Consider the following 71481-nt stretch of genomic DNA (forward strand, 5'->3'; position numbering starts at 1 on the left):
CAATCAAGTCTTCATTTCTAGATATGGAGCTAACAAAGGAGATTTGTGTTTAGCACCCAGAAGAGTTTGAGATAGAAGGTAATAAAGAAAAGATATATAAATTAAAGAAAGCCTTATACGAGTTAAAACGGACTCCAAGAGCTAGCATTATAAGATTGATGGATACTTAGATCATTCATCAATCATGGATACAATGTCAACTAAAGGGTTTAGGGATTATCGGGGACAACCTTGGAACACTATAAGTTAACTAAAGGGTTGCATCACAGCTTAACAAACTGATTGATATATTCTAAAGGGTGATACCTTTAACCACAAACGGTGGAGATGATAACACAGTGTTCAAAATGACAAAGATACCTTAAACTATCTCTATCGAGCATACAATAATGTTATTGTAGATTCATCAACTGATGGAAGAATTTCATATTCATGGCCGCTCTCTCCATTGAAAAAAGCTGGTTGCTTAGGTTCAGATAATGCTCCCTCACTAACCAGCATCAAAACCACCGACAACATAGTTGGTCTATCTTCTGCATTGTGTTGCACACATAACAATGCAACATGTATTGATCTTAGTACTTCATAGACCACACATGAGGCATGTAAAGATCCACTCAATAGTTCGATGGACCTTCCTTCTTTATAGAGTCTCCATGCCTACATCAAACCATAAAACATATTCAAAAAAATAAAAACCTAGTTTCTGGTCAAGATATTAGGATTGGTCTTACAACTTGGCTTACATGTCCAAGAAGATTGTCATTGTGGTCTTCATGAGAGAACTCTCTGTTTTTCTTCCCACAAATTATCTCCAACATGAGAACACCAAAACTAAATACATCTGACTTTATAGAAAAACGTCCGTGTACTGCATACTCCGGAGGAATGTAACCACTACATATATGGTAAAAAAAATTACAGATTAGTGTTGGTGTTTCTCTTTCAATATCATCTTACAGAGTATTAAGATTTAAAGTTAATGAGGATTCTTACTATGTTCCGACCACTTTCTTTGTCTTAGCAATCATATCATGTCCTAAGAACATTCTAGCAAGGCCGAAGTCGGATATTTTTGGGTTCATGTCACCGTCCAGCAAAATATTACTTGCCTTAAGATCTCTATGGATAATTTGAAGGCGGGAATCTTGATGTAGATAGAGAATACCTCTAGCTATCCCATGTATTATATTGAACCGTAGAGGCCAGTTAAGCTTCAAACTTCTTGTTTCATCTACCAAAAGGTGAATGTCATGTCATGTGTTATTATATAGTGTTTGAAAGTAAGATGCCAAGTGATATCATAGAGAGTGAGTCATACCAAAAAGAAACCAGTCCAAGCTTTTGTTAGTCATGTATTCATAAATCAAAATCAATTCATTTTGATGAACGCAGTATCCAAGAAGCTTCACAAGATTCCGATGCTGAAGTTTTGCAATACAAACGACCTCATTCTTGAACTCATCAAGACCTTGTTGGGATGTTTCGGACAGTCTCTTCACAGCTATTTCTCGTCCATCTTCCAACACGCCCTTAAAGATTATAGTTATAATCATTATTTAAGGATACATTCAAATTCTGTAGATTTTAAAGATATCAATTCATGATAGTGAAATTACCTTGTAAACGGGACCGAAGCCGCCTTCTCCAATCTTATTGGAGACACTGAAGTTGTTAGTGGCTCTGGCTACTTCATATAGGCTGAAAAATTGCAAGTCTTCAAAATGGTCCATCTGCAGACTTGTATTTTTTTCATCACGCATATGCCTCTGTCCTACAAACGATATGGTTGCATAACTTTTTTCAAATTCATCTCCGATAAACATGCAAAATTATCAACATTACTTTCTCCTCTATGTTACCTTGTCTTTTCATGTGGGTCGTTTTCTTTAGCTTTCTGCACGCACATGCCACTGCAAAGAGAAGTGGCACAGCTGATGAAGTTAAAAGCACTACTACAAGTATTGTTTTCCGATCATTCAGATCAGACTGGGAGTTCACAAGACCTTTCATTAAGGAATAAAAATAGTTAGATGTTTACCACTAATGCTAAAAACACAAAAATAGTTCAATTTTTAGAAGAAAATTGTGTACCTTCTAACTCGGAGGCTGCCATTCTTATGTAGATATCTTGATCTACATCATATTCCCTAGTATCCAAAAGCTCATCAAGCCATAGCAAACATCCACTTCCTCCATTTCTGATATCTAAACTTGCATAACCTGTACAAGAGCAGTTCTGTTTGCAGGTCATCTCACATTCTTGTAAGGTCATGCTTACGTTATACCATGACAGTCGTGTGTCTGGTACCTTGACTCGTGCAATTTTCCAAAAACCGTCCTCATCCCCATTCCTATTACCATTCCCATTTCCACAATTCAAAGGCTTTTTGCGTATACACCCCCTCGCCCAATCAGATGCCTGCCATTCTTCTGGATTTCTTGGTTCAAAACCCTGCATACAAGCACAAGGTGGATGCTTGTTAATGCTACAGATTCCATAAGGACCGCAGAGTGAAAACCGATCACAACTATCAACTATTGTATTTGCATACACAATCCAGTTTTTGGTTCGCTCAATCCATTGCAAAATCTGTGTCTTGCCATCCCATGCCAAAAACACCCGTGTAACAACTGAACCTTCAAGTGTATACGTGTGATAAATTTCCTTCTCATTCATGACAAATTTGCTGGAGTAAATCTGATTTTCTACTTCAATTGGAAAGCCACTAAAGCCGAGACCATTCCACGGTCCAAGTCTTGCTATTATATGATCACCCTGCCACTCAAAAGTTTGCGGATATCCATTTGTGTCGTGTGTATTCCTATACACGCCTATAGAAGGATCCTCAGGACTCTTCCAAGATATGAAGAACCTTTGTAACCCTGTTACTAAATCCTTCCCGAATTTCATTCCTGGTAGAAATGTGTCACCAGGATTGTCAAAACTTTGCCAAATCATATTATTATTATTATTATTCCACACAACAAGATTTCCTGTATCCAGAAGCTGCAGCCCTACCACCGGATTATTACTCCTCACTGAAACCGTTGAATTTGATGACCAAACCATGCGATTTCTGCCACTGCGAATCACGAGGTTTCCCTGTCGCGTAAGTTTGAGCATACTGGACTTATCTGTAATTGGCGTCTCCCTGTTAGCAACCCATACAACAGTACCGTATGATATCTTCTTGTACCATATCCCCAGGTATCGGTTCTTGGACTTCCCGGGACTAAAAAATCCCAACTCGAACATTTCTCCTTGAGAAACAAGAGTGTCTTTACCATCTTTGATTTCTTGATTTGCAGATATGGTATCTAGTGCAACACATTTTAATGACAGCAAGGTGAATGCAATAAAGAATAATAGTTTGGACCGGTCCTCCATTAATGATCCAGCCTAAAGGTAATGACAACTTTCTGTTCATCATAGATGCTTAAATCTACATCTAATGTCAAGTCAACAATGGCGGGCTTCGTATGTCACCATTTTTTTAATCTATCAAGAATCAACAGATAACAAACTTTACATTAATAAATCATATTAAAAAGGACTATTGGTTTTTGTTGGTCCCAAGTATTTCATTTTTGCCTGCGCTGGTCCCAACTATCACTTTAACTGTCAACGGTCCCAAATTTCACACATGTGTCTGCCACCAGTCCACGACTAACCGAGTACTAACTTCGTTATGTTTTAGCTGACGTGTCCATCCTACGTGTTAAAAAACGTTGACGTGGCTGCCTGCGTCATCTATAAATGCCAGCTCACCAACCGGCTCTCAGCTTTTAATTCCCGCAACCTTCCTTCACGGTTATTCCTCCACTCACAATTTTGTTACGTGATTCCATTCCCCTGTATCATATCTAATAATATCTATATACACCCACTCACTATTCATATTCATTTCATTCTATTCATCCACCACAATGTCTCCCGTCACATCTTCAGATCCAACCGCTACCTCACCGGCACGGGCACCACACCTCGCTACCTCCGCCGACTCCTCACCGCCACTTCCTCCGCCTTCACCTTCGCCGTCACATCCACCAGCATCATCAGATCTACCGCCTGCTCCTACTCCGTCGGATAATAAACCACAATCTCATACTCCGGCACCGGAGGCTGCGGACGCTGCTGACGTGTCAAATATGAAGAGTGAGGAACACGACGGTTCGAAGTCCGGTGGAATGAGCGGCGGGAAGAAGGCCGGAATTGCTTTCGGAGTGATTGCGGCGGCGTGTGTGGTTGGATTTGGCGGAGTGTTGTATAAGAAACGCCAGCAGAATATAAGAAGAGCCGAGTTTAGTTCGGCTGCACGCAGAGAGTTTCTCTAGAATATAAGAAGAGCCGAGCCGAGTTTATTTGGTGAGATATCGATTTAGGTTTAGGGTTTTTTGTTATTAATATACAGGAGGAGAAGGGTTTTTGTTATTAATATACACACAGGCAGCCACGTCAACGTTTTTTAACACGTAGGATGGACACGTCAGCTAAAACATAACGGAGTTAGTACTCGGTTAGTCGTGGACTGGTGGCAGACACATGTGTGAAAGTTGGGACCGTTGGCAGTTAAAGTGATAGTTGGGACCAGCGCCGGCAAAAAAGACATACTTGGGACCAATAAAAACCAATAGGCCTATTAAAAAACATGATTGAACTTTAACGCAAATAATAAATTATTACAAGATGTTAAGAACCTTTGTAACCCTGTTACTGAGTCCTTGTCACTGCGAATCACCAGTTTGAGCATGCCTGATGTATCTGTAGTTGAGGTCTCAGTGTTAGCAATCCAAACAATAGTACCATATCCGGTACCGTTTCTTGGACATCCTGGAATAAAAAAACCCAATTCAAACATTTCCCCTTGATTATTTGATTTGTTAATCAAGTAATAAAGAAGAGTATATTTGTGGACTGGTCCTCCATAGATGATCCAGAGGAATGATACTGATTTTCAAACTTTATATTCAAATGGTTGAAAAAATTTTCAACAGCAAACTTTATTTGAAATTCAACAGCAAACTTTTTTAAAGTAAATACATACTAGTTTATTTGAGTTCAATTATTTACTTTATAAAAGTGAATGGTAAAAGAAAGATTTTATTAATGGATATCAATCTAGTTTGTATATGCTATAAATATTAAATATTGAAATGTCCTTTTATATAAGAAAATTGTAACACGTTACATCATTTCAACATTGGAAATTCTGTTAACTTTTCACGAAATGAATATTTTATCCTTGCACCTAAAGGACAATTCCTCTCTAAAAAAATGTCTTATGCATGCATACACTAAATATAACAACAGAAATATATATAGCTTAAACAAAAACATATAACCTACATTTGTTCTAAGCATAAAATACACACAAAAACATATATACAACCTAGCTATACAGTATTTTAACATCAACAATTATTTACAAACTACACATAAATACATATATTCTACACATGTGTATATTAAATATCAATACATATATATACACACACACAAAAATATATGACTTACACATATGTTCTATATCAACAAGTAAATAAAAACTACACACGTGTATTTTAGTATCAACGGAAACATATAACCTACATATTTTATCTACATCTTACAAGACCTAACATCTTAATTTCTAGCGATTCTTGTTGAGACGTGGTTAAAATATAAAGAGATAACTGTAACATCCCAATTTTTCGTTCGGATAGTAATAATAATAATAATAAAATATGATAGGATAAGTAGGCTTTTAGATGGACTTAATTATGGACCAAAAGGGAAAGATGGGCCTTAGGTCCATGGGCTTAAGGGAGTATAAATACCCAACCCTAATCCTTTCCATTTTTATCCTAATCTACACACTAGCCTATACCTTAGAAAACACACACAACACCATCTTATAACCCGAACCAAGATCCGAAGGTGAAAACCCGAGCTTGTTGGTGCTGGAACGTCGTGACGGACCAAAACAACATCAAGGCTTAACCGTGTTCGTAGTTCGACTCGTTCAAGGTACGTTTATAGTTAGAAATCATTCGTATAGGTACGGTTTGATTTGGGAAATCATAGATCTGTGTTAGTTTGTTATAAACGAACCCAAAACAACAAATATTACTGGAATTGATTAGCATTTGATAGGTTAATTGTTAACCTAAAAGAACCCGTAACCTATATGCCTAATCGCACCCCTTAAACATCGATGTTAGGCCGATTTGATGGTTGGGGTTTGTAGGCGCTGGTCAGACGATTCCGTTGATACCAAAATCGTGATATTTGGTTAAGAAGCGAAGGTTTAATTGCAGATCTAAGATCTGTTGACTATTTGCTGTTCTTGACGATTTTGACTTTGACCCTTGAGTCAAAGTCTGGATAAGAACTATGGGTGATTCGTTATGGGTGATTCTTTAGCTAGTTCGTTATGAGAGCTTAGCGAATTAGAGGGTGATTCGTTAGCTAGTTCGTTATGGGAGCTTAGCGAATCAGAGGGTGATTCGTTAGCTAGTTCGTTATGGGAGCTTAGCGAATCAGAGGATGATTCTTTACCCAATTCGTTAAGGGCAAAGTAACGAACTAGGAGTTTAATATAAAGACAGAATGGTCCCTGGACTTAGAAAAGAATTATATAATTACATAACAGCCCTTGGAGTTTGGCAATTTATGAAAGATACCTTTAAAGGTTAATGAGTAACGATTAACTAACCATGTAATGATTTAATGAAGTAAAACAGCTTAGACGTGTAAGACTAATTAAGTAGCAATGAAATGACAAGAGCGGTACTTAATACTGTAATTATTAAACAGTTAGACGCGCACAGCCAAGAAGGAGTAACCGTTAGCAGAAGAAGTAACCGAGTTCAGGTGAGTTTCTAGCCCCATTCCTTGCTATGTTTTCGGGGCTGTGTGCATACTCGATGTGTTGTTAATACATTTATCCTAAGTGATAAGTGTATGCCATATGTGATATATGTGATAGGTATGAATGATTACTTGTCGGTACGCGAACGATCTTCGGATATTGCGCGTACTGTCAGGTTATAAATAAATGTACGAATATTATATACGGAAGATGTATGAACATTACAAATGAACACTTGTCGGGGCGTGAACGATCTTCGGATATTGCACGTGTCGACAAGGGGTATGGTTGCTAAATGAATGATGTAAAGAACGCCTAGAGTGTTCTTATGCTATAATGTAATTATTGTATATGTGAAGTATGTGTATACAGGTACACTACTGGTATGTGAGTCCTACGTTCGACATAGTAAGTTAGGATGGCAAATCCCTCTAACTTCTATTGGACCTAGACTCGGCTGGTGATGGCGTAGTTAAGGACTGCGGGCCTTATACGTGATGTAGATGATAGATGTAGACGTAGATAGGGACGGTGGGCCTTATATGTGTTATAGGAAATAGACGCCAACGTAGATAAGGACTGCGGACCTTATACGTAATGTAGATAGGCGTCAGCACAGGAAAGGACTGTGGACCTTATACGTGCTATATTTGTGTTGTGGTAGCATAGGGGAAGACTGCGGACTTCGTACGTGCTATGGTTTAGGTTGCAACATAGGGAATGACTGAGGACCTTGTACATGTTGTCAATATAGGATGGTATAGAGAAGGACTGCGGACCTTGCACGTACCATAATTTGTGGGCATAGGTATGGACTTCGGACCTTTTACGTGTTCACGATCTCGAGTACAGGTATAGACGGCGGACTATGAACGTACTCTCGGTAGACTGAGGTTAGTGATTGTAGCTATGTATGTATGTATGGTAGTAGGGTAACGGATTAAGTATGAATATGTATCTTCGAATATGTATGTATGTATATGTATTGTATGGCGTCTGATTAACTAGAACTCACTCAGCGTAGCTGACTTTTAGTATGCACGCAGGTGAATATGATTAAAGAGCTAGCATGAGGTTGGCACATGGCATGGATCGAACGGCTGGCATTTGAGGATGGAAGAAATGATGTTTTAATGTGATGATTTATGTTAGGGTTTTAAAGAAAAGATTAAATGTTTTGTAATAAATAGTTACATTTTTATATTCCGCGAAAGTTTTAATAAACTCTGATTTGTAGAACTGTGTTTATGAGTAAATCCGACGCTAAAGTAGGGCTACCGTTAACGGGGCCTTACAATAACTTGTAAATTTAATTTATGACCAAGCTTGCAGCTGAGCTGAGATTATCGTGTTCGATTGGGTGTCGGTCTTTGTTGGAAGTTCTCTTCGGTGCGGATGTCTTAGAGAGATAGGTGGTAATTAGGGGCATTAATTATTTGAATCGGACTTGAAAAACCCAAAATTCAAGTCAAATCAAATTCGAATTTGAATTCGAGTCATCCAAATTTAGCCCATATCCAAAGCTAATTTTGAATTCAGTTTTTGTATGATCAAATTCGAGTGTTGGAATCTCGTACTAACCCGAATAATCAGAATGCAAATAATATATGTGTTTTAAAATTTATAAATTTTTTAAATATTTGTTCGTTTTCTTTTGAGGTTATTTTTTCTATTCGGGTATATATATCCCAATAAACTTGAATTCCAACAAACTTATTCGAATTTAAATTTGACTAGAAATTTTAACTCACAACCCATTTCATAGACTAAACATGTTAAGTTTTGTGCAGACTGCAAACTAAATAATATAGTCTAGGGAAAAAGACCAAAATAACTATTTGGCTTCTAAAAGTTAACATTTATCCATTTGAAATGTATTTTCCCAAACTATCCACACCCAAAGTAGTAGATCGATCAGTTTGGATTATAATCATCACCCGACTGAATTTTATTCCAACCAAAAAATGCCATGTGTAATAATATTAAGTCGAACCGGCCGGACTTTTCAAAAATCCATTCAATAGACAATCCAGTCGAACCGTTTGGATTTTTTCAACCACATTTTCCTGACACTTGGCATTTTCCGGTAGGATTAAAATCCAGTCGGGTGATAATTATAATTCGGACTAACTGACTTATTTGGGTATGGATAGTTTTATAAATAGAAAAAAGGTTCACTTTTGAAAATGAAAAGTGAAATAGACCTTTTAGAAAGTTTTCCAATAATCTAGCACATAAAACATACACCATTTGTGTAATTAGCTCACCAAAAAAGAAAATGAAACTTAAGACCACAGCCCTGTCCCACCAAGGTTACTATCTGTAGAAAAACTTGTCACATACCTAACAAAGACCGCCATCCAGTTGACTCCAAGAATGTTTGAATTTTAAGAAACTATCATTGCTTCCACTCAAGCACTGGATCATCAATGAAGAACCACTCCATTAATATATTCTTCTTCATTGCTTTGATCTTCATTCCATTCACATATTATTCTTCTGCACTTGATACCATATATCCATATCAAGAACTCAAAGATGGCAATTCCCTTGTTTCCAAAGGCGAAATGTTCGAACTGGGATTTTTTATCCCCGGGAAATCCAAGAACCCGTACGTGGGAATATGGTACAACAAGATATCATACGGTACCGTTGTATGGGTTGCTAATAGAGAAACACCAATTACTTATAATTCAGGAATTCTCAAACTTACCATAAATGGAAACTTACTAATTCTCAGTAGCCGCAGCCCGATGGTTTGGTCATCAAGTTCGACGGTATATTCACAAAATAATAATAATAACAATAGTAGTAGTAATAATCCGGTGTGAAAAATGCATCTTCTAGATTCTTGGAAGGTAGATAGTTGTGAATGCAACCGGCCGGGAAGGTAGATAGTTGTGATTGGTATTCACTTTGTGGTGCTTATGGGATTTGTAGTATTAACAAGCATCCACCTTTGTACTTGTATGCACGGGTTCGAACCACAAAATCCTGAAGAATGGGCGGCATCTGATTTGGTGAGCGGGTGTAAACGCAAAAAGGCATTGAATTGTGGACATGGGAGTGAGAGTGATGATGTTTTTTGGAGAGTTGCGCGAGTGAAGGTGCCAGACACGCGACGGTCATGGTATAATGTGAGTATGACACTCGGAGAATGTGAGATCGTTTGCAAAAGGAACTGCTCTTGTACCGGTTATATGAATTTAGATATTAGAAATGGAGGAAGTGGATGTTTGCTATGGCTTGATGAGCTTTTGGACACTAGGGAGTATAATGTAAATCAAGATATTTATATAAGAATTGCAGCCTCTGAGTTAGAAGGTACACAAGCTATTTCTCACTTGTATATAGTAAGGGTTTCCTTCTAACTCAGAGGCTGCCATTCTTATGTAGATACTTGATTTACATCATATTCTCTAGTGTCCAAAAGCTCATCAAGCCATAGCAAAGATCCACCTCCTCCATTTCTAATATCTAAACTTGCATAACCTGTACAGGTGCAGTTCCTTTTGCTGGTTATCTCACATTCTCCGAGGGTCATGCTTACATTATACCATGACTGTCGTGTGTCTGGTACCTTCACTCCCGCAATTTTCAAAAAGACTTCCCCATTCCCAATGCAAAGGCTTTTTGCGTATACACCCGCTCACCCAATCAGATACCTCCCATTCTTCTAGATTTCTTGATTCAAAACCCTGCATACAACCACAAGGTGGATGCTGGTTAATGCTACAGATTCCATAAGGACCACAGAGTGAAACCCGATCACAGCTATCTACTGCAGCGTTTGCATACACAATGCACTCTTTGGTTCGCTGATACATCCATTGAAAAATCTGTGTCTTTCCATCCCATGTCAAAAATACCAGTGTAACAACTGAACCTTTAAGTGCATATGTGTGATAGACTTCCTTCTCATTCATGACAAATTTACTAGAGTAAATCTGATTTTCTACTTCAATAGGAAAGCCACTAAAGCCGAGACCATTCCACGGTCCAAGTCTTCCTACTAAAACATCACCCTGCCACTGTAAAGTTTGCGGATATCCATTTGTGCCGTGTATAATACGATATACTCCTATAGAAGGATCTTCAGGACTCTTCCAGGATATGAACAGCCTTTGTAACCCTGTTGCCAAATTCTTCCCGAATTTCATTTCTGGAAGATATGTGTCACCAGGATAGTCAAAACTTTGCCAAATTATATCATTTTCATTCTGCACAACAAGATTTCCATTATCTTGAAGCTGCGCAGCCACCACATGATTATTACTCCGCGCAGACACTGTTGTATTGGATGACCAAACCATGGTGTTGCCGCCACGTACTGAGAATCACCAGGTCTCCTTGTCGGCTAAGTTTGAGCATGCCTGATGCATCTGTAATTTGTGTCTCCCTGTTAGCAACCCATACAACAGTACCATTTGATATCTTGTTGTACCATATCCCCAAGTATCGGTTCTTGGACTTCCCGGGACTAAAAAATCCCAACTCGAACATTTCACCTTGAGAAACAAGAGTGTCTTTACCATCTTTGATTTCTTGATTTGCATATATGGTATCTAGTGCAGCACATTTTAACGATAGCAAGACGAAAGCAATAAATAATAATATATGGTTCTCCATATTGATCGATGATCTGATGTTAATGTTGGTTCAGGCCCCTTTGCAAACGCACACTACCAAAGTTGCTCGCGTAATATGAAAGAGTGGAGGTAAAACTTTCAGAAAGAAAGATGAAAGTTCAGGTATTATTCATTAAACAAAACATGCCTTTATATAGTAAATACTCCTAATAACATTGAAACAAATAAACATGCAAAAAGAAACTCCTTTTGCGAGTTTAGAACTAAATCTGACCCGTTCCATCACCCATCTGACTTGTGACACCCGTTAACCGGCTTCTGACCCGCTGATCATGAACCTACTTGACCAGTAAACTAACCCAATTAACCCAACATCTAATGGTTTAAAATTCTACCATCAAAAGTCAAGTCAACTGAATGAGTTTTTCTTTACGTATGTGACGATCTTAAATTCCTCCACAGCACCTTTTTTGAGGAAAAAAAAATCTCTATTTACTTAATTTGACAATCTAAAGTCAGGTAAACTGAGTGTGGTCTTCTTTACGTGTGTGACCATCTGAAGTTAGGTGAAGTATTGAACATGCATGGACTATTTTGGAATAAATTAAACTTTATTAAAAACATATTTATACACTATTGTATATAATAACTTTATACTAGTATTTATAAAATATATAACAAGTCTAACTAATTAGTTTTTTAAGTTATCGTATCTTTCAGACCTAAACTCTTTAGGGAAACCAACTAATCTGTAGCATTTATTGACTAAGCGATTAGTCTTGTTGCAATGAGAACAAACAAGATTCTTTTTGTTGTCATAATTCACATTTTGAGAGTTTGAATGCACATTCATGGAAGCAGAATCAGTATTGAAACAAGAAACGAAACAAAACAATTGAGAATTGAATACAAATTGACAGAAATTGAATCTGTAAAGATGAAATCAAGAACAGAAAATATGAAGTGAAGATCAAATTGACTAAACGAAATTGAAAACCAAAACGAAATCTAAGAATTGAAGCGGAAGAAATATGAAGGGAATTGAACAATGAACATAATAATCGAACGAACTGAATCAAAAATCAACTGATATCGAGAGATCGGAGCCTTCGCAGCTCTGATACCATGTAATCAGAGAAGAAGATGAAGATCAATTGAACAAAATTCATTAATTTATAACAGAATTAAAACCCTAGCTTAAATAGATGCAAACTATCTAACAACTTCTAACAGCTAACAAACTTTGACAAAATGTTGACTAACGAAACATTAACTTCCTGACAGCCTTCTTTGTAATAGATATATTTATGTCATTTGAGTGAGTTTTGAAATCTAAAAACTAACCAAATTCTGAATCAGAATACATTAATCAAAGTAAATTAAAACTTGTTATCTATCTCTATCATTTGTTCTTGCGTCTCTTGTCATACAAATTCCTTAACCAAAAACCGTAGAAAGGAGAAAACGACAAAGATATTACAGATATTTGGACATCTTCGATCATGGAACAAACATGTGTTTTCTATCGAGCATGCGGCAGCGTTATCGTGCGTTCATCAACTGATGGAAGAGAATCATGTTCATGGCAGCTCTCTCCACTGAAAAAAGCAGGTTGTTTTGGTTCAGGCAATGCTCCCTCACTAATCAACATCAAAACCACTGACAACATAGTTGGCCTATCTTCTGCATGATGTTGCACACATAATAGTGCAACTTGTATTGATCTTAGTACTTCAGAGACCACACATGAGACCTGTAAAGATTCACTCATTAACTCACTGGGCCGTCCTTCTTTATTGAGTCTCCATGCCTACATCAAACCGAAAAACATATTTAAGCATATCACTAGTTTCTAGTTTTTGGTCAAGATATTAGGATTTGGTCTTACAACTTGACTTACATGTCCAAGAAGATTGTCATTGTGGTCTTCATGAAAGAATTCTCTGTTTTTCTTCCCACAAATTATCTCCAACACAAGAACACCAAAACTAAATACGTCTGACTTTATAGAGAAATGCCCATGTACTGCGTACTCTGGAGAAATGTAACCACTACAGATTGGGTAATAACAAAAAATTCAATTTACATATTAGTGTTGGTGTTTCTCTCTCAGTATCATCTTCCTTATTTTATGGAGTATAGGGATTGAAGTTAAGGAGGATTCTTACTATGTTCCGACCACTTTCTTTGTCTTAGAAATCGTATCATGTTCTAAGAACATTCTAGCTAGGCCGAAGTCAGATATTTTTGGATTCATGTCACCGTCCAGCAAAATATTACTTGCCTTAAGATCTCTATGGATAATATGAAGGCGGGAATCTTGATGTAGATAGAGAATACCTCGAGCTATCCCATGTATTATATTGAATCGTTGAGGCCAATTAAGCATTAAACTTCTTGTTTCATCTGCCAAAAGGTGAAAACCATGTCATGTGTTATTATATAAAGTTTGAAAGTAAGACACCAAGTGATATCATAGGGAGTGAGTCATACCAAAAAGAAACCAGTCCAAGCTTTTGTTAGTCATGTATTCATAAATCAAAATCAATTCATTTTGATGAACGCAGTATCCAAGAAGCTTCACAAGGTTCCGATGCTGAAGTTTTGCAATACAAACGACCTCATTCTTGAACTCATCAAGACCTTGTTGGGATGTTTCGGACAGTCGCTTCACAGCAATTTCTTGTCCATCTTCCAACACGCCCTTAAAGATTATGATTATAATCAATATTTAAGGATAACTTCAAATTCTGTATATCGATTGATGATTCATGATGGTGAAGTTACCTTGTAAACGGGACCAAAGCCGCCTTCTCCAATCTTATTGGAGATACTGAAGTTGTTAGTGACCCTGGCTACTTCATATAGGCTGAAAATTTGTAAGTCTTCAAAATGGTCCGTCTGCAGACTTGTATTTTTTTCATCACGCACATGCCTCTGTCCTGCAAATGACATGGTTGCATAATCTTTTCAAATTTCATCTCCGATATATAAACATGCAAAATTATCAACATTACTTTCTCCTCTTTGTTACCTCGTCTTTTCATGAGGGCCGTTCTCTTTAGCTTTCTACCGACACATGCCACTGCAAAGAGAAGTGGCACAGCTGATGAAGTTAAAAGCGCTACTATAAGTATTGTTTTCCTTTCGTTCAGATCAGACTGGGAGTTCACTAGATCTTTCATTAAGGAGTAATAATAGTTAGATGTTTACCACGGATGCTAAAAACACAAAAATAGTTCAATTTTTAGAAGCAAATTGTGTACCTTCTAACTCAGAGGCTGCTATTCTTATGTAGATATCTTGATCTACATCATATTCCCTAGTATCCAAAAGCTCATCAAGCCATAGCAAACATCAACTTCCTCCATTTCTGATATCTAAACTTGCATAACCTGTACAATAGCAGTTCCGTTGGCAGGTCATCTCACATTCTTGTAAGGTCATGCTTACGTTATACCATGACCGCCGTGTGTCTGGTACCTTGACTTGTGCAATTTTCCAAAAACCATCCTCATCCCCATTCCCATTTCCATAATTCAAAGGCTTTTTGCGTATACACCCACTCGCCCAGTCAGATGCCTGCCATTCTTCTGGATTTCTTGGTTCAAAACCTGGCATACAAGCACAAGGTGGATGCTTGTTAATGCTACAGATCCCATAAGGACCGCATAGCGAAAACCGATCACAAGTATCTACCTCTGTATTTGCATACACAAACCAGTTTTTGGTTCTCTCAATCCATTGCAAAATCTGTGTCTTGCCATCCCATGTCAAAAGCACCCATGTACCAACTGAACCTTTAAGCACATACGTGTGATAGATTTCCTTCTCATTCATGACAAATATGCTGGTGTAAATCTGATTGTCTACTTCAATAGGAAAGCCACTAAAGCCAAGACCATTCCACGGTCCAAGTCTTGCTACTATATGATCACCCTGCCACTGTAAAGTTTGCGGATATCCATTCGTGCCGTGTATAATACGATGCGCGCCTGTAGAAGGATCCTCAGGACTCTTCCAAGATATGATGAACCTTTGTAACCCTGTTACTAAATCCTTCCCTAATTTCATTTCTGGAAGAAATGTGTCACCAGGATAGTCAAAACTTTGCCAAATTATATTATTTTCATTCCGCACAACAAGATTTCCATTATCTAGAAGCTGCGCAGCCACCACATGATTATTACTCGGCGCGGACACTGTTGTATTGGATGACCAAACCGTGGTGTTGCCGCCACTGAGAATCACCAGGTCTCCCTGTCGGCTAAGTTTGAGCATGCCTGATGTATCTGTAATTGGTGTCTCCCTGTTAGCAACCCATACAACAGTACCATATGATATCTTCTTGTACCATATCCCCAAGTATCTATTCTTGGACTTCCCGGGACTAAAAAATCCCAACTCGAACATTTCACCTTGAGAAACAAGAGTGTCTTTACCATCTTTGATTTCTTGATTTGCAGATATGGTTTCTAGTGCAACACATTTCAATGATAGCAAGGACAAGGCAATAAAGAATAATATATGGTTCTCCATTGTTCATCCAAACATAAAGGCAATACGGAATATTATATGGTCCTCAACTGGTTTAAAATTCAACTTTCTAAAGTCAAGTCAACCGATGAATTGGCGGTCTTCTATAACTATCTGACCGTTTCAACACATAGGCTTATTTTCACAACTTTACCTTAATTTGACTCCTTTTGAATAAAACCTATTAGAATCATGTGAGTGACTTTTCTGAAATCTAATAAACTAATCAACTTATGAACTAATTTTTTGAAATAATAATATTTAACTTAAACAATCATTTTAACACGTAATCCTGTAAATGTTCTTTTAAATTTAAGCTAATTTTCACAAACAAAACAATTATGTTGCAGATTGATTTTAAAATTTTATTTGCATGTATTGCAGCCCAAAATTGTAAAAATGCATGTGCAAGGTCATAGAACTCATCTGCTAGACATTACGAGTAGTCCAATGCTTCTACTTAAGTATAATCTTATAAAAATATTTTTCGAAGTTTATGAATATACACCCAAGTATAATTAATTCTTTGAATAGCTTAACGAAACATAAAAATACTTAAATATTATACTACTGAGTTGAACCGATTGATTTATATAATGTTCTTATTTATAAAACATACGCATATGTACGTATAAACTTTTTTCTTATAAAAACTCCTTAGTCACAATAAGACCTTGTGACTAAATCCAGACTTTTTAAAGTTGTTTAAAGACAGCTAATGTAAATTATGTTTTATTAAACAACTAGCTATAGAGAACGTGTAATACACGTGATGATCTATAATTAAATTACAAATAAAGCAATACATAACGTGTATAAAAAAATGTATTACAACTATGCTTGTATCATTATACATAAATTGATTTTATTTATATCCCAAAATGTTTTTTTCCAAAAAAAAAATGAACTTAAGAAAAATATATGTATAAAATATATTACAAGTCTAATTAATCAGTTTTCAAGTTGTCGTATCTTTCAGACCTAAACTCTTTAGGGAAACCAACTAATCTGTAGCATTTATTGACTAAGTGACCAGTCTTGTTGCCAGTGATGGATCTAGAACTAAATTTCAGGGGTAACCTAAATTTTTTTGTTTTCATCATACATTCATGTAAAAAAAAGACGATAACAAATAAAGTTAACACGCCTACCTAATAGATGATCTCTCATCTTCGGCATTTAATAGCTTGAAATCGGGCCATTACATCGTCTTCCGTTACTTTATTAAATGTTTCTCTTTCGACCACACAAATTAGAGCATTGTTCAAATAATCGTCACCCATTCGATTGCGTAAATCCGTCTTGATAAGCTTCAATTTAGAAAAACATCTTTCAACGGTTGCGGTTGCAACCGGTAAAACCAATGCTAGCTTCAATATCCGATATACCAAAGGAAAAGAAAGATGTTTTCCGGTTTCCACCATTAGACGAGCAAGATCACTTATTCCATCCAGTTTTGCAAATCTTTCATCTTCTTTTACAGCGTGATAGAAGACATTAAGCTCACCCAAAAGACACCCTCTTTCTTTTGTAGTAAAATATTTCTCATACATCTCAGAAAATGCAATTATCTTAGACGTGTCAAACTTAGAAAACCGGTCACGAGGATTTAAACCCGACATGTTTTCTAGCAAAGTAGTTGTTACCTCATTGAATCGATTTCCAAATTCTTGGATTTGCATATCCAAAACCGTATTAAAAATGTCAACTTCAAAATGATGTCGATTAGTTTGACATTCTTTTGGTTTCTAGCCTTGCCATACGTTTCCGTCATATCTAACATCTTGATGTTGTTTTTTACACAAAAAGATGTTACTTTTTCCAATATTGAAGCAAACCCGTTTTGCCTTAAATCATTCAATGCTCGTTTTGTTCCATTTATCAACTTAGCCGCTTCTAATAAATCTTGACTTTTTTTGAAGATGTTTTGAAAGTACATTTGTGTGGCCTAAAACATCTTCCATCAAGTGCGCATAAAAAACAAAGTCAAGTTTTTTGAAATATGATAAAATACCTTTTGCATGGGTTCGTTGGTCAGTAGCATCTCCTTCTTTTTGAATATAACGAAGCACGTCAACAACTTCCGGAAATAATCTAAGCAAACTTATGATTGTTCTATGATGAGAACCCCATCGTGTATCTCCAGCTCGTACAAGGGAAACCTCTTGGTTTAATCCTTTTCCGGTCTTAATTTCACCTTTTTGAATTTCTTTTTCTACTCTTTCTTTTTTTGCCTCGCGTATCATATCTTTTCGTTTGCAAGAAGCAGAAACCGTGTTAACAATCATCGCAAGGTATTCATAAAAAGTTTTAACAACGGTATGTTTTTTTGCAACAGCCACAATCACCAACTGAAGTTGATGAGCAAAGCAATGTATGTAATGTGCTGACGGGTTATCTTTCAAAATCAAAGCTTTTAGCCCATTAAACTCTCCACGCATATTGCTTGCACCATCATAACCTTGACCTCTAACCAGTTTTAACAAAAAGAAACTATAAGATAAATCAAATAATCTTTGTTAAAGTTTTTGTAATTAAAGTATGAAACTTATTACTTACTTGATCCATGCTCAATTGGTTACTTGCTAATAAAGAAACAATGGCTTGTTTAAGAGTTGAGGAACATGTGTCTTTCACATGAGCAACTCCAATAAAACTCTCTTTAACAACTCCAAGTTTATCAACATACCTCACGACTACAGCCATTTGTTCATTTAAAGATACGTCACTAGACTCATCTACTAACAACCCAAAAACATTGTCTTTAATTTCTTCACAAATTATCTTGGTTACTTCTTTTGCAAAGCATTCGATAATCTCTTTTTGTATCGATGGAGATGTCAACTTGTTATTCTTTTTTGCATTCCCTAATGTGTACTTACCAATATCCGGGTTATTTTCACTTATCAACTTTAAAACTTCAAGAAAAAGACCTTTAGAAAAAGAGTCCTCCGATTCATCATGACCACGGAATGATAAAGAATTTTCTAACAAGAATCTGGTACTACGAACCGAACCCATTAATCGAAACCGATTTCCAATCCTTTCTTCTTTACTTTGCTTGTTGAATTTCTCATTAATGGATTGTTTTTGGTTCAAGAGATTGTCAGATTTTTGCATCGCCTTATTATGATAGCTGTCAACCTTCCCAACATGTTCTTTTAAAGCACCTGGTTTACTCCAATTACAAAAACCTTCAGTTGAAAAAGTACCTCTTCCACCTTGATTACCAACAGTTTCTTTAAACAAGTAGCAACATAAGCAATATGCTTTGTCTACTTTTATGCTATACTCTAACCACGGATATTTATCAAACCATTATGCATTAAAACGTCTAGGCTTACCATTATAGGCTTTGAATGGAAAGTTATGATTTCGTGGTTGAAAAGCCTTTTTAACAAGATAATGTCGTCTTATGTCATCTCTTTGATTAGGGTGATAACTAGCAATAGGTGGCCTATCAAAGGGATCCGAATGAAGATCATTCAAATCAATTGTATGTGGAATTGAAGAACTTGAAGTCGAAGGAATGTTTAGACCAATATTATCAACGTCATCTTGTTCTTGCACATCATTACCAATATTTGGACTTCCATCAACGTCATCAAATTTTCTTTTAAAAAATTTGCCAATAAGAGCTTGCTTAGGATGTGGTTTCATCTTCAAAGTTCCAAATACCCTAATGGTCTAATTAAGTAATTATATAAGAAAGTAAGAGTTAAAATCTTAATTATAAACAAAGACAATAACTAAAACTAACAACCAAACCCTAATCTAAAGTCCAATTTCATCTCTTTAAATATAACTATATAAACCCTAAAATAAAATAGAAAACAAACAAGAACAATACCTTCGAAGAAGAGGTCGGCGAAGTGGCAAACAACTGTGGTGACTAGAGAAAGGGCCGGCGGACGGCAGTGGTGGCTGAAGAAGGGGCCGGCGGTGGTGGCTGGTAGTTGTTTGGTCTGGTCGTCGCTGGATATGGTGGGAGGCTGGGAACAGATCGCAGGCGATGGTGGCTGGTAATTGGTTTTATTTTATTTAAGTTGTGTGGGCTTTTATCTAATGTGTGGGCTTTTAATTAATGTGTGGGCTTATCAAAATCTTTGAGGGGTAACCCAGTTTTCGTTTAGGGGTAACCCGATATATAAAACGACGAAAATAAAAAAAAAATTACACTACGGAATGGAAGTTGAGGGGTAACCCGGGTTACCCCTGCCCAAGCCTTATGTCCGCCACTGCTTGTTGCAATGAAAACAAACAAGATTCTTTTTGTTGTCATAATTCACATTTTGAGAGTATAATGCACATTCATGGTAGCAGAATAAGTACTAAAATGAGTAGTTGAATGAATTTCCTTTTGTTTCTCATCATGTGTAAGAAGAGCATATGCATCATAAGAATGTTACTTTTTATGGATTCTATAGAGGTAGGATACCAAAAAGACCCAAATACCCTTAAGTATTACCCGCGGGTAGGAAGTGAATCCCTCATACGCCACCCGCGGAACATATAGATCATACACAAAACTTAATAGAGGAAGAACACTCTTACGTCACAAGCGGAAACATCCAGGCACCCTCAGACGTCATTAGGGCTGTTCAAAAAGCTCACGGCTCGAAGCTCGCTCGAAAAAAGCTCGGAGAAAGCTCGCTCGCAATCGCCTCGATTGTAAACGAGCCGAGCCAAGCTCGACTCGATATCTAAACGAGCCGAGCCTAAGCTAGCCCCGGCTCAACTCGAGCTCGCTCGATTGGCTCGAACTATTTTATTTTAATTTATTATATATATATATATACATGCATATAATTATCTAGTCCAAAATCCAAATATATAACATATGGGCTTCTTTCTCAATTAAAAATCCATCTAGCCCAATACAATTAAAATCCATCTAACATTCTAACCCTAATCTCACTCCAAAATAACCAGCCACTCACTCTCATCTGATCTCTTTCTTCCTTCTAAAATAACCAGCTGCTCAGAACTGTTTGTTGTTGCTGCAATATCTGGTGAGGTGCCGGAGGAGCCTATTGTCTCCAAGTCATCCGGACTGCTCGATTTAATTGTTATTATTATAGATAAATTCGAGATGTCAATTTCAGCCGCTCTAATTTATCAGCTGTATCACGTTCGTCGGAATCTGGCCGAAATATATCGCATGCAACCGTTTTTGGTTAGCGAACTACAGCGGTTAGTCTAAGTGAATAACTACAACATTGATGAGATTTATTATGATATCTAACAGACCTTCATTGTTGCATATAATTGTTATTATTACAGGTAAATTCGAGCCAAATCGAGCCGAGCTGAGCTGAGCTGGCTCGATTTAAAATCGAGCAGAGCTTGAGCTCATATTTTTAGCTAGATTAAGATTCGAGCTCGAGCCGAGCCGGCTCGAATAATTATCGAGCTCGAGCTGACCTTGGCTCGGGCTCGGCTCGGCTCGTGAACAGGCCTAGATGTCATCCGTGTGATAGCACATCTATCCGCCAAGTGACCGGAAGGCAATGCCAACAAGACAGCTGTAAATAACTAACTACCTTCTAGAAGAATAACCACAATCGTTACTTGGAGAATACGTGACCCGTCGACCAATGAATGAAGGACACCTGGCCAGTTTGTTATAAACGTGCACATGGCCAGGGATCAACTCATCCAATCATAGAATGACGTGTGTCCAGGTTGTTATACCCATGCACATGGGACGTATAACTCAACCTATCACGTAAGGACACGCGTCCATACGGTTACTGAAATCTTCTAGAAAGGGACAGCTGGCCAATCATAATTCCCACATCCTTCGGCTATAAATACTCTCTTCATCTGCATAAGGTACACATTCACTCTCAAATATTTACTCTCAATACTCTAGTACTCTCTTTACGTAAGAATAGTACTTATTCTCACGCCGGAGTGTGGTTACGGGAAGAACCCCCCCCCCCCCCTTGTCCTTCCCGTAACGAGCTCACAGTGTCTGTTTTGCAGGTTCTGATCACTGGACTTTGGGAAGTTGTGCTCATATCGTGTTGGTTGTTATTGTATCCTACCCGATTGACTCATTAGATCCAGGACCCGTTAAGGGAATTGGATCGGTGTTAATTAGAATTAAGTCTCATTAGAAACTGAATCAATATTTGACCATCATCTCTTTTAGCAATTAAAGTTGCAATTCCACATGTACAAGCATGAATGGTACTTATAGCATTTAATTCATCCCAAATAGATTTGATTCTAGCGAAATGTGTAGCAATATCATGGTTACCTTGATTATCTTCACATATTTATTGTATATTATGCATGAACTTCCTAACAAGCTTCTTTGTAATTGATATATTTATGCCATTTGAGTGAGTTTTGAAATATAAAAACTAACCAAATTTTAAATTAATTTTTTGAATCAGAATACATTAGTCAAAGTAAATTAGAACTTGTTATCTATCTCTATCATTTGTTCTTGCGCCTCTTGTTATACAAAACTGAAGGGTTGCATCTCAACTTGACTTACTAAGGAATGATTCCTTAACCACAAACCGTACACAGGAGAAAATAACAAAGATATTACAGGTATTTGGACATATTCGATCATGGAACAACTATGTGTGTTCTATCGAGCATGCGGCAGTGTTATCGTGTGTTCATCAACTGATGGAAAAGATTCATGTTCAGGGCAGCTCTCTCCACTGAAAAAAGCAGGTTGTTTTGGTTCAGGCAATACTCCCTCACTAATCAACATCAAAACCACTGACAACATAGTTGGCCTATCTTCTGCATGATGTTGCACACATAATAGTGCAACTTGTATTGATCTTAGTACTTCAGAGACCACACATGAGACCTGTAAAGATTCACTCATTAACTCACTGGGCCGTCCTTCTTTATTGAGTCTCCATGCCTACATCAAACCGAAAAACATATTTAAGCATATCACTAGTTTCTAGTTTTTGGTCAAGATATTAGGATTTGGTCTTACAACTTGACTTACATGTCCAAGAAGATTGTCATTGTGGTCTTCATGAAAGAATTCTCTGTTTTTCTTCCCACAAATTATCTCCAACACAAGAACACCAAAACTAAATACGTCTGACTTTATAGAGAAATGCCCATGTACTGCGTACTCTGGAGAAATGTAACCACTACAGATTGGGTAATAACAAAAAATTCAATTTACATATTAGTGTTGGTGTTTCTCTCTCAGTATCATCTTCCTTATTTTATGGAGTATAGGGATTGAAGTTAAGGAGGATTCTTACTATGTTCCGACCACTTTCTTTGTCTTAGAAATCGTATCATGTTCTAAGAACATTCTAGCTAGGCCGAAGTCAGATATTTTTGGATTCATGTCACCGTCCAGCAAAATATTACTTGCCTTAAGATCTCTATGGATAATATGAAGGCGGGAATCTTGATGTAGATAGAGAATACCTCGAGCTATCCCATGTATTATATTGAATCGTTGAGGCCAATTAAGCATTAAACTTCTTGTTTCATCTGCCAAAAGGTGGATACCATGTCATGTGTTATTATATGAAGGTTGAAAGTAAGACACCAAGTGATATCATAGGGAGTGAGTCATACCAAAAAGAAACCAGTCCAAGCTTTTGTTAGTCATGTATTCATAAATCAAAATCAATTCATTTTGATGAACACAATATCCAAGAAGTTTTACTAGATTCCGATGCTGAAGTTTTGCAATACAAATGACCTCATTCTTGAACTCATCAAGACCTTGTTGGATGTTTCGGACAGTCGCTTTACAGCTATTTCATGTCCATCTTCCAACACGCCCTTAAAGATTATGTGTATAATCATTATTTAAGAATAACTTCAAATTTTGTAGATTTTAAAGTTATCGATTCATGATTCATGATGGTGAAGTTACCTTGTAAACGGGACCAAAGCCGCCTTCTCCAATCTTATTGGAGACACTGAAGTTGTTAGTGACCCTGGCTACTTCATATAGGCTGAAAATTTGTAAGTCTTCTAAATGGTCCGTTTGCAGACTTGTATTTTTTCATCACGCACATGCCTCTGTCCTACAAACAATATGGTTGCATAATCTTTTCAAATTTCATCTCCGATATATAAACATGAAAAATTATCAACATTGCTTTCTCCTCTTTGTTACCTCGTCTTTTCATGAGGGCCGTTCTCTTTAGCTTTCTACCGACACATGCCACTGCAAAGAGAAGTGGCACAGCTGATGAAGTTAAAAGCGCTACTATAAGTATTGTTTTCCTTTCGTTCAGATCAGACTGGGAGTTCACTAGATCTTTCCTTAAGGAGTAATAATAGTTAGATGTTTACCACAGATGCTAAAAACGCAAAAATAGTTCAATTTTTAGAAGCAAATTGTGTACCTTCTAACTCGGAGGCTGCCATTCTTATGTAGATATCTTGATCAACATCATACTCTATAGTATCCAAAAGCTCATCAAGCCATAGCAAACATCCACTTCCTCCATTTCTGATATCTAAACTTGCATAACCTGTACAAGAGCAGTTCCGTTGGCAGGTCATCTCACATTCTTGTAAGGTCATGCTTACATTATACCATGACCGCCGTGTGTCTGGTACCTTGACTTGTGCAATTTTCCAAAAACCATCCTCATCCCCATTCCCATTTCCATAATTCAAAGGCTTTTTGCGTATACACCCACTCGCCCAATCAGATGCCTGCCATTCTTCTGGATTTCTTGGTTCAAAACCTGGCATACAAGCACAAGGTGGATGCTTGTTAATGCTACAGATTCCATAAGGACCGCATAGCGAAAACCGATCACAAGTATCTACCTCTGTATTTGCATACACAAACCAGTTTTTGGTTCTCTCAATCCATTGCAAAAACTGTGTCTTGCCATCCCATGTCTATACTATCCTTTGTACAACTGAACTTATAAGTGCATATCTATGATAGATTTCCTTCTCGTTCATGACAAACTCAGTGGAGTAAATCTGATTTTCTATTTCAATAGGAAAGCCACTAAAGCCGAGGCCATTCCATGGTCCAAGTCTTGCTACTATATCATCACCCTGCCACCTTAAAGTTTGTGGATATCCATTTGTGTCGTGTATAATATAATACTCACCTATAGATGGATCAACAGGACTCTTCCAAGATGTCAAGAACCTGTCTAACCCTGTTACCAAGTCCTTCCCGAGTTTCATTCCAGGTAGATGCGTATCACCAGGATAGTCAAAACTTTGCCAAATTATATTATTTTCATTCCGCACAACAAGATTTCCATTATCTAGAAGCTGCGCAGCCACCACATGATTATTACTCCGCGCGGACACTGTTGTATTGGATGACCAAACCGTGGTGTTGCCGCCACTGAGAATCACCAGGTCTCCCTGTCGGCTAAGTTTGAGCATGCCTGATGTATCTGTAATTGGTGTTTCCCTATTAGCAACCCATACAACAGTACCATTTGATATCTTCTTGTACCATATCCCCAGGTATCGGTTCTTGGACTTCCCGGGACTAAAAAAGCCCAACTCGAACATTTCACCTTGAGAAACAAGAGTGTCTTTACCATCTTTGATTTCTTGATTTGCATATATGGTATCTAGTGCAGCACATTTTAATGATAGCAAGGACAAAGCAATAAAGAATAATATATGGTTCTCCATTGCTCATCCAAACATAAAGGCAATACGGAATATTATATGGTCCTCAACTGGTTTAAAATTCAACTTTCTAAAGTCAAGTCAACTTGAAGGGGTATGCACCCGCCTTAACATCGAGCGGGGCGGGTCAACCCACAAGATATAGACAAGAGGCTTGAAATCAGGATGTCATGAAGACACAAGGCCAAAACCTATGCGCAAGCGCATGAAAAATCTGCGCGTGGCGCATATCACATACGCGCAGACGCATGAAACATCTGTGAGAATAAAGAGAAGACCTTGCGCATCCCCGGGATAGGCGCATAAAGGCCGCGCGTAAGCGACACACAACAAATGAGACAATAGTCTAATCCAAATCAGGATAAGGACAACCATGATTGTATTCATCATGCAACCTTCCAGAAGGTATCTTTTAAGGAATAAAGAATGTACTGATGTTGACAGCTGCCAATGAAGGGTGGACAACTCAGCAAAGCCCATGTGCCACCACGTGATGGCACATGGGTCAGGTGAAATACCTTGATCAGAGAATAATCAATAAAAAAGCACCAGGTGTCCTAAGTACACGTGGCGCGAAGCAATGGGAGGAGGCCAAAAAGGCCCTAATTGGGTCTGAGCCAAATCATTGGAAACCCTAATACTATAAATACCACACCACCTCCACAGTTGGGGGCAGGCAAGAAAATATACTCTAAGTCCTTTACTCATTTTCACATCTTGATTATCTTCTCCTACAATACCTGATTCTCACACCGGAGGGTTACCCCAAAGAGGACCCCTCTGTCCCTTTCTGAGGGGTAAGCTCACGGTGCTGTTCGTTTTGTAGGTGGAAGAACTCGTATCTCGGAAAACCATCGGTGATATAGCACACTCGTACCCGAGGAACGTTGATCGTATACAAGTAAGTCGATACACGCTTCTTCATTGGCGCCATCTGTGGGACAACGGCAACAAAACTACTATTTCATCAATTTTCTCTTCACCATGGTTTCCGGTGTTCGAAACAATGATCAAGTTCTGGAGGATAATGAGCTTGAGGATGTTAATGAGGGACATCAGGTTCTGAGGGCGCCGCGTGACACTGCGCGCACCACCAGTAACCATCCCTTCAACACAACACCTCATAGTCAAACTGAGACTCCCCCAGACGATCTCACGTTCCAAAATCTGACTGGTGCAAAACAAAAAGGACCAATGGGCCCGGAAGTTGAAACCAATGACCCTAAAGAATGGCTCATAAAAGAACAACGGCGTTTAATGGACAAATACAATGAGTTGGTAAAACACAAAAAGTTAGCCGATTTAACACAAAGGCTCGCATTTGATAAACAAACCATTCAGGGAACAACAAAAAAGACGCGCGCGCTGAAAGACGGTCATTCTGTTCACACCGAACAAGCTGATATTAGTGATGAGGAAGAGGTGCACAGCATGAAGAAGACGCGAGATACTCATGCAGGAGATTCACAGCTTCGCGCACACATGCACATAGCACCTGGGGCCAAAGCTGATATGGATTTATACACACCATATAACCCACAAGCGAAAGAGCAAGTGGACGTAACCACACCATATAGGCCAGCCATCTTGGTAAAACATTCAAAATTCGCTGAGCGCATCGCGAAGGCTCCCATTCAACACAAAACCAAGATGCCAAGTGGTTTAGGCAAGTACGATGGCACAAAAGATCCAGATGATTTCTTACAAGGTTTTTATAACACTGGAAACTTAGAAAGCTAGACGATGCCAACATGGTGTCACATGTTTGCTCGCTGCCTCACGGGCGCAGCGCGTGTCTGGTTCGAAAGCTTGCCGACAGGACAAATCGATGGGTTCGAAGAGCTATTGGAAAAGTCCCAGGCTCACTTTGTACAGCAGCGCAGACACACGCGCGACCCCGATGACATCATGCACTGCGTACGCAGGAATGATGAAACCATTGAAGACTACATAACTCGTTTCAATCAGGAATCTCTTGCAATTGGAGGCATCACTGAACAACTCTTGCGCGTGGCCTTTATACAAGGCGCGCGCAGTGATCAACTCCGCAGAGCCCTCGTGAGCAGAGAAGGAATGCCAACCACTTGGGCTAAGCTTATGGAAGCATCGCGAGTCTTCGCGCGAAATGAAAAACAAATTGCCCAAGACAGAGCAAGAGATAAAGGGCATCAAACAGAAGCACCACGCAACAATGAAAAGAGGCGCAAACAAAACTCCGTATGGTCCAGGTTGCAACAAACCAATTATTCTCCTACAGAAAAGCAAGCGCAACAAAGTTCACTCCAACCTCAAAAAGACATTCTTAATCACGGAGAAGGTGACAAGAAGGAAGGCGGCAGAGAGCCTAACAGACCTCTACCAAGAATATGGACTCCCATCACCAAAACGCCTTCGCAAGTGTTAAGCACAGAGAATGTCCAGTTTAAAAACCCCAGGCCATTACTCCATAAGGGACCACCGAACAGTGGCAAATATTGTGAGTTTCACAAATCCACAGGGCACAACACTGATGCATGCCATCATTTGAAGGATGCGATCGAAAAAGATGTGAAATCAGGCAAGTTGGCTCACCTGGTAAAAAATCCAAGACCAGAGAACGAACAACCAGACGGAGCCTCAGCCAGTAAAAAATTCAAAAGAATCTGTGTAGCTGAAGGAAGAAGGCAAGGGCAAAGATCGAGGAAGAGAAGCGCGCAAATCCAAGGGGATTGGCGCGAGCAACAAGTAATCTTTCCAAGAATCAGAGGAGGCCCGTCTATCAGCAGCCCTCTAGTCATCACTGCACACATCGCTCATTATGAGGTGTCAAGAGTCCTGGTGGACATCGGTAGTGAGACAGACATCATGTATGAGCAATGTTTCAGGAAGTTGGATCCAGAAGACCAAGCAAGGCTTGAAGTTGTGAGTGCACCAATCTCGGGTGTCTCAAACGAAATTATTCACCCCCTAGGTCAGATACAATTCGAACTAACTATGGGGGATGAGGAGCACAAGCGAGCTAAAATTGTCAACTTCCTGGTCTTGCCCACCACTTCATGCCATAGTATGATCTTGGGCAGAGGAACGATTGCCCAATTCAACGCCATACCGTCACCAGCGCATGGCGCGTTGGGGTTCCCAACACCAACAGGAGTAACATTTGTGTACCGAGATCACTTATGCGCAGTAGTAAGTATACCTCGAGAGGGGAGAATGAAGCTTCCAGTGGCAAACAACGCGCCAGAGGAATGGATTCTCAACCCAAAATTCCCAGAACAAACAATCACAATCGGAGCTACGATATCAGATGACACAAGAGTGAGAATAAAAAGATTGCTCACAACATATATGTCAGTCTTCGCGTGGCAACATTCTGATATGACTGGGGTTCCGCGAGACCTAGCGCAACACTCTCTCAACACATTCAAGTCCGTGGAGCCAATTGCTCAAAAGAAAAGAGTCATGGGAGACGAGAAGACAAAGGCCATGAATAAGCAAGTAGAAGATCTACTGCGCGCGAATATCATCCGCCCAATACGATATCAAACATGGGTAGCCAATCCTGTAATGGTAAAGAAGAGCAATGGGTCATGGAGAATGTGCATTGATTTCAAGGACCTCAACAAGGCGTGTCCAAAAGATTGTTACCCCCTCCCAAACATTGACATGAAGGTGGACTCTGTGGTGCCATTTAAGCTCAAATGTTTCCTAGATGCCTATAAGGGCTATCACCAAATTCAAATGGCACCACAAGATGAAGACAAGACTGCTTTCAGAACTGACAAGGGTGTTTTCTGTTACACAAAAATGCCCTTTGGTTTGAAGAATGCAGGAGCCACTTACCAAAGACTCATTGATGCAATTTTCAACGAGCAGATTGGAAAAAACTTAGAAGTCTACGTGGATGATTTGGTGATTAAAAGCAGGGAGGAAAAACAAATGCTCAAAGACATCGAAGAAACCCTTCAGCGCCTAAAGGAAGTAAACATGAAGCTCAACCCGAGCAAATGCACATTCGGTGTTGAAGAAGGGAAATTTCTCGGCGTAATGGTCACCAAGGATGGTTTCAAGGTGAACCCAGAGAAGGTGGAGGCTATCCTTGGCATGCCCTCACCATCCACCATGAAGGAAGTTCAAAAGTTGAATGGTAGATTGGTATCAATTAACAGGTTCCTAGCAAACCATGCAAGCAAATCTACCCCATTCATTAACACACTGAGAAATTGCTTAAAGAAAAGCCAATTCAAGTGGACGCCTGAGGCCGAGCAAGCTTTCAGTGAGATAAAAGAATGTCTGATAAATCTGCCTGCGCTCACAGCTCCACTACCTGGTGAAACTTTAACGTTGTACCTGTCAGCAGGAGAGCGCGCCATTGGCGCAGTATTATTGGTGGATCGCAAGGGAATCCAAACACCAATTTATTATGTAAGTCGGGTGCTGACAGATCCTGAGACGCGCTACACCATCATAGAAAAGTTAGTTTTATCACTAACGCATGCGTCGCGCAAGCTTCACAGATATTTCAATGGTCATCCTATTGAAGTCCTGACTGATTACAACATCCAGCAAGTCTTGCGACGTCCCGCGCTCTCAGGAAGGCTGACAAAATGGGCGCTGGAATTAGGGGAGCACACGATCACCTATAAGCCTCGTCCAGCAATCAAGGGACAGGTTTTAGCTGATTTCATCGCAGAAATCCCTGAAGGAAAAGTCGAAGAGGTTCAGCGCGAAGTAGACCCTCCGCAAGCCAATAATGAAGAAAACGTTTGGAGATTATTCACTGATGGAGCTTCAAACAACGAAGGGTCCGGCGCAGGCCTCAAATTAGTGGATCCAGAAAATCATGAGTATACTTACGCAATCAGGTTGGATTTCAAGAGCACCAACAATGAAGCTGAGTATGAAGCCCTGCTGGCTGGTTTGCGCATCGCGCACAAGTTCGGAGTTAAAAAGCTAGAGGCTCATGTAGATTCATACCTGGTAGCAGCACAAGTCAATGGCCTTTATGATGCCAAGGAGAACACCATGCCTCTGTATCTAGAGCAGGCGAAGAAACTCACCGAACAATTTGACTTTTTCAGAATCATACACATTCCGCGCAGTGAAAATAAGTCTGCCGACGCGCTAAGCAAGATGGCATCAACCAGCTTCGATCATTTTGGCAAAGATGTCAGGGTGGAAGTAATGAGCAACCCGTCAGTGGGAGCGAAGTCTGTTCTTGTAATTCATACAACACCTTCATCATGGATAACTCCAATAATGGAATTCTTGAAGGAGGGAAAGGTACCAGACGATCGCGCACAGGCGAGGAAGATAAGACACAAGTCGCAGAACTACGAAATGCTCGATGGTACGTTATATCGACGCTCTTATCTTGGACCACTCATGAAATGCCTAGACGCTGAGGAAGCAAGCTATGTGATCAGAGAGATACACGAAGGAATCTGTGGAATACATGCTGGCCCGCGCATGGTGGTCGCCAAGGCAATGAACGCAGGTTACTATTGGCCAGGCATGTACTTGGACGCGTTAAAAGAGATCCAAAAATGCAAAGCGTGTCAGAGCTACGCGCCAAATACCATGCGGCCAAAGAACAACTTGATTCCGATAACCTCTGCATGGCCTTTCCACAAGTGGGCAATCGATATTGTGGGTCCCTTACCACAAGCGCCAGGGCGAGTGAAGTTTTTGGTAGTGGCAGTAGACTATTTCACAAAATGGGTTGAAGCCAAGCCACTGGCAAAAGTTACAGCCGAGGCAATGAAGCAATTTATTTGGAGCCACATCGTATGCCGTTTTGGCCTGCCCATGGAAATCGTGAGCGACAATGGCAAACAATTCACTGACAGGAAGATATCCAGTTGGTTCAAGGAATTACACATCAATCAGGTCTTCACCTCAGTATACCACCCTCAAGGGAATGGTCAAGTGGAACGCGCGAACCAAAGCTTGCTGAATGGGCTGAAGAAAAGGTTGAAGGGAGAGTCCCATGCATGGGTCGAGGAGTTACCTAATGTCCTGTGGGCGCACAGGACATTAAGCAAAACCAGCAATGGCGAGTCCCCGTTCAGCCTAACCTATGGAACGGAGGCTATGATTCCAGCAGAGATTGGATGCCCATCCTATTGAGTGCTCATGATGAGTAAGACGGATAACGAGCAAGAAAGGAGGTTGGATCTCAATTTACTTGAGGGACGCAGAGAGGCGGCTATCATCAGTGAAGCCAAATACAAGAAAAAGCTAGAAAAATACTACAATCAGCGCGTGAAAGAATGCCACTTCAAGAAGAATGATTTTGTCCTTCGGAACAATGAAGCTAGTCGCGCAATACCCCCGGGAAAGATGTCTCCCAACTGGGAGGGACCTTATCAAGTCTCGGAAGAATTGGGAAAAGGCGCATACGCTTTAAAAGATTTAAATGGAAAGAAGATCCCGCGCACATGGAACGCAGCACAACTTAGAAAATGTTTCATGTAAAAGTTGTCAAGTTTGTAATCAAGCCTTTTTAAGCCATTATGAATAATGATGCGCTCTATATGCGTTCTATTACCTTTTGCATATATGTTTCACACTTCCCTTTATTAATTTTGAGCAATATGACAACATTGTATTGACATTAAACTAAAAATAAAACGAAGTAAAACATACATGCGCGAGCTTCAAGCTCAGACGCGTTAACGAGTTTTAACTCTAAAACGTCAGGGCCTTAGCCCAATAATATGAGCCTTAGCTCAAATTACTCATAGCATCCATCCTACGTATTGCGCAGCTGGACCATAAAAATACCTAAGCACAACTAAGGCAAAGCACATGCCAAAACATAGTTGTTAAGGTCTTAGGTCGGGGCCGCGCATGGGATTATAATGGATATAAGCAAGGACAAAGCAATAAAGAATAATATATGGTTCTCCATTGCTCATCCAAACATAAAGGCAATACGGAATATTATATGGTCCTCAACTGGTTTAAAATTCAACTTTCTAAAGTCAAGTCAACTGATGAATTGGCGGCCTTCTATAACTATCTGACCGTTTCAACACATAGGCTTATATTCACAACTTTACCTTAAATTAACTCCTTTTGAATAAAACCTGTTAGAACATGATTAGACTTTAATGTATACATTAAACCTTCTAAAATTCCTACCTTTTTAACATAAAGTTCCTGCTAACAAGCTTCTTTGAGTTTAACTTATCTATAACATGTGAGTGACTTTCTGAAATCTATTAAACTAATCAACTCCTTAGTGACAATAAGACCTTGGGACTAAATCCAGATTTTATAAAAGTGTTTAAAGACAGCAAATGTAAATATTGTATTATTAAACAATGTATTATAATATCAAAGAGTTCAACGGGTCGTGCACAGTAACTCAACGACGCTGAAAAACAATAACTTTTGTCATTCAAAAGGGGGTGGAGTCGCAGGCTCGCAGCTTGTTGTCCGCTTACCTGTCAGCTCACTATTGTAATTGGATCCTATTAATGTTAATCAAGATGGTTTTTTTTTGTGTGTGTATATATATATATATATATCAAAGGGTCTTTAAGCCCTTGCTTGACAGTAAATATTTATTCAACTCTTGGGTTGTTTAATTATTATAAATTAATAAAGAAAAATGTTTTTCGATGCGCAAATCATAAATAAAATCAAAAAGTGTACCGACTCTTGGTCATACTTACGCGAGTCTCATTTTAATAAAACATTTCCAGATGGCTTGAAATGTTCTCCACCTCTTGGCCTAAATTCTGCACATGCCAGGAGCCTCTGAACTTAAACCGGATCGGCGTTTTCAGATCCTAGTTTCTGAACGAGGATCTATAGATCACTTCCTATGATCCTAGTTTGAACAAGGGTCTATAGATCGCTTCCTAGGATAACACCCTCCGAGCTGAACACATCTTCAAAAACATAAGGGCATCTCTAAAGTGGTTGGCAAAGTGCAAAGTTTACGTACCGCATTGGCCATATCCATCGCCTACGAGAGTCATGATATTGCGCACTCTTATAGGTCCCCACGAGTTTCTTTATTAAAGAAGCAATATTAAGGAGCTAGTGCTCCTCATGGTGTGTTTGTAGGGCCCCGTTTTGTATTTTAGTATTTTAGTCTGTTGTATTTGTTTAATCTATTTACAATGTATTTTGTTAGTTTGTCGGTTTGTTTGTTGTATGTTTAGGCCCGAGGTTATGTAATATTGAGCCCATTGGGTCGTTTATAATACAAAGAGGCATGACATGCTTCTCCTATAAATAGGAAAGCATGTCTATGCACTCACTAACCTTTTTGAAAATACTCAACCTTATCTCTTCACCAACTCTCTCCCTACTCCCTCTTTCTTTCTATTTTCGGGTAATAACAAACACCAACAAGATCTAAGATCTCGGTTGCTTACTAGTGATTTCCGTTAGCTAATAAGTGAGATTGATTTGTGAACTTTGTTGTTTGATCCGCTCTTAGAACCTACAGTGTTTATCCTCTTATGTGGGACAAGTTCCCCCTCTTTTTCTTTCCAATTTACGCAGCTTCCACAGCTTCAGACACACAAATTTAATCTTCAATATCACATTTATCTTAGCTCTGTTTTGACATGATTTGGTTCATTTCGAAACTCTTACACGGTAGAAAACAAATCCAGCAAGTAGAAAATGTATTAATCACAGCTACAATTAATTAGTTTTATCCAAAGTTAGTGAAACTAAATTTTTTTCACATTTTTTTTCCGACAGCAAACATCGCCATTCATAATTTATGAAAAGACATAGTTAAACATCTTCCTAGCATAAACATGTCATTGCATTCGATTGTACAATAGTGTTCTCGTGCATTCATTAACAGATGGAAGAGATTTATGTTCACGGAAGCTCTCTCAATTGAAAAAAAAAAGCAGGTTGTTTTGGTTCAGGCAAGGATCCGTCACCACTGACACCATCGTTGGTCTATCTTTCCCAAACTATCCACACCCAAAACAGGGTCGATCAGCTCGGATTATAATCACACCAACTGGATTTTAATCCAGCCTATAAAATGACACGTGTCAAAAGGATTTTTCAAAAATCCAGTCGAAGGTACAATTCAGTCGCTTTCAACTAGATTTGTTTTGACACGTGACATTCTCTGGTAGGATTAAAATCCGGTCGAGTGATGATATAATCTGGACTAATCAACTGATGCGGGTGTAGATAGTTTGAGAAAACACATTTCAAATAGACAAGATGTTAACTTCTAAAAGTGAAATGGACATTTTGAAAATTTTCCCTATAATCTAGCACATACAATATTCAATAGACACCAATTGTGTAATGAGCTCACCAAAAAAGAAAATTTAACTTAGGACCACAACCCTGTCCCACCAAGGTTACTATTCGTAGAAAAACTTGTCACATACCAAACAAACTACCATTGCTTCCACTCAAGCATTGGATCATCAATGGAGAACCACTCCATACATATATTCCGTTTTGGTACGTAACAGAGAGGCGGATGATGCCGGAAGAGGAGCGATTTGTTTAAAATGATGGCAGGAGATATGGTGTGCAGCTATTTTGTCAATTATTATAAAATGTATAAAAAGGCTTTGATTATGTTTTGTCATTTATTTTAAATATGGTTTTGCTACCGCCTTTTTAGTCGTAAAGTTTGCGATTTATTTTTCTCATATTTTCAACCGTTTTGCAACGCATTGGTTGTTAATTTTGCCATCATTATAATTTCAGTGCAAGTCATTTGAAAATTTTGCCACCTTTTTATTTTGGTCTCAATCGCCTAGTTTTCTAGTAGGGGAAATTTCATATATACCCTTACAAATATTGAACTATCATATATACCCACGCAAAACTAAAAATATCATATATGCTCTTATAAAGTTATTAATATATCATGGATATTGTCAAATAAGTAAAATAATAACGAACCTTTTTTTTTTCTTTCGTAAAAGGTGTTCTGGAGGAATTTTGGAGAGTCACATAAGAATGAAGACCTCATTCAGCTGACTTGACTTTTGATGGTGGAATATTAAACCATTTGATGACTAAAAAATTGCCATTCCTTTAATGATTTCAGATCATCAATGGAGAATCCTATATTATTATTTATTGCTATTGCTTTCGTCTTGCTAGCATCAGATTGTGTTGCACTAGATACCTTACCTGCAAACCAAGAGATCAAAGATGGCAATTCCCTTGTTTCCGTATGCGAAATGTTCGAATTGGGATTTTTTACGCCCGGGAAATCCAAGAACCAGTACGTGGGAATATGGTACAACAAGATATCGTACGGTACCGTTGTATGGGTTGCTAATAGAGAGACACCAGTTACAGATAATTCAGGAGTTTTAAAACTTACCAGATATGGAAACTTACTGATATATAGTAGCCGCAACCCGGTAGTCTGGTCATCAAATTCGACGGTATCTTCAAGGAGTAATAATAATAATAATAATCCAGTGGTGACAATGCAGCTTCTAGATACGGGGAATCTTGTTGTGTGGAATAAAATTAAAAGTGAAATAGTTTGGCAAAGTTTTGATTATCCTAGTGACACACAACTACCCGGAATGAAATTTGGTAACGATTTGGTAACCGGGTTACAAAGGTTTTTGACATCTTGGAAGAGTCCGGATGATCCTGGTATAGGCGTGTATAGGAATACACATGACACGGATGGGTACCCTCAAACTTTAGGGTGGCAAGGTGATGTTTTGTTAAGAAGGCGTGGACCATGGAACGGTCTTGGGTTTAGTGGTTTTCCTATTGAAAAGGAAAACCAGATTTACTCGAGCGAGTTTGTGATGAATGAGAGGGAGATCTATCATAGATATGCGCTTAAAGGTTCGGTTGTGCAAAGGTTAGTTTTGTCATGGGATGGGAAGACAGAGTTTTTGCAATGGATTGAGCGGATACAAGACTGGATTGTGTATGCAACCGGGAAGGTAGATAGTTGTGATCGGTATTCACTTTGTGGTGCTTATGGGATTTGTAGTATTAACAAGCATCCACCTTGTACTTGTATGCACGGGTTTGAACCACGAAATTCTGAAGTATGGGCGGCGTCTGATTGGGTGAGCGGGTGTAAGCGCAAAAAGGCGTTGAATTGTGGGCATGGGAGTGAGGGTGATGATGTTTTTGGAGAGTTGCGCGAGTGAAGGTGCCAGACACGCGACGGTCATGGTATAATGTGAGCATGACACTCGGAGAATGTGAGATCGTTTGCAAAAGGAACTGCTCTTGTACCGGTTATATGAGTTTGGATATTAGAAATGGAGGAAGTGGATGTTTGCTTTGGCTTGATGAGCTTTCGGACACTAGAGAGTATGATGTAAATCAAGATATTTATATAAGAATTGCAGCCTCTGAGTTAGAAGGTACACAAGCTATTTCTCACTTGTATATAGTAAGGGTTAATTTCCTTCTATTCTAGTTAAGATTCAGTTAAAATTTTAGTCACTTTTACATGAGCTAAATTATCATTATTTCTTGATAAAAGGTCTTGTGAACTCCCGGTCCGATCCCAACGAAAGGAAATGGATACTTATACTAGTGCTTTTACCTTCATCAGCGATGTCACTTCTCTTAGCAATGGTGCATGCGTGTAGAAAAATTAGCAAAACGCCTCACATGAAAAGACGAGGTAATGTTTACGCGTTTTCATGTTTATAGGATACGAAATCTAACAAAACCATGTAACAATATCATTTTGTAGGAAAGTGGAATGTTCATGATGAAAAAAATACAAGTTTGCTGATGGAACATCTTGATGATTTGCAATCTTTTAGCCTATATGAAGTAGCCAAGGCCACATGCAACTTCAGTGTTTCCAATAATAAGATTGGAGAAGGCGGCTTTGGTCCCGTTTACAAGGTAACTCCTTTATACTTATTTATATGTGATCTCATGAATTGTTAATACAAGCGTAATCTTTTAGGGAGCGTTGGGAGATGGAAGAGAAATAGCCGTGAAGCGGCTCTCAGAAACATCTAAACAAGGACTTGATGAGTTTAAGAATGAAGTCATATGTCATGCAAAGCTTCAGCATCGGAATCTTGTGCAACTTTTTGGATATTGCATTCATAAACACGAACTGATTTTGATATACGAATACATGACTAACAAAAGCTTGGATTGGTTTCTTTTCGGTTTGACTCACTCTCCATGATATCACATAAGTAGCATACTTTCATATACTATATAATAACACATGACATAATACTCACCTCTTTTGGCAGATGAAACCAGAAGTTTGATGCTTAATTGGCCTCAACGATTCAATATAATACATGGGATAGCTCGAGGTATTCTCTATCTACATCAAGATTCCCGTCTTCAAATTATCCACAGAGATCTCAAGGCAAGTAATATTTTGCTGGACGGTGACATGAATCCAAAAATATCAGACTTCGGCCTTGCTAGAAAGTTTGTAGGGCACGAGAAAGTTTGTAGGGCACGAGACTAGTGCTAAGACAAAGAAAGTGGTCGGAACATAGTAAGAATCCTCAAATATATATAATACATTGTTTCCTAGAAAAGACGGGTGTGCAAGGGTCGGTTTGATTTGGTTTTGGGCTCCAACCAAACCAAAAACTGAAAGTTCAGTTTTTGGGTTTTTGAAAACCATTCGGTTTCAGTTTTTCAGTGTTATCATTTGGGTTTGAAAATTTTGGGTCGAAAGAAATAGCATAAAATAATGAATTTGTGTATTAAACTTTGACCCTGAACTTTTTTGTTAATAATTAAATGATATTTTTCAACTAATCTACAAATTTTATCTTGTTTAACTTGTACATAGTGGTTACATTTCTCCAGAGTACGCGGTATACGGGCGTTTCTCAACAAAATCAGACGTATTTAGTTTTGGTGGTCTTATGTTGGAGATAATTTGTGGAAAGAGATACAAAGAGTTCTCTCATGGGGACCACAATGATAACCTTCTTGGACATGTAAGCTAAGTTGTAAGACCAAATCCCAATATCTTGACCAGAAACAAACTATTGATTATTTTGATGTGTTTGGGTTTGGTGTAGGCATGGAGACTAAATAAAGAAGGAAGGTTCATTGAACTAATGAGTGCATCTTTACATGGCTCATGTGTGGTATCTGAAGTACTAAGATCAATACATGTCGGGTTGTTATGCGTGCAGCATCATCCAGAGGATAGACCAACTATGTGGTCGGTGGTTCTGATGTTGGTTAGTGAGGGAGCACTGCCTGAACCCAAGCAGCCTGCTTTCTACACTGATGAGAGCCGTGGTAAACTTGAATCTCTTCCATCGGTTGATGAAAGCACAATAACGATTGCATATGCTCGATAGGAAGTGCACGTTGAGGGTCATTGTTCCACTCACATAATGTTGCACTTATTATTTGATCACGGATGTTTGCCCGTTAATCAGTCAAACTTAATCCGACGGCATGTCTTATCTTCACTGAGATCTCACTATGATTCTAGCCTTCAGTTTATAGTAAAATATTTGAGCAGGTTTTGTATTTAGAGTATTAACAAAGTTCAGATGGCTTGTTATGAAGCCAACTCCGTGTTCCCGAGATCATTAAACTAAATAAAGTTCAGATGGCTTGTTACTCAAACCCATTGACTCTGTACCCAGCTAAGCCAACCCGTCTGTTCAACTAGTCATACCATTGAACTACCGATACTTAAGTTTGTAAAAGACTTGAGTAACGAACTTAAAAAGGTTAACGCAAATGGCCATCCCTATTTGAGTAAAACATAGCAACCATCCATTAAAGAGATGAAATCAAATGAAAATACAGTACAAATTCATATAACTTTGTTGGATCACACAAGCATCACACAAATCCTTTTTTTAAACCTTAAACCACACTAGTTCTTGTTGAAAACATAACATCCCCGGTACGCCTCTCATTAATCTACATACCAACACCATCAGTTTGCTCGGCTTTGAATAACATCAAGCCCCATCTCACTAGGATCTGTCGCCTGCAACTCAACCTGAATACCATCAAGTTCCCTCTTGAACCTGTCCTTTGAGCTTGCATAGATCATCTTGTTCCTCACACGTGCAGTATCAGGAGACCTTCAGAAACACCAAATTACATCAATCGTCAAACAGTTTACATGACCTTTAATTAACTTTTAAGGGTCAACCATTGTTTTTGTTATTGTTACCATGCAATGAAGAAAATCCTGCTCTTTTGGACACCTTCTGGGGTCAAAAAATCATAATCGAAGACAGCATATCGGCACTCGTTCTCAGGGAGGCAAGCTGCGAACTCGTCATAAGTTTGTGCTGGTTCTCCAACTTTTTCCACCATGACTTGCTTCTGTTTCTCTTCGATCTTGTAGATGATGAAACGGTGGGTCCGTTTTGCCTTCAAGTCCATGAACTTCAGCTTGCACTCATCGTGCACAGCCATACCTGATGCTGCATTGGCCTACAAGTTTGATCAAATCAAATATCAGTGTGATTGTCATACTATAAGGAGTGCAACCAACATGTGACAAGTATAAAGTCCTATAGTTTACCAAACATATAAGCGATAGTTGACATTTTAACAAACCATTCTTAGAAGTTAACATAACTACATAAGAATCATGATAATTCACCAAACCATGATATCTAACTGACAGTAACTTAGAAGATGATAAACAGCTTTTTTAAACCGCAAGCGTAACCAATAGTGATTTGACTACATATTACCTAACCAGCATTTTGTTCCAAGCAATCTACTAACTAAAGGTTCGGCATCAGATTACTAGTAAATCAAGGGTTTATAAAAGCCCAGAAACAACATATGATTCGACTATATATACCAATAAGTACCATAAGTAAAAAATCATTAACATCCCCAAAATATAAGAGCCAAAGCTCCACAAGAATCCTGTTATTACAACTACGGGTGCAAATAAGCGAGCTACTCGAGCTCTGTTCAATAAATTAAAAAAACCCGAAATGAGCCATGCTTTTTCGAGCTCGAGCCAAGCCCAAGTCTCAAATAAAGCTCGTTTTGTTGAGCTCAAACCTTGTATGAGAAGCTCGTTTTGTTGAGCTCAAACCTTGTATGAGAAGCTCGTTTAGGCTCGTCGAGCACCAATGAGCCTTTGTACTATTAACTTTTACCTCTTTTAAACATATATATATATATATATATATATATATATTAATTTTATTTTAATTTTATATTGCACAGTCAAGCTCAAGCTTTAGAAAGAATTTTGTTATTACAACTACGGGTGCAAACAAGCGAGCTACTCGAGCTCTGATCAATTAAAAAACCCGAAATGAGCCAAGCTTTTTCGAGCTCGAGCCAAGCCCAAGACTCAAATAAAGCTCATTTAGTTTTCGAGCTCGAACCTTGTTTCTTAGGCTCGTCGAGCCCCAACGAACCTTTGTACTTTTAACTTTCACCTCTTTTGAACTAATATAGATATATAGATATATATATATATATGAATTTTATTATAATTTTATATCGCACGATCGAGCTCAAGCTTTAGAAAGAAGCTCGAAACGAGCCAAGCTCGAGCTCTCGTGGCTCTTTTACACCCATACAACAAAAAGACTCAAATCATATTCATGTAAAAAGATAAAATATCACAGAGCAAGCAGTCAACAAACATCAGATCAAGTACTTAGAATCACCAATTAACACATAAATTGCAATTTAAGCTTCAAATCTAAAAATCTCCACACAATCAAACAATTGTGAGTGTATTACACACGCATCTAACAAATTAAGCCTCCGATCCAGCTCAATAATCGAAAATGAATCATCAGAAACAAAGATCGAGAGCATCGTCATCAACATATGTCATAAAATGAGTAAGGTGGATACAGATCGTGGTAAGGTAAATATATCTCAAATCAAATAAAGTTAGAATTTAGAACAAAGCAATAATAATAATAATAATAATAATAATAACAATACGTGAGTGAAGAGAGTATTATGAGGTAACCATGGTTTCCGGCGGAGGAGAGTGGTGGATACAGTAAATCTAGGGCTCCGATTGAGCGGTGAAATGACAAGACGTGTTTTTCTGCCTTTGCTTTGGGGGTTTTCCGACCATTTTAATAGGTGCAAATTGCTGAACAGACCTTGATGTTTTGTGAGTTTATTTGTTTTAGACCTTGGATTAATATATGTGGTACGTTTGATAAGTCCATTTAGATATTTCTTTTTTAAAAGAAACAAAAACACCCGGTTAGCAAAATAAACATTCTCCAATAATTATGAGCATTATGTCTCAAATACTCGTGCATGTACTTGTACATGTACAAATTTAGCATATTCAGTACGGGTACTGGTACTCGTTTTTATTGAATTTTGGTACATTTTCAATCAAGTATAGGTATGGGTGCGTTTGGTATTTTGTACCAAATTTGGAATATATAGGGGTTTTACCGGAATTCTTCATATTTAATATATAAAATAAACTTTCCAATCATGTTATTATTTAACAAATAATAAACATTTATTCAACTTTAAATAGACTCGAACTAACAAACAAATCACTTAAAGTCAGCGACTGAATTAGGGTCTTCAATACCATCTTATCATTAAATTGGTGACCAATTTGGTACTTGTACTAAAAAACGGGTACCATACCGAAATACTTAGACCATACCGAAAATTTGGTACAAGTATTAGTACATGTTTTTATTGATTTTTGGTACAAGTACAAATACAGACACATGTATTGTCCCAAGCGCATTCCTATTCTTCAACATCTCAGCCGATACCACACCAAACACGAGAAGCAATATTACAAACCCCAAAAATATTCTCCAATGTCTCAACCGGTAACGAACAAACAGGGCACATGATAGACAGAATATTGACCCCTCTGTTTAAGTTCGATATTTCTTTTACTTTTACTTTTTTTTCTTATAAAAGAGCAATATTCTTATAAAATAGTATATTGTGAGGAAATGAGATTGCATACAAAGCAGTGTTTACCCTATTGACATAAACAATGAGACATGAAGTGCGAAACAATAAAAAAATTATAGATAAACTTAGTCATTTAAATTGGTATTGTTTATAGATGAATAGAACTTATAATAAAATTAAATCAAGTTTTGTTTAATTTTATATTTGGACTATTGGTTTTTATTGGTCCCAAGTATTTCATTTTTGCCGGCGCTGGTCCCAACTATCACTTTAACTGCCAACGGTCCCAAATTTCACACATGTGTCTGCCACCAGTCCACGACTAACCGAGTACTAACTCCGTTATGTTTTAGCTGACGTGTCCATCCTACGTGTTAAAAAACGTTGACGTGGCTGCCTGCGTCATCTATAAATGCCAGCTCACCAACCGGCTCTCAGCTTTTAATTCCCGCAACCTTCCTTCACGGTTATTCCTCCACTCACAATTTTGTTACGTGATTCCATTCCCCTATATCATATCTAATAATATCTATATACACCCACTCACTATTCATATTCATTTCATTATATTCATCCACCACAATGTCTCCCGTCACATCTTCAGATCCAACCGCTACCTCACCGGCACCGGCACCACACCTCGCTACCTCCGCCGACTCCTCACCGCCACTTCCTCCGCCTTCACCTTCGCCGTCACATCCACCAGCATCATCAGATCTACCGCCTGCTCCTACTCCGTCGGATAATAAACCACAATCTCATACTCCGGCACCGGAGGCTGCGGACGCTGCTAACGTGTCAAATATGAAGAGTGAGGAACATGACGGTTCGAAGTCCGGTGGAATGAGCGGCGGGAAGATAGCCGGAATTGCTTTCGGAGTGATTGCGGCGGCGTGTGTGGTTGGATTTGGTGGAGTGTTGTATAAGAAACGCCAGCAGAATATAAGAAGAGCCGAGTTTAGTTCGGCTGCATGCAGAGAGTTTCTCTAGAATATAAGAAGAGCCGAGCCGAGTTTATTTGGTGAGATATCGATTTGGGTTTAGGGTTTTTTGTTATTAATATACAGGAGGAGAAGGGTTTTTGTTATTAATATACACGCAGGCAGCCACGTCAACGGTTTTTAACACGTAGGATGGACACGTCAGCTAAAACATAACGGAGTTAGTACTCGGTTAGTCGTGGACTGGTGGCAGACACATGTGTGAAAGTTGGGACCGTTGGCAGTTAAAGTGATAGTTGGGACTAGCGCCGGCAAAAAAGACATACTTGGGACCAATAAAAACCAATAGGCCTTTATATTTTAATATATGTGTAAAAGGTTTTGGTAAAGAAAAATATTTTTATTAAAGTTCAAAATAAGATAAGAAACCAATTTAAGAAGAGAACGCATGTGTTGTTTACTTTTAACTTAACAAGTTTTTGTCCATGTCGGCATTCTAATTGCTAGCTATATGCGCTTTAGCATCTAGTAAAGAAGCATTTTCGGTCATATTTGTCACTAAATTTCTCAACTGCATTTCCTAGCATATTCATCTTTTTTTTTAAGTTATTTTCTACTAATTTTGGTTTTATAAAAATGCAAGAAAATTTATGCTTTTCCTACACAAATTTGATTATAAAAAAAATAAAAATGAAATTTAAATTGTACATATACGTGTTTCTTAATGATAAGGTGAATAAAAGTTTATAGTTACCATAAAAGTGTGCTATTCAACAACAAAAACAAAGGGACTGATTTTTGAGTTTTAAAAGTCTAGGTCCAAATTTGACTAAAGTTGAGGTTAGATGTGCTTTCTGAATATTCGTTAAACTGGAAGGGTTTTTTTGTAAATTGTCATTTTGCTTTTCCTCTTCGCCACCTACAGTACTCATTCCTGCGTTGGATGCCCGCAAGCTAATAAAAGTAAATCACAGCCAATGGTAACGTGCCACGTGTCTTCTATCTTGTTTGATTTATTGCCAAGAGACTGGAATAAGGCTATGATAAGAATGTACAAACGCTTAAAGGCAATGGTACAACTAAGTGAAGCTTCTCCGTCGCCCCAACCTAGAGATGGCAATTTAGGACGCTTTTGGATCGGTTTAGCTAATCGCTGACTTATTCCGGATTATAAAAGCACGTTTTATACATGACCCAAAACTCATCGGATATCATTGAGTAATTACTCATCAGGTATTAAGCATACATGCGGGTTTTGGGTATACACGTTGGTCTATTAAAATTTAAAAGAGGTAATCTCATATATACCCTTACAAATATTGAAACTATCATATATACACATGCAAAACTAAAAATATCATATATACCATTGTAAAATTATTAATGTATCATATATATACCCAGTTAATTAAAAAACTTTAAAAAATTGGCCATATTACTCTAGTTTGATTAGATGCGATAAAAGGTTTATAATGTAGACCATTCAATATGATAAACCTTCGGATTTTTTGCAATTTTGAAGAAGTGATGAGAGACGATTTAGTTGTCGTTAAATGTGAGAAAAGTCGATTAAAATTAAAATAATAACATAAGGTATAAACACATTATGTAATTGGAAGGGGTAGAATGGTCTATTCGTAAAAAAATGAGCATACATGAAAGTTAAAATTTTTGACAAATAATGATAAAATGGTTATTTAATAAATTATTATTAATAAATAGGGGTATATGTGATATTTTAACTGTTTTATAAGGGCAAATGTAATATTATAGTTACTTTCTAAGGCTATATATAATATCTCAAATTTTGTTTGAGTGTATATGATATTTATGTTGTTTATAAGAGTATATTATGAAATTAATTTCTATTACAAATACAAATAAGTGAAAGTGTGTGGGGGGAGGGGGATGTCAATAATTAATCAATTAACTAAATTTCATAAATATCTTTTAATTAATTAATAAATTGTTTTTTTTAGTTTTGTAACAATCAACTAACTTGATAATTATTGTTGAAAACTAGACGGGATGAATACATTTCTTAAGTTTTAGATTGATTAAAGGTGTGCTAATTGACTTTGCTAATTAAACTATTTTTACAACTTATTGATCATGTATGCATCAAGTAAGAGTTTAAAGAGATAGATGTGACACAGCCAATTAGGTTTAAGTGAATGTTAATTAATCTACTATCGTCCTCTCCCTAATCCTTCAATCGAGAATTTATTTCACAAGTCGTTTCCCTAAATGGTATGGATCACCAGTACACGTCTCCCTAAGCAAATGCAATAATCACATTTTTCAATATACTGTATCAAGATATTGTATATTCACAAGTCATTAAATATCCATTATGTTAAGACAACGAAGCCTCACAACATTGTGTCAAGAAGGTGTTACCAACCCAAATCCACAATACAACACTAGAATAAGACAATGTGTCCTCTCAAATCATCAACAAAATATTGAACAAGTTACATAACAAATCACTAGAAGAAACTATAGTGATGTTCCCTCGATATTACAATGTACGAAATAAATTAAAAAACTTATTATATTAAGTAAACGACACAAATTCGAATTTGATCAGTATCGATTAACAATATCAGCGCTAATTCGAGAAATAAATTATTAAGTGCCGGGAAAAAAATTTAAAATAAACAACATATCTTAATTAAAAAGTAAATAACATATTTAAAAATAATGTGATTATCACATCACGTCACGTCGCATGAACCAATCAGATTTATGTGCTTTAAAGTTCAATATCATATTTTTTAACCTTATATATATATATTTTTATGTTATAAACTTATAATTGTTACTTAGTTTTGTTGTTAATGTTTCACGAATTTTTTATCAAGATGCAACAATCTCACTAATAACAAACTTTAGGATTTAAATGTACTAGCTTTGTATAGGTTTTTATGCTACAGAATTCTTTATATTAGACAAACTTAGAATCAGAAAAGCATCGGGGTCCATAGCTCAGTGGTAGAGCATTTGACTGCAGATCAAGAGGTCACCGGTTCGAACCCGGTTGGGCCCTTTTGTTTTGATGTTTTTTTAACAATTTTGTCGCCACCATGGCTTAATCACCTGAATCATTGAACAAACTAGTACTTTACCCGTCCGGTGGACGGGAGTATCAGTACGAGAATGTGATAACATTAATTCAGTAAGGTGACGAAGTGTTCTCGAAAGGTGTCCAGTGCCGCCCGACCCAACGGAAACCGGGAACACCGGGTATAAATGCCGAAGACAACGCTCCTCAAACGGTCATATGACTGTTTCAACAATCAAATTTAAAACAAAAAAGTATCTAAATTTTATCCTATAGATTGCAACCCTTCGTCAACCATTTTCTACACAAAATTTCACTCTTTAATCTAGATTCCTTCTCTCAAAACTCACTTAAAATTATTAAATCAAGCAAATAAGCGAAAGAGTTGAAATTGGTCAAAATTCAATTGTTAAAGCTAATGCTATACGATGACGGGAATATTAATGCGGGAGTGTGACCAGGTTGCCTCAATATTGAAATCGATTATTGATTTAACTTCTAATTAAGCAACTGCTAAAGTTACCATTATTCAAGAAAAATACGAACACAGCCATTAGACTTGACTTCTTAAGTGAACTCAACTTTCACAAGCAACTAATTGAGTCAAGTTTTACTAAAACAAAAAAAAACCATTGAATAAAACAATTTAGGTTTAAACTTTTACCGTTATATAGACAAACTTAGAACCTATTTACAATTGTTAAATATTTTCAAGTCGTAAAACTTATTTGCATAATGTTGAATGTTTCAATTCATAAACGTATATATTGTTGAATATATATAATTCATAAATGTATAAATATTCAATAATTTTAATTCATAGTTTGAATTCATAAATGTATAAATAATCAATAAATGTATAAATATTCAATAATTTTAATTCATAGTTTGAATTCTTAAAGGCAAATTGACATAACTACATGTCCAAAAAAACTATTCAACCACATTAATATAACTATATTTAAAATGTAATTCACAAACAACTTAACATCATCATATTCTGTGATGATATTTACATTAATTTGTTTGAAGATAAACTCCATTATGAAGATAAATTGTATCACAGTTGACTTCTTAAAGTGACCAGTTGCTGGTTCGGTAACATCGTTCATGCTTTTGAGAGAACCATCATGAACTTCAGTATTGCTATTATTGAAAGCGTAGGGGCCGGGATAATTGGTTCGCCGTAGTAGCCTTGTGTAGTGACCATTTCTTGACAGTTAACATGCAAAGACCTGTTGTTCGAATTAGTTTCAACTTTTCGAGTTTGTGTCGGGTTGGACCCTAACACATGAGCGCGACCCGTTTAACACCCCAAGTATTAACATCTCAAAGAAAAACTTGACAGGTCAAGCGGGTCGTGTATTCGGTTGAGCCTGCAAATATATGGGTTGTGTTTGGGTTCATTTCGGATTCAAATCGTGTTCGGATGGGTTTAGGTAAGCGCCATTCTTCAAATAAGGTGGTTCAGTTTTGCATATTTGTTTACACTTAACTATTAATGTTTTATTAATTTACCTTAACTCTGTTGCAGATAGATTGTCCATTTAAAGAATGTTGTATTTTTGAAAATTAGAATGGGTCAAACTTTAAACGGGTCAAAATTTGCTATACCGACAACCTTGGGTTATGAAAACTGTTCCAGCTCATTGATAAGCTAACAACTCACCCACTATGAAAAAAACAATTTTAATTAATAATGTCATATTTAGAAGGCAGCAAACGTGTTAAACAAAAAAAAAAAAAAAAAAATAGATAACATTGTAAGATTATGTTAACCAAAAAAACATTGTAAGATAACATTGTAAGATTATGTTAACCAAAAAACCACATTGACACTGGAACCCATACCGAAATAACCATTTTTTAAGTTGACCCGCACACGCTCTTACCCGTAACCGAATCCGACCCAAACCTGTTCCTGAAACGCAGTAACACCCCAACCCGTACCCACCCAAACCCCATGTCGACCCGTACCAAAATAACTTTCTTTGAGTCTGACCCTTTATGACCCGAAATTGCTTATTGTATGATTTTCTTTCTGTAGTGTTCATTTTTGTCGAATATGCTTTTAGACTAATATCAAAATGGTTCATAAATTAGAAAGATGAATCTTGAAGCCTTTTGACTTACAGGAAATGATGCATTACGGTAGTCTCCAATCCTTTTGGTCTTTTGTGTTCACAATTATCAATAATCCGAGCTGTGTATATCCTATTAAGTTATATCATATGCATAACATAATAAAGAGTGAAAATAAATTAATCTGTAAGAAGTCCTCAAAAGAGCTTATCAACAACCAAAAAACTTTTTATATGTGTCATTGACTGAATTTTATGTAGGTGTGTTACCCGCAGAACCCCTTGTGCGTATAGCAATAAATTGTAAGGACATTGTTGCCTCTTGAACATAAATACATAATTGATCTAGCAAGAAGTCGACAGTGGCTGTGGACAGGAAGCCAAATGTTCTCCAGGTTGGTTGTGGTTCGGGTCGTCCACATAGCGGAATTAGATCAAGAGAATACATACAATACAATGTTGATGATGATTGCTTAACACAAGTATATAAAAGTTTCTAACTGCTTCACATAGTGGGAGGAGGAGAGAGATGCTTGAAAGTGGGGATGGATGGAGAATAAACCGCCTGAAACTGAAACTGCATATTATATCAATGGTCGGAATTACATCATGTATTTTTATATGGCTCAGATTGAGTTCACTTTCCCTGCCCATATAATATATAATTACAAACTAACCTCCAAAAAATTATCTTTTACATATTCAGCAAATTATTTCTTCTTTTTTTCCACAATTGGTTTAGGTTATGTTCTAACTCTTTTATTGTGTTATTCTTAAAATTATGTCCATGTGAAAATCATGTACCTAGCTTCACTTGTTGAGCTAGAAATAAAATGTCTATAATCTGCATTACTAATCAGACATGATTTTTATGTTTTACTGAATTTAAGCTGAGATGCATGACAAGATCGATATATCGTTAGAAGATGTAATTAGTGGAAGAACATGTGTTGTCTGTCATACATCTTTTACTCGATGTGGGTTAAAATATTTGGGAGAACTTGTTTTGTCGTTCAACCTGCAACTAACTTGTGAATGTGGTTGTAGGCTTGTTGCTTCTTTGACCTCAATGTTCATGTTGCTTCTTTGACCTCATGGGTATGAGGTTCCTCAATTTTCATGCCCCATAAGCTCCTTATTAAAATGTCATATATTTATATGTTACATTAAGGGGTGGACAGGCACCCCACTCGCAAGTTTAGAGAGTAGCTTGAATACACCGTCACGAGTAAGCCTAGCCGCCCGGGTAGGCGAAGCAAGTTGTTTGTGCAACGGTACAAACCTAGCCGTTGAGCTTTTTAAAAAAATAAAAAAACTTTTAATTTTATAAAAACATTACCTAAAACTTTGCCAGGCATAATGATTTAATAAAAATGTTTTTTTTATAAGTATATTTATCTTTGTTGAATACCTAAAACTTTGAAGGTTTATTTTGATATCTCAATTTCAATTTCATGACATATTTATGTTGCAGCCTTCTTCAACCTTGATCATGATGTATTTCTTGGATACTTGTTCCTTAGATGAAAAACACATTATGATCGGTGTGTTTGCTTGTATAATTGATAACCATTTTGGCTTAAGATAATTCATTAAATGTGTATCGACATATATGTATTATCACCTATTCATCTTTAATAACCAAATAACATTACTAGTTACATAATATTGATCATTATTAAAAGAAGAGATTACTTAAACTTATAAGCATTATTATCCCAACATATCGCTCAGGCCCTGATAGCTATTGTAAGAGAGAAAGTCCGTGGCAATCCCACCAACTCCACAACGACACTTGGATCCAAAGCTCTTTTGCAAACGAACAAAGTAAGAACGCATGAAGTGGATCCTCCAATTACAAAATGGTTACATATATTTAACATTTATGATCATGTTAAAGACGAATCTTTGACATTTATATTTTCATTAAGTTTCCTAGTTTTCTTTTGGCTTTAGTGCAACTGGTTGCTTGGGGATTCTAAGAGACAGGGGGTGTTTGGTACAGAGAATGGAAAAGGAGAGAAAATAGAAATGGAAATGGAATTGTAGAGAAAGAGAATTGGTATGGAGAATGAGAATCATTTCTCTTGTTTGGTACACGAGAAAATAAACAGAGAACTCTTCCATACCCAACCCCACCTCCACCCAACCTGACACCACTCACCACCGCAGCCCCACCACCACCAGCACCACCACCACAGCCCCACACCACCAGCACCACCACCACAGCCCTTTCTTCAACCACAGCCCACCACCACCGGCTGCCGCCACCAAATCCCCTTCTTCAACCACAGTACACAAGAAATTAAAAAGATTCAAATTTTTGGAACATAAGATATAGAAAAAGGAGGCTCAGATCTGTCATCACTGCCTCTTTGGAGATTTTGTGGTGGTGGTTGTGGTGGCGATGATGATGATGATAATCAGAAGCCACCTGCGACCACCGCCGATTTCCACCACCACTGTCACCCACCTGCGACCACAATCACCCGACCATCTGAAAACCCTAACCTACCACGAACCACCACTTGAAACCCTAATCTCCGTTCACCCGTACCACCTGCAACCTACAACCGGTTACCATCTCTGTGTTCACCACTGCGAACGGAGGAGACGGGGTGGTGGTTGCAGACTTGGAGACGAGGTGGCGGTTGCAGACTTGGAGACGAGGTGGCGGCCGGAGACGGGGTGGTGGCCGGAGACGGGGTGGTGACATGCTATGAGGAGGCTGCTGAGAAATGGATTTCTCTTTGTTTTAAAGAGAAATGGAATTCTCTAGTTTTAGAGAAATAGAAAGAGAAATAGAAATGAAAAGTGGAAAACAAACAAAAGAAATATTTCTAATTCCATTTCTCCCCAATCAAATCCCTCTACCAAACACCCCCTTACTAGTTACCACTCTCGCATGGTCATAACATTTACCCTAACCAGTTAGCCTTCCATTAAATAAAAATTTTATAATTCATGTCATATTTATCTATATACATATATTTTTTTATTTTTTTTAAAGCCAATGTATTGCCAAAACATGAAAAATCAAGTAAGTTACTATGGCCACAAAGTATAAAACCAAGAAAACAATAGTAACATATAAAAGTAGAAAAGACAACCAAAGGCTAAGGCTAATTACATTGCAAGTTTCTCCACCTTGAAGCTCCACTAACTCTCCCAATCTATCTTTAACCTTTTTTTTTCATCTGAGTAACCTAAAGAAATGACGTTGTTCTTATTTCCTCCACCATTTTAGACATTGATAGAGGTCTATTATTAAAAACATTGTCGTTTCTTGTCTTCCAAATCACCCACACGGAAACATCCAACACTGCCTAAACTAATTCAATTTTTTCCATTTGTGAAGCTGCGTTTATTTGGTGATTCCAACTATTTGGTGATTCCAGTAGTTCTTGTGTCGATGAGAACTCCATTGGGCCCGACAACTTGATTAATTGTGAAATTACAACCCAAAATGTATATTTGAAAGTGAAAAAATGTTTTTAAATCTATTATAATTTCATACTCTATATAAAATCATTTGATTCATAAGAAAAATCATAACTCCGATCTAACCAGTGATAATTCTTACAAAATGTAAGTTGGACATTTACATGACAACTTATCAAAATTATAATTATTTTCATTTTAATTGTTCTTTTGTTAAAACCCATGACAGTAATCCTAATTAAGATATTATGGATGCTAGACATGGAATGATTCCTCGATCGATTCTTATAGAAAACAAAAGGACATTTACCATTATGTTATTGAGAGCATTCACGTCAACATACAAATCCAATTCAAATAATAAGAGAAATGTCTATCTTCACCGATAAATCATTCACATATAACCTGCGAAATATGTTTATCTGAAAGTTCTCAAACGATTCAAAGATTAGTCCAGACTAGCTAATACTATTCAATAAGATTGGTCTAGTCATATCCAAGTTGAACTGGGTCAAACAAGCCTTCGTATGTATATATAAATACTCATGAACCCCTTCAATACCAAGGGTTTCGTCTCCATTAGTTCAGCAATCGATCATCACAGTTGGATCTCAAATCAGCGTCTTATTATTGCCGATACTGGTATGTTTTAATGTCATCTCCATGTTAATTTTATCTCATCTATCTTAATTCAAATCGAATTTTATTGATTCAATCGCCTTGCTAAACCATTAATTATGTTATCAATTTTGTAAATTCAAACGAGTATTGAATCGAATTTGAAGTTATAGAGCGTTCTCTGGATCTACGGGATGATTTGTTTATTGGCTGAATTGGATTCTAGGGTTTGTATCTAAAATAATTTGGAGTGATTTGGGGAAATGTAATTGAAGTTCTATAGTGTAGTTTTGATATTATAAAACTTATTTTGCCCAATTTCTATTGTTAATTATTCGAAGGACTTAAGTTTATGAATCCGTTTACTGGTGTCAAATATGCAATTTTAAGTGACTCGGGTTAACTTGTGTTAGTTAAATGAACGAACATATGAACGCCAGTGTGTTGACTGTTGAGCCTAAAATGTTATTAACGAACGTGAAGGAATGAACTTAAACAAACTTAAAGTAACAAACATAAATGAATTTACATGAATTAACATAAACGAACAAACGTAAATGAATGTTCGCGTCATAGATCAATGAACGAGACTTGTGTTAACGTTTGTTCGTTTAACTACATGACGAAGACTTAACTATGTAGTTATGTTCATGTTCGTTTGTTTATCAACTAAACGAACATAAAGGAACTTCTCACCAGACGGTTCATTAACGATTCAATGAATGTAAACGAATGCAAACGAACAAACATAAATGAGCGAGTGGGACATGTGTTCATGCTCGTTCGTTTAACTACATGAACACAAACTTTTGTTGTGTATGTTTATTCATTCATCAAATAGACGAACTTCCTGCTGAATATTTCAATGAACGTTCGGTTCGTTTACATTCCCCTAACATGATTTCTGTTTAATAGATGGATAAAGGGAAAGGGGTGATGAGAAGTCGGAAATGGGCAGTTGAATTCACCGACGCTTCATCCACACATGACATCCCTGACCCACCCGGGTTCACGCGGGTCCCACACGATCAAGACGATTCCACCCTAAGTCGTCAGCAGAAAGAAGCCGAAGCAAATTGGAAGTCACAAAAAGCATGGGAAGTAGCTCAAGGCCCGTTCAAGAATCTACTTATGATGGGGTTTATGATGTGGATGGCGGGAAGCACAGTTCATTTGTTTAGCATTGGAATAACGATTTCGGCGCTTTGGCAACCGTTAAGTGCCCTTCAAGGGGTTGGGAAGGTTTTTGAGCCGTATAAACATAGTAAAGTGGACTTACTTGCACCCAAGTTGTTGTTTATTGCCCTAAATTTGGGGGGTATGTTGCTTGGTGTGTGGAAGTTAAACTCTTTGGGGCTTTTGCCGACTCATGCGTCTGATTGGGTCTCGTCTTTACCACCTGCCCGTGAGGTTGAATATTCAGGTGGAGGTGTTGCTTTGTTTTGAGACGATAAGATGCCTTTGTTAGCTTTTGGCTCGTGTTAAAGTTTCTGATGCTTTAAGAATCGGTTCGATGTTTTTTTTTTGTAATAATTTAGTATCTTACACCATGTTAAAAAAATATTTTTATACAATGGTTGAAGCTTGAATTTGGTATAACTTATATTATGTAGGATTAAGAATCCCTTGTGTAGAATTTGCATCATTTTCTGTGGTGCATTCATATTATTGTGGTTGATGTGCACTTAACTGCATTATTACTAGAAGTAAACATAAACATATTTATATTAGGGATTGAATTTTTTAGTTAAAAGTAGTGACAAAATAGTTGTACTGGATGACATGGTTTAAAACTTTAAATGGTTTTTAGGTTAAATGGTTTAAGCTTTATATTGTAAAAAAACCGGTTCTAACGGTCAAAACCGGCTATATAGCCGTTGGAACCGGTTCCTAGCGGCTCTATTATTTGAATTTCAAAAAAAACGGCGGAACCGGTTTTTACGTAATACCCGGTCCCGGTTCTTACCCTACCCGGTTCCTAAAAGTTGACATTTCAGGCCATCGGTTCGGGTCCGGAACCGACCCGGTTCCTGACTGGAACCGGTCTCATTTTCTACCCGGTGTGAAAAATGTAGGAACCGAATTCGTGAATTGAGTAAATAAACAGAAAATTAACAAACAGTTTTATTACTCATACAATACAATACAAGAATCTGAATACAATACAGAATCAAAGAAATAAACCAAATACAATACGGAAAAAAAATATAAACGGTTTGGCTGAGGATCGTGTTGAACACGGGGCCCTTAAAACAATATTTCGAGTCTCCCAAGAGAACTCGTTGTTTCCCAGGGTACAACAGCCGGAGCAGTAGTACTGTCGGAGTTAACCGTAAACCTGAAAAAGGTTCGAATAAAAGAAACCAGAAATGTAGAAGAAGAAGAAGTTGGAAAAACCTTGCAACAATGCTTGTGTTGTGTGTAAGGTTTGGTGTGTGTTGCAACTTAGTTTACCTCTCTTTTTATAGAGGAAAAACAAGGCACAAGTTTTTCATCCCACCAATGTGGGATACACCACTATAGTATTTTCTTTCAAATACACACAATCACACATCGATATCTCATTCATCAATGTCTATTAGTGTGCATTTGTTGTGTCATAACAACCTACTAATGCACACGTAACAAAATTTTCCAACAATCCCCCACATGAATGGAAATCGATTCTTCGAAGTAAGTTTCAGCAGTTGAGTATTGCCGGATAGGTAGGTGTTACCCTTTGAACCTTCCGTTGTGAAGCATACTTAGCCTCCTAGCGGTTTGTAGTCGCGATGACTTTGAACAGACCCCCATTTGTGTAGACGACAATATGCCTTCACACAATACTCTCCCTGGTTTGGTCAACCCCTCATTCTTGTGTCCGTTATGGTCATGGATCACGGTCCTGGTTCTGCGAGAGCTCTAGGAAATTGTGCCTCCCCACAATTCCATTCGAAGCGACCACACTTCTCTCTAACATAGGTGATTCCCATGAATCATTAAAAACATCATGGTTATATCACTTAACCTTAATATGCTTAACCTCTCCCAAATGTCACTGGTTTTAGGGTACTCCCCTAGGAGAAAGGACTAGGAAGTTCAAGACTCCCTTTGGTTTTAGGGTACTCCCCCACAGCGACTGCCTCTGGTCATATGATTAAGTATGCCTATTGAACTTAGCTCTTGGGATCTCCAGTCTGCTAAGTTAGATTTCCCTCATACTTCCTTTATCGCGGGCTTTAGTCCCATTCCTCCCGACAACTTATAAAATTTATCCGTGCTTAAGCCTTTTGTTAACGGGTCTGCAATGTTATCTTCTTACCTCACATGGTCAATCGTGATAACACCCGTTGACAGTAGTTGTCGTATCGTGTTATGTCTACGTCTCATATGCCTTGATTTGCCATTATACATTGAACGTTGAGATCTACCAATTGCAGACTCACTGTCACAGTGTATGCAAATTGCCGACAACGGCTTTGGCCATTGTGGAATGTCTTCCACGAATTGACGTAACCATTCTGCCTCTTCCACAGATTTGTCTAAGGCAATGAATCCAGACTCCATTGTGGATCTAGCAATTACAGTTTGTTTGGATGATTTCCAAGATATTGCTGCCCCACCAAGTAGGAACACGTACCCACTTGTTGATTTGGAATCTTTCATATCCGAAATCCAGTTCGCATCAGTATACCCTTCGATCACAGCTGGATGGTTGGTATAATGCAAACCATAGTCTCTTGTGTATCTTATGTACCTAAGCACCCTTATAATAGCTTTCCAATGTTAAACACTTGGATTGCTAGTATATCTACTTAGCCTACTCACCGCGTATGCTAAATCGGGTCTCGTACATGTCATGAGATATATTAGACTTCCAATGATTCTTGAATACTCTAATTGAGCAACCGGCTCAGCTCTATTTTTACATAGATGTAGAATAGTGTCAACAGGAGAACGAGCCACTCGCTTGTCTTCCTTGTTGAATTTTTCAAGAATCTTGTCGACATAGTGTGCTTGACTCAAAGTAAGACCTTCTTTGGTTTTAATGATTTTTATTCCACGAATAGTATCAACTAAACCCATGTCTTTCATGTCAAATCGTGCCTTTAACATGTCTTTTGTAGATTGAACCATTTTATCTAGTCTGATTCTCACGCCGGAGGGTGGTCACAAGGAGGAACCCCCCATTCTCAGTGACGAGCTTACGGTGTCTGTTTTGCAGGTCACCTGAAGGACAACTTTCTTTGCTGGACCTCATCCTCGTGGGAAACATTACTTAACCCCCAGATTATCCATAATCTGCCCGGGGTCGATTAGTGTTTCTTCATTGGCGCCATCCGTGCATAAAAGCTAGAACTAATTCTTATTTTTTTTTCAAAATTTCTGAAGAAATGGTTAACGTTACTCCGGTCCCAAGGCCAGTAAGTGACCAAGAAACCACGGTGACCACAACCCCAGCAACTGGGGGGAACACCGGCGGTTATACAAATTTTACGAACACTACCCCGGTTACCCAAGTCGGGACAAGTGCAGTAAACAATATTTCACTGGGGTTCACTGATGCCCATTTGTAGATTGAACCATTTTATCATTACTCCCATTTTCACGAAACGGTTTTAAAAATATTGTTTTAAGATTGTAGGAACCGAATTCGTGAATTGAGTAAATAAACAGAAAATTAACAAACAGTTTTATTACTCATACAATACAATACAAGAATCTGAAATACAATACAGAATCAACGAAATAAACCAAAACAATACGGAAAAAAAATATAAACGGTTTGGCTGAGGATCGTTTTGAACACGGGGCCTTTAAAACAATATTTCGAGTCTCCCAAGAGAACTCGTTGTTTCCCAGGGTACAACAGCCGGAGCAGTAGTACTGTCGGAGTTAACCGTAAACCTGAAAAAGGTTCGAATAAAAGAAACCAGAAATGTAGAAGAAGTAGAAGTTGGAAAAACCTTGCAACAATGCTTGTGTTGTGTGTAAGGTTTGGTGTGTGTTGCAACTTAGTTTACCTCTCTATTTATAGAGGAAAAACAAGGCACAAGTTTTTCATCCCACCAATGTGGGATACACCACTATAGTATTTTCTTTCAAATACACACAATCACACATCGATATCTCATTCATCAATGTCTATTAGTGTGCATTTGTTGTGTCATAACAACCTACTAATGCACACGTAACAAATTTTCCAACAAAAAAAACCGGTTACGAACCGGTTCCGGTTTTTAACAATACCCGATTTTATGCACCTCTAGGTTAAAACGTGGGTCTGACCTAAAAACATTTGTTCCCTTTTTTTTCTTACTGAAAAACGCTTGTAAATAATAAATGTGTTAATTATAGATACAAAATCAATTATTTATTCAGATCTTTTCAAAAAAAATTGTTGCGTTTACTTTGGGTGATTTTTTAACTTGTTTGAGCGATTTGATTTGATGTTACAATAGCACAATGGTGATTGGTGAAGACCATATAAAATAGAAAAAACATTAGATTATCATAATCAGGCTATGGGTGTTAATAAACCGCTAAATTGAAGAAAATATGCATGTTTTGAGTCATGGTTTAGTTTAGGAAACTGGTTTATGGTTTTTATTTACGATTTGTAAATAATTTTATTTTGTGCATATATTGTATTCATGAACAATTCTTATAATATTTAAAATTTAATACTATAAATAATGTTTTTGAAACTTTTTTCTTGATTTTTTTTGCCAAAATTGTTCAAACGGAATCGTCGAACCCAAAAACCGTGAAAACCAGTCGATTTAGTTTGGTCAAAAATTTCGTCGAAACTGAAATGCTACATTGGAAGTTGAAATTTACATGTTAGGAATTGCGAATAGTGAAAATGGGTGTTCATGACTGATGCCCGTCGTTTGAGTCAATCAAAAACCTAATTATTCTAAATAGTTAGAGCAAATAGGGTATCGTATCACAAGGAGTATGTGGTCAATGTATTCATGTAACATATTTCTAATTATGAGGTAGCTGAATTTTAGTGCTGATCACACAAGCAATTTTAGTAAATACAGAGAACTAAGCAACGAACAAATAAACGAGTTTCAAACAGTTAACAAAGCAAATCACACCCAGGAATTCAAGTAAGCAACCAACAGTATCTCATGCAACCTAAAAAATTAATTATTAACGATTAACTGAAAATTGATCAATCAGACAAAACCTTAGACATCAACAATTACTTTACACACGACACTGGTTATCAAACAGTCCTTGCCAGTGTGACTCAGTTAAGGGTAATTGTATGTTTTATCGTATTCAATCTAACCAAACAGTTATATGACTAATTATCTAGCAACTGGTAACAGATCGTTCAGACCAACGTAAACCTAAACCGACCGAACACTCAGAAATACTAAACATCAATAATCATATATTAATCATCAATAACAAAACATAAGTATTCATAATCACATGAGAAAAACTGTAAAAAGGTTACAAACTATACATCCCGGGTGCGATTTTAGGAGATTAGCCAAGCCTAGACATCACTGAATCTTCGATACGGATGATAGAAATCATATGTAGGGTCTTGACACGAGCTAGGGTAGTGGAAATCGCCAATAGGAACTGCTGGAATTGCCTCTTAGTCGTCAAAAACGAAGTTGGGGTTTCTCTTGGTGAAAATATGTTATAAACAAAAAATCCCGTCTGCACATCCCGTCGCGGTACGCGACGGGTCTTCCATGTCCAATCGGTACCGCGATTGACCAACAAAGTCAACATTAAATTACAACCCATCGCGGTACGCGATGGGTCCTTCAGCAAGCCCATCGCGTACCGCGATGGGACTCTGCTACAACAAACTTCATTCTTTTTCTCGTTTTGCGTGCTGGATATCCCGGGTCTTCATTCCGTGTCACAACAGGTCCATACTGAGTACTTTAGCGCCTATGACCTGAAATCCAATAAAACACGTATGAAGTATCGATAGTTTTATAATAAACAGTTAAAACCAAATAATAAACAAACTAAAACATATACAAATTAACCGACTATCAATGACTTGAATAAAGCCGAAGTCCGACTAAGATCAAAGTTAACCAAGCTTGATCTTTTTCAATTGTGTGATCTTGAAAATTCCGCTAGGCCATTGAGTTGGCCAATGCTAACTTATAGCAGCAACATTTATCTTCTATTGGTTAGCCTCGACACATCACCTCATCAAAAAACATCAACATGAACTTACCATTATTCGTGATAAATGAGCACTCATTGGTATCACTTCATAAACTATTTTAAAACCTCTTGGGCGTTTCATTCTTCACATTATTTTATATGATGAGGTTATCAAGATAATCATCAAAGTTTATAGTGTATGGTCTTGTAATACACTATGTAACCTAATGTATATTAGTCCTACCAATTCATGTCATCGACTTATGGACACCCGCTCCACTTCAAAACCAAGATGTGTGCGACCAAATTTATACCGAGGCATGCGCGTAGCTTAAACTCTACTGATTTCTTAATGAATTCGGTTACATCAAATGGTGCCAAAAAAAGTCCAATCTTTTACTTAATAACTTAGCTCTAATACATAAAAGAGAAACAATAAACCTCATTATGCACCAATCCACTTAATAAGCTAATATAATCATTTAGTTTGACAATAACATGAGAGACCATTCAGAAAATTTAATTTACCTCTCACATGATGAGTCTAAGTTTGTTATTTTTTTTTGTTTTTTGTTTTTTTTTCAAATTACAAGGTTTTATAAACAACTAAAACATCAACCGGTGAACACCTAAAAGCTGCCTCCATGCCCTCCACAAACCGAATAAAAGCCCTAAAACAATGAAACAGTGTTACATAAGTTCAAAATTACACCATTTCGACCAATTTAAGAATACGTATTCCCCTATTTTTGAAAATAAAAACAAATGATTTTATGTCTCCAAATATATTCAATAATGACTTATATGCCTTCGAACGCCTTATCACTCCTCTCTTTCCAGACTTTCCAACAAACTATAATAACCAAGCCGTGAAACTCCTCATTCTCCTTCTCACCAAACTTAACAGTCTTGTGCATCTCTAAGAAATTCTTTATCGAGAAACTGAAAATAAAAGGAATTTACATATATACTTTATTAAAAGAAAATAGATGGTAAAAATAAGAAATAAATCATAAAAATCTTATTAAAAGTTTTCATAAAAAATGATGATAAAACCAAAATAAGAATATAATTAAAAAAAAATTATGAATGATGGAATTTCCCAAGAATAAACATAAGGCTGAGGGGTGTGGGGGGCGCGAGAGGGGGCGCGAGTGGGGGCTCCAGCCAATAATATTGTGACGTGTGGCAGAGAGAGAAACTTGATAAGATGGGTGTTGGTTGTGGTGCTCGCGCCCCGGGACATGGTGTGGAGGGGCGCGAGAGGGGGCGCGAGCGGTATTTTTTTTATTTTTTTTATAAATGTATTAAAAAAACGTATTATTAAAAAAACTCATAAATTATTTAAAAAAACACACATTAATTAAAAAAACACATTAATATCTGAAAAAAAAATTAAAGTACTAAAAAAAACATTATTCTTATTCTTCGGCTTGGTCTTCTTCGATCAACCTCTTCCGGATACGTTCCTTTTGTTTTTCCATCAGCATTTGGTCGACCGGATTTAGGTTACTAAAGTCTCTTGTAAGGAAGTCCAAATCTCTCATTCTTCTTTTTTCCTTTTTGTCATTAGAGACCACCTCCATGGTTTTGTTGAATTTATTGAGGGATTCAACAAGATCGGTGATGTTTACGGCTTCCCCCTCAGCCGGTTTTTTCCCCCTGGCGTCCCTTCCCAATGGCCGCCTCCTCGGCGGTGAAGACGTTTCCTCCCCCGCAACGTTTAGGTCGAATCCAACCCGGCAATCCGACCCGGCGGAAGTGCTATACGCTCCAGACGAACTAGTTTTAGTCCGTTTCGGCCCTACTTCCGCATCAAGGTCCGGCGCCACCAGCTCAACCCACTTAGAACACCTTCTCAACCTCTCCTACACCTTTACATCGTCCCACGTCTTCACTGTCCCATACCTCCGCAGGCACTCCTGCTTCCACTATTCGACAGTGAAATTATAAACCGCCAAATCGTCACTGCCACTTGGTCTCATACGACCGGCGTTCCAGTTGAACAGATTAGTAAACAAGCCGACAAATTTTCTGATTTCGGTCCACCGACCCGAAATCATATCGGCGTTCCGCTCTGTACTCCCAACGAGCGAATAGAACGTCTCCCTAACCTTTGTCCAAAAGACCTTGCTCTTTTGGTAGTCCGCTGCAAAATGCATAAATAAATTTGTAAGTCATTTAACTTTTTTATTTAACTTTTTTATTAAAAATCATTTTTAAAAACGTTAAAACAATTACCGCAACGCCGATCCTCAGAAATGACTATCCAAGCCCGACACAGGGCTTCCTTCTCATCCGATGACCACGGAGTGGTTTTCCGTTTCGTCCTTCCAGTCGAAGCCGAACCCGACCCGTCCGTTGCAACTTGTTTTTTCCGGTGGACGCGTCTTCTTTGTCCCGCAGCTTCACCTTCTGGTTCTTGTGTCTCCGGAACAACAAAGTTAGGAGACGGCTGTATGTTGGATGGTTGAAAGCCTGATGATTGTTGCGACCCCCGAATAAAACATCGGTTGGTCCGGTGCCGACCATAAATCGTCGTAACTGTAATCTGAATCTAGGTTTGGGTACCAATTTCCAGCCATGTTTTTAAAAAAGGGTTTAGAAGATGGGGTGATTTTGGGTTTTGGGTGTGGTATGTGATATTGGTATGTGATATTGGTTTTGGGTGTGGTATGTGATATTGGTTTATATAGAGAAAAATTTTTTTTTTTTTTAATAAACATTATGAGCCCAACGGCTCTATTTACGCATCCCAAGACTCCTTCACGCGTATTCCCAGCCGCTACCCCTCTTGCGCCTGCCTCTTTTTCCGCGCTCGCGCCCCTCTCGCGCCTCGGTGGTGTGGTGCTCGCGCCCCGGGGCGCGAGCGGATGGGCTCACGCGCCCCCTGTCGCGCTCCACACCCCTCAGCCTAAGAAATTAAGAATCATTCATAATAATTCCACGTCATCGATCCACCACTCCCCCCAAATCAACGGCTCACATCAGTCCAAACCTCATGACACGGATCCTCAATCCACACCATCCAAACTTTTCAACATCCCGCCAAAATCCACCCACCGTTCAAATTTCAAAACCCCCAAACTTCAACCTCTTTATAAACCCCACTTCACAATCCCAAATCCATCATCTCATCTTTTCTCTAACTAGCCCTAGAAATCAAATACTCATTCAATCAATTACAAAATGTCTGGACGCGGCAAGGGCGGTAAGGGGTTGGGTAAAGGAGGAGCAAAGCGTCACCGGAAGGTATTGAGAGATAACATTCAGGGTATCACCAAGCCCGCCATCAGGAGGCTGGCCAGAAGAGGCGGAGTGAAGAGGATCAGTGGTTTGATATATGAGGAGACGCGTGGGGTGTTGAAGATATTCTTGGAGAATGTGATTCGTGACGCGGTGACATACACAGAGCATGCCAGGAGGAAGACCGTCACGGCCATGGATGTCGTCTATGCTTTGAAGAGGCAAGGCAGGACATTGTATGGGTTTGGGGGTTAATTAGGTTTATGTTTGTGTTCAGATGTTATAATATTTGTGTTTTGAAGTTTAGTTTCTGGGGATCTGTATTTGGTGAAGTGGTTATGATATTAATGAAATCGAAACTTAGTTATGTTATTGTTGCTGTTTTATTGTAATGTATTGGCCATTTCTTATATGGTTGGAAGTATTGATTTAGAACAACAGAAATATGGTGGATTTTGTGTAGTTTTAATGAAAATAACACTTTTTTTTTACTAATATGATTATGTTTTGGTTTAAAAGATATAATATTGTTTTACATTTCATATTTAAACGTAGTGAAGGGGCTAAAATAGATGATAAGCTTAGTAGACTGAATAGACGATGACCCTGTGACGAGCAAAACAAACCATGAAGCAAGACTATCTAGGCGGGTCAAATGATGGTGAACAAGAAGCAGCCCAATGTTCCTTTCGACGTAGGTGACTTTGGTCTGAGGCAAAACTCTAGGACGTGCCTTTTTGGAAGACGGTGAGTATAATACATATCTCCTAGTTTGAATTATAAAGTGTATGCATATTTGTCAATAAATAACAAACTTTATAGAAGGTAACCATTATGTGAACATTCTTTTTTGTTTATAAGAATAAAAATACGTTTGTTAAAAGGCCAACAGATTAACTAGTTTAGTATATCAAATTAAAGCAGAGTAATTCCACCCTCAGTAACCGAAAGACGTTAATGTTAACTGGTGGTTAATAGGCGCTCCCTCCTTTGGAGGTCGACGATTCAAATCCACCCGAAGATGGGCAAGGTGAATTAAGAGGAAATTATTAGCTCAAAAAAATAAAATACAAATTCTTGTTATAAAATGAGAAATTGAGTAGGTGGTGGTTAAATCCTACAATCTTGCAACAACAGATACATGCACACTTGATTTGGTAAGTGTTTGGGTGAATGGTCACAAAGAAGATTAGGATAAGAGTAATAATATGTTGAATCAAAACAGGTTTCAACTGACAGCATAATTGTTCAAAACATTTGCAAAATGATCTTATAGTGTAACTACGAAGCAACTTCAAACCTTACAAAAGACTAGATTGCATTTAGTTGATGCAGCCAAAATACCTTGCAAAAGAAACACCATTGATGGATGATCTTCTTTTGTTACTTAATTTTTAATCCTTTCCACCTTCTCATTAGACAAATCTCCACCCTTAGCAATTGTGATTCTGCGTTTATTACCGGTGGATATCACCTCAGCCGAAACATTCTGAATACCATTGGTATCCATGAAAAAGCAAACCATAACCTTTTCTACACCTCTAGGGGCAGCTTGGATGCCATGAAGAGTAAACATGTCAAGAAAAGTATTTTCTTTGGCATATTTTCCCTCACCCTGATATACATTTAATGTCACATCTTCTTGGTAGTCGAAGAGAGTAAAAACTTTCTCCTTGATTGTGGGTATGGGCGTGTTCCTGGGGATCACAACACTCATTAAGTTATCTTTTAGATTCAGTTGTTCAGTACTGATGCCAAGAGAAAGAGGGGTCACATCTAATAGTACCAAATCCCGCACGCTTTTGTTTTCATAACCACCTAAGTTTGCAACCAAAACCGCAGGCCATAAGCCACAGCTTCGTCCGCATGGATGCTCTTGCAAAGTGGCTTCCCATAAAAAAAATCCATCAGCATTTGTTGCACCTTAGGAATCCTTGTCGATCCACCAACAACAACCACTTCATGAACATCGGATTTGTTCATATTTCCATCTCTCAAACAGTTTTCCACATGCTTAATGCACATGTTGAAGAAACCAACGTTAATCTCCTCAAATTTTGCCCTGCTTAATTTCGTTGTGAAATCAGTTCCCTCGTACAAACAATCAATTTCAATCGTTGTTTGCGTTGTTGAAGACAAATCCCTCTTCGCTTTCTCACAAGCAATTTTCAACCTCATTTTTGCTCTTGCATTCTCACTCACGTCCTTATTTTCTTTCTTTTTAAAGACATCAACACAATAATCCACAATCAACTGGTCAAAATTTTCACCGCCCAAGTGAGTGTCACCACCGACTGCTTTAACAGTAATGGTACCAGCCTTGTTGATCTTGAGAAGCGACACGTCAAAGGTTCCTCCACCCAAATCAAATATCAACACATTTTTCTCTTCAGGACAATTTACATCGGCAGACTTGTCAAGACCGTAGGCGATTGCTGCTGATGTTGGGTCATTAATCAAGCGCATAACATTAAGGCCCGCCAAAACACCAGCATCCATCGTTGCCTGGTGTTGCTTGTCGTTAAAATACGCAGGAACAGTTATAACCGCATCTGTCACTCTTGTTCCAAGGTATGCTTCAAAACTAGTCCAACAATGGTTGTAATGTTTAAAGTCATTTAGTGTTAGCTATTTATTATAAGATAATGGTTTAAAGTCATATAGAAGAAACTTATTACCAAAAACAGTGTTCTCTGGGTTCCTTGTGATTAGGAATAATCTCAACACGGTTGTGTTTATCAAACCAAGCGGCCACACATGAATATGTTGTCCCAAGATCAATACCAATTACACAACTTCCTTCAACTCTCTTACCCATCTTCAAACAAAATGTAATTAATGATAGTGTAACGTTTTTATCATAGAAATTATACACATAGTTTTTAACGACTAGTTTACCGGTTAAATTTTTTAATGGCTAGTTTTTAACGATTTCAAATTATCTCTCTTTCATTTGTTAGAGTAATTGTCATCTTAAATTATGTATTTTTTTTGTTTATTTATTTGTTATATTTTAGTTAATCTATTTTTTACTAAATTTATATTATATTTTTATTAATTTAAATAAAAGATATAAAAATTTAATATTTTATACTAGTTGTGAAATTCTTATTTAAAATAAATGTAAAAGTAAGTGATAATGTGAAAATGTAAAGATGGTTGAAGAAGGTGTATTATTGAAGTAAAATATATATTGTTTTTTTGGTTAATGTATACGTCAGTTTTGGTTAATTGCTATTAAATTTTATTTTATCAAGGGAGTTTGGAGTGTTTTTGTAAACTTTTGAAGATCAGTTGAGTTTTGACTTTTGAGTATATTTTGTGTGAAAATAGTTTGTAGCTGATGAAAAATATTACAAAGAGCGTGAGAAATCATTTGGCGCTAACATGCCATGTCATCGATCCACTACTTCACCTAACAAAACTTTCATCCGTTAATCATAATCCATCAACGTCTCACAATACTTTAAACCCCATAACCCGGATCTTCATTTTCCACCGTCGATCATACCCACAATCCAACGATAACCCATTACCCGGCATACATTTCAAAATCCCCAACTCGACAATCAACCCTTTATATAAACCCTAACCCACAATCCATTTTCAACCGTTAATCAATCACAAACCCATAAACCTTTTGTTCAATTCAAATTCCAACTTGACAATGTCTGGCCGTGGTAAGGGCGGTAAGGGTCTGGGTAAAGGAGGAGCAAAGCGACACAGGAAGGTGTTGAGAGATAACATTCAGGGTATCACCAAGCCCGCCATCAGGAGGCTGGCCAGAAGAGGCGGAGTGAAGAGGATCAGTGGTTTGATATATGAGGAGACGCGTGGGGTGTTGAAGATATTCTTGGAGAATGTGATTCGTGACGCGGTGACATACACGGAGCATGCCAGGAGGAAGACCGTCACGGCCATGGATGTCGTCTATGCTTTGAAGAGGCAAGGCAGGACATTGTATGGGTTTGGGGGTTAATTACTTTAGATGGTTTGTGATGTGTTTGATTTGAATCTTGTGGTGTTATAATATTTGTGTTTTAAAGTTTGGTATCTGTACTTGATCATGTGGTTATGATATTAATGAAATCAAAACTTTGTTATGGTATTATTACAGTTTTTTTTGTAATTTAGTTTTCAATTACTAGGCTTATAACTCTGTAAGCTTAATTTCATTTGGTGGAGTTTGGTCTTTGTGGTCACCCCATTGCACATTTTGTGCTACATGTTGATTCGAGACCTTATGTTTGATCTTCTATATCATTTACATTTGCTTAGTTTGTTGGTGATTAGTGTTACTGTAATTATTAGCATTCACTCTTGTAAATGAATCATTTGCTTAAATTCACTAATTGTGTGCTTAAGTTTGGTGTTTGTATGTCTAATTTCTAATTTGTTTGATTGTCATTGTTGGATATGTATATCCTTGCTTTAGCTGTACCGTTTGCTGGATTTTGGCCCGGCCAGTCTTATTTCTTCAATTTGGTAATTAGGGTCTAAACAGATTCCTTTATTCACTCCCGTTGAGCCAACCCGAGTTTGGAATATGTAGAAAGAATTGCAACGGTGTAGGTTCTGATAGAGACGAGATTTTCTTTTACTAACAATTGGAAAAATATGAGTGAAAAAAATATAAATTAAGCCAACACCCTCATTGAAATTGAGGAACCTGCAAAGGCAGACAAATATCTAGTCACGTTTTTCGGATTACAAGAGGAGGTAAAGCTGTAAAGGTGTGGGATATCCTGCTCAGTTTGAAGGTTTTGGGCGTTGTTCCTGCAAGAACCCTTCATGGCACATCAGTCTTCCATTCCATTTAACTTCTGCTTCTTCTTTGTTGCTTCTTTAGATAGGCACCATCGTTTTGCTTCGACCATCAAAATCTTCATCTCTCTCTGCAACCTCCCTGTGTCACACTGTTACATCGCCCACCCTGCACTATCTTCCTGTACTCACTATAACGATGAATAAAATGGTCTAAAGTCAACTGTTGGTGCCTAAATATTATCATCATACATTGAGGCCTTCTTAGTGATGATAACATGACTAGGAATACGTGCCCGAGAACTTCAGTTGCTAAAACAATCTATGCTATGAACAACTTTAACTTAGGGACGTACGTGCTAAGGACTTGAGGCTCAATTGGGGTCTAGTGATTCAATACTTTTTTTCTGCACTTTTTAGAATTTATATCCTACCGATACTAACAATATTTGATTCATCTTATGATCTATCACTGATTCTATATAAATAGTTTGAATCTAGAACGTATTAGAATGCATAATGTAGTTTCTCTTGATTAAAGGCTAGGTGTTCATGTCTTATCCAGGGCCGGCCTAGGGGTGTGGCCGGGTAGTCGAAGGCCATAGGCCCGACACCTTGCTAGGCCCGAATTTTTTTTTTTTAGAATTTCTTTTTATGTATTTTTATAAAAAAGAATTGTGTATAATTAATGTTTCAACATAATTTCATAACCACTAGCTTGGTTTGGTGGCAAAGTTGTATGACATCTAACCAAGAGGTTGTGAGTTATAGTCTTAGTTCAAACATTTTTATATTTATTTTTATACACAAGTTTTTTACACAACTCAAATCATAACTAAGTAGTAAGTAAGCCCATTTAAAATTAAATTGTTTAAACAAAAAAAAATGTTTCTTTAACTTAAGGCCCAAAAAATTTTTCGCCTTTGGCCCAAAAAAGATTTCGTCTTTTCAGAGCCGGCCCTGGTCTTATCATTGAGATTCTTACCTCCCAAAAAGGTTTAAATTATCTAGAACTCAAGCCTACTTCTACGCGGGTGGACTAGGGCGTTTACTTGGAGCCTCGGGGTACCCCCGAGTAGTCGAGTACCATGGGGAAGCCACTTTGGACAAAACGAGTAGTGGGCCAAGTACTCTTGGTTGAGTTCTGCTACTCGGGTGGAGAAGTTTGTGGACATTAAAAAAAATCAAAATTTTTTTAATTTGTATAAATAAATACACAGACCATTAAACCATTTCAAACAAATCATTTTTCATTACATCTTTATACAACGCTAAACCATTTCAATCACATTCTACTTTAAAAAAAATGAAAGCTTAATGAAAATAGAAAATTAGCAAAGAATTATAGATTAAAAGTAGGGGTGGCAATCTTGACCCATGGGTTGAATGCGTTGTATCAAAATGTATAAGATGAGTCAGAATGGGTCAAACTAAAAAAAGAAAATGATTGAAACATGTCAAAACAGGTTGACATTTCTTGTGGGGTTTTTTTTATGGAACGAGAAAAACGGAGGAAACTTTTTGGTATTTTTACTTTTTACGTTTTTGATTTATATTTTGAGTAATAATTTTTTTTGAATTTTTTGGTGAGGGGTTTTTAAGTGAGGGAACCCATAAACCCCACATCAGTTGTCCATACAACCGATGTGGGACAAGTCTCATACCTTGCAATACCAATGTTACAAGCCAAACAGAAGAACTTAACCCAAAAGACTAGTCTTTATATTTGAGGGAACCCATTTGGCTTATAAAGCCCACATCATTTGTCCATACAACCGATGTGGGGCAAGTCCCATACATTGCAATTGTTTCAGTCTGTAACAATGCACCCTCCTTAAGGGCCAACGTCCTCGTTGCTCTGATACCAATGTTACAAGCCAAACAGAAGAACTCAACCCAAAAGATTAGTCTGATAGGTGAGGGAACCCATTTGGCTTATAAACCCCACATCAGTTGCCCATACAACAGATGTGGGACAAGTCTCATACCTTGCAATGGTTTCAGTCGGTAACAATGCACCCTCCTTAAGGGCCAACGTCCTCGTTGGTCACGGCTAGCTTACTCCAGGCCACCACTCCGAGCTTGGCTCTAATACCAATGTTACAAGCCAAATGGTTTCAATCCGTAACAAAAACTGAAAAGAAATGGAACAAATACTTGCTCGATGGGTTGGTGTTAGGTTAGATTAAACTACTTAGTCAATAATAATAATAATAATAACTATATGTAAAAGACAAATATGCCTCTTAGTTAACAATAAAAATAAACGTAGTTTACAATTTGAACGAAATAGCAACAAATGTGAAACCTCAAAGGTGTAGTTACAAAATAAAACTATTTGTACGAGACCAAATCTCATAAGACGAGATTTAGTTTAGTTAAAAGTGGTTAAGTTAAAAAGAAAAGGAGTAAAACCTAAACGAAGTCGCATCTAAACTAAGACTGGATACCAAAAACAAGTGTTAGTGGTAATCAAAAAGCCTCTACTTCCCCTGTTAATAATCCCATTTGCTGTTGATCTTTAGTATAGCTTCTCTTCGATTAGCAGATCAAACCTCCCAGGTATGTATCTCTATTCAGTTTGCTTTCATAATATCCATTGCTTCTTCTTAATCTTAAAAACCTTTTCTTTTCTTTAGCAATAATAATAATAATAATACTAATGAGATCGCGGTTAAAAACAGAATGTTACATATCTTATTATTATTATTAAGATCTAAATCAATCCAGTTTCGGTTTCGTGATCTTCAATAACTAATTTGAGTTTGAAGTTGATCTGGTTTTCGTCAGTATGTGTGGTGTGAAATCTTTCATTCTTCTGTGTGGAGAGTTAGTTACGAATGGTCGCATAGCGAAGTGGATATCGCGTTAGATTCCGAATCTAAAGGTCGTGGTTCGAATCCCACTGTGATCACTACTCCTTTTTTCTGCAATCTTCCCAACTCATGTAATTTTGGAAATTTAAGTTTTCCAACCAGATTCAAGCTCTATTGAATTTGCTTGCCTCTAATTTTGTTTCTGACTATTTTATTTATCAATGGAAACGCTCTCCCATTTAGGGGTGTTGTGCTGTACGGTTTTGGCTAAAACCAAAGTTTATGTTTTTTCGGTTTCAAGTCAATTTTTAGGTTTCATGCACACCCCGCTGATCTATTATGTTTCTTGTATCTAGCTTTTGTGTAGGGGTGCGCACGGTTCGGTTTGGGTCAGTTTTGGGCTAAAACCAAAACTTTGATTTTTGGTTTCGGTTCGTTTTCCGTTTTTGCCATTTGAACTTGAAAGTTTTAGGTCGAAAATAATGAATATAGTTAAAAATAATTTTGGTAATAATACTAAGTAATTGAGATTAGAACAAAGTAATTACAGACTAACGGCAGATAGACGGGCAACAAGCTGCGCCGCTACCCCCCCTTCTGAATAGCAAACCCTACCCTACCAAACACAACGTTCCCCTAAGTAATTGATTAGTATACATTTGGCCAAAAATATATGAGTTACATATTTATTAAATTATTACAAATTACTTAAAATTAATAAAATAAATAAATAGAAATTCGGTTCGGTTTGGTTTTTACAAAATCTTAAAACCATACCGTCTATTTTTTTTTTTAATTTCCTGCGCACCTATACTTCTATGCGCTTTTAAGCTAAACAAGCTTGTGATTCCAGCTATTTAGATGTTTGTTTCCACCAGCATTTTGGAGATTTAGAACTCCGATTCCAAGTTCCGGAACTGGTCTA

At 37.7% G+C, this 71481-nt stretch overlaps 6 protein-coding genes, 2 non-coding genes and 5 pseudogenes across 11 annotated transcripts; 7 read left to right on the forward strand and 6 right to left on the reverse strand.

Moving 5' to 3' along the window:
• Window positions 1-372: 372 nt before the first annotated feature.
• LOC143637619 (G-type lectin S-receptor-like serine/threonine-protein kinase At4g27290) lies at window positions 373-3403 on the reverse strand. The gene is made up of 7 exons (XM_077104961.1): window positions 2095-3403; window positions 1863-2006; window positions 1620-1774; window positions 1322-1532; window positions 997-1234; window positions 747-897; window positions 373-660 (listed from the first exon to the last, which is right to left on the reverse strand). Exons 1-7 carry the CDS (start codon window positions 3389-3391, stop codon window positions 373-375), a joined length of 2484 nt encoding a protein of 827 aa, XP_076961076.1. The 5' UTR covers window positions 3392-3403.
• Window positions 3404-9823: 6420 nt separating this feature from the next.
• Window positions 9824-10225, forward strand: LOC143637583 (G-type lectin S-receptor-like serine/threonine-protein kinase At4g27290 pseudogene; annotated as a pseudogene).
• Window positions 10226-10242: 17 nt separating this feature from the next.
• LOC143637584 (G-type lectin S-receptor-like serine/threonine-protein kinase At4g27290) lies at window positions 10243-10780 on the reverse strand. The gene is made up of 2 exons (XM_077104939.1): window positions 10435-10780; window positions 10243-10346 (listed from the first exon to the last, which is right to left on the reverse strand). Exons 1-2 carry the CDS (start codon window positions 10778-10780, stop codon window positions 10243-10245), a joined length of 450 nt encoding a protein of 149 aa, XP_076961054.1.
• A 2337-nt stretch (window positions 10781-13117) lies between these two features.
• On the reverse strand, window positions 13118-16093 carry LOC143637616 (G-type lectin S-receptor-like serine/threonine-protein kinase At4g27290; annotated as a pseudogene). Its single transcript, XR_013154463.1, has 6 exons — window positions 14710-16093; window positions 14478-14621; window positions 14231-14385; window positions 13937-14147; window positions 13612-13849; window positions 13118-13494 (listed from the first exon to the last, which is right to left on the reverse strand). The product of XR_013154463.1 is annotated as a G-type lectin S-receptor-like serine/threonine-protein kinase At4g27290 (transcript).
• A 6204-nt stretch (window positions 16094-22297) lies between these two features.
• Window positions 22298-25618, reverse strand: LOC143637617 (G-type lectin S-receptor-like serine/threonine-protein kinase At4g27290; annotated as a pseudogene). Its single transcript, XR_013154464.1, has 7 exons — window positions 24340-25618; window positions 24086-24251; window positions 23862-24015; window positions 23558-23767; window positions 23233-23470; window positions 22965-23115; window positions 22298-22874 (listed from the first exon to the last, which is right to left on the reverse strand). The product of XR_013154464.1 is annotated as a G-type lectin S-receptor-like serine/threonine-protein kinase At4g27290 (transcript).
• Window positions 25619-35655: 10037 nt separating this feature from the next.
• On the forward strand, window positions 35656-39042 carry LOC143637618 (G-type lectin S-receptor-like serine/threonine-protein kinase At4g27290; annotated as a pseudogene). Its single transcript, XR_013154465.1, has 7 exons — window positions 35656-36948; window positions 37071-37214; window positions 37287-37444; window positions 37509-37719; window positions 37810-38066; window positions 38370-38520; window positions 38605-39042. The product of XR_013154465.1 is annotated as a G-type lectin S-receptor-like serine/threonine-protein kinase At4g27290 (transcript).
• A 254-nt stretch (window positions 39043-39296) lies between these two features.
• Window positions 39297-41656, reverse strand: LOC143637620 (actin-depolymerizing factor 1-like). Its single transcript, XM_077104962.1, has 3 exons — window positions 41517-41656; window positions 39729-39994; window positions 39297-39636 (listed from the first exon to the last, which is right to left on the reverse strand). Exons 1-3 carry the CDS (start codon window positions 41517-41519, stop codon window positions 39486-39488), a joined length of 420 nt encoding a protein of 139 aa, XP_076961077.1. The 5' UTR covers window positions 41520-41656; the 3' UTR covers window positions 39297-39485.
• A 4713-nt stretch (window positions 41657-46369) lies between these two features.
• TRNAC-GCA (transfer RNA cysteine (anticodon GCA)) lies at window positions 46370-46441 on the forward strand. Its single transcript has one exon. It is a non-coding gene; the product is annotated as a tRNA-Cys (tRNA).
• Window positions 46442-52547: 6106 nt separating this feature from the next.
• LOC143637553 (uncharacterized) lies at window positions 52548-54143 on the forward strand. Its single transcript, XM_077104921.1, has 2 exons — window positions 52548-52620; window positions 53512-54143. The coding sequence occupies exon 2, from the start codon at window positions 53512-53514 to the stop codon at window positions 54040-54042; it is 531 nt and encodes a 176-aa protein (XP_076961036.1). The 5' UTR covers window positions 52548-52620; the 3' UTR covers window positions 54043-54143.
• Window positions 54144-62919: 8776 nt separating this feature from the next.
• On the forward strand, window positions 62920-63231 carry LOC143637585 (histone H4). The gene has a single exon (XM_077104940.1). It carries the CDS (start codon window positions 62920-62922, stop codon window positions 63229-63231), a length of 312 nt encoding a protein of 103 aa, XP_076961055.1.
• A 1132-nt stretch (window positions 63232-64363) lies between these two features.
• Window positions 64364-65475, reverse strand: LOC143637586 (heat shock cognate 70 kDa protein-like; annotated as a pseudogene).
• A 1168-nt stretch (window positions 65476-66643) lies between these two features.
• On the forward strand, window positions 66644-66955 carry LOC143637587 (histone H4). The gene has a single exon (XM_077104941.1). It carries the CDS (start codon window positions 66644-66646, stop codon window positions 66953-66955), a length of 312 nt encoding a protein of 103 aa, XP_076961056.1.
• Window positions 66956-70582: 3627 nt separating this feature from the next.
• TRNAR-CCG (transfer RNA arginine (anticodon CCG)) lies at window positions 70583-70654 on the forward strand. The gene has a single exon. It is a non-coding gene; the product is annotated as a tRNA-Arg (tRNA).
• The last annotated feature ends 827 nt before the right edge of the window (window positions 70655-71481 follow it).

Source organism: Bidens hawaiensis, unplaced genomic scaffold (assembly GCF_021521415.1).
Source record: "Bidens hawaiensis isolate Kalapana, Puna unplaced genomic scaffold, B.hawaiensis_p1.1 tig00008374_1, whole genome shotgun sequence".
NCBI classification, from domain to species: domain Eukaryota; kingdom Viridiplantae; phylum Streptophyta; class Magnoliopsida; order Asterales; family Asteraceae; genus Bidens; species Bidens hawaiensis.

What these genes read in the sequence shown, in the direction of transcription:
- LOC143637620 (XM_077104962.1), bottom strand. An exon ending in AGGATTTTCTTCATTGCATG is followed by an intron (nt 39,637 to 39,728) that starts GTAACAATAACA and finishes GTGTTTCTGAAG; the next exon opens with GTCTCCTGATACTGCACGTG.
- LOC143637584 (XM_077104939.1), bottom strand. Translation starts at nt 10,780, where the DNA reads ATGAATGAGAAGGAAGTCTATCACACATATGCACTTAAAGGTTCAGTT. An exon ending in TGAAAATTGCGGGAGTGAAG is followed by an intron (nt 10,347 to 10,434) that starts GTACCAGACACA and finishes GCACCTGTACAG; the next exon opens with GTTATGCAAGTTTAGATATT.
- LOC143637619 (XM_077104961.1), bottom strand. Translation starts at nt 3,391, where the DNA reads ATGGAGGACCGGTCCAAACTATTATTCTTTATTGCATTCACCTTGCTG. An exon ending in GCTTCGGTCCCGTTTACAAG is followed by an intron (nt 1,533 to 1,619) that starts GTAATTTCACTA and finishes ATAATCTTTAAG; the next exon opens with GGCGTGTTGGAAGATGGACG. An exon ending in CTTGGACTGGTTTCTTTTTG is followed by an intron (nt 1,235 to 1,321) that starts GTATGACTCACT and finishes ACCTTTTGGTAG; the next exon opens with ATGAAACAAGAAGTTTGAAG.
- LOC143637553 (XM_077104921.1), top strand. Translation starts at nt 53,512, where the DNA reads ATGGATAAAGGGAAAGGGGTGATGAGAAGTCGGAAATGGGCAGTTGAA.
- LOC143637587 (XM_077104941.1), top strand. Translation starts at nt 66,644, where the DNA reads ATGTCTGGCCGTGGTAAGGGCGGTAAGGGTCTGGGTAAAGGAGGAGCA.
- LOC143637585 (XM_077104940.1), top strand. Translation starts at nt 62,920, where the DNA reads ATGTCTGGACGCGGCAAGGGCGGTAAGGGGTTGGGTAAAGGAGGAGCA.